The sequence below is a fragment of the Anastrepha ludens genome, chromosome 4 (assembly GCF_028408465.1).
Source record: "Anastrepha ludens isolate Willacy chromosome 4, idAnaLude1.1, whole genome shotgun sequence".
Lineage (NCBI taxonomy): Eukaryota > Metazoa > Arthropoda > Insecta > Diptera > Tephritidae > Anastrepha > Anastrepha ludens.
In genome coordinates this window covers 46,427,490-46,499,578 of record NC_071500.1, presented here as the reverse complement: position 1 = coordinate 46,499,578, position 72,089 = coordinate 46,427,490, and the positions used below count along the sequence as shown (strand labels likewise).

Genomic DNA, 72,089 nt, shown 5'->3' with positions numbered 1-72,089 from the left:
ACGTGTGAACTCTGTCAAATGAGGAAAACACCGCAAACACCGCGTCGTCATCCCTTGCAAATAGTGAGATTGTCTGCAGTATAATTCATAGCAGCGCACGGAAAAAAAGGATTTTTATAAATACATATGTAGCAGTATTTTTAAATGAAAAGTTTTTTCTTTATTGAAGCAGTGATATTATTTTATTATATTATTGTATATTACTATTAATTATGACAGAAAATAAAATGAACTTTAAAATAAAAATTGAAAACCAAATTCATTCTTTTACAAATTACTTATCGTACAAAAACAAATAATAATTTTTCTTTTAACTTACTTCTAAAGATACTTATATATAAAGATATAAAGAAATTTTCTCAGCAATAAAATTTGAATTCTCCGCATTATAAATCTTTTAAAAATAAACATGTAATCACATGCACATTTATATATACATACATATCTGCAAGTAGAGTGATAATGCACTGCCGACGAAAACAAAGATAAAAAAACATAAATAAGAAAGTGGACTCTTTCGAGTGCTAATCATTTATGTATTGGGTGAACGCGCGATGGCATAGATATTTTTTAGCGGTACTCTTTTGCTTGTGTGTTATGATCTATTTGTGCAGGTGGTGTTTTCAGTACTTTTGTCATTCGGTAGCGGTCATATGCAGCACCGCATAGCCGAAGTGATCACACAAGCGGTAGTTATAAACGAAGCAAAGACTGAACAAAGAAAGACTCGGATGTACAAACGATATACATAGTAGAGGTGGGAAACTATCGATAGTCGGCACCATCGATAGCGGCGATAGTTTTTTACCAAACCATCGATAGTGCCTCGATAGTGACCTACATAAAACAACTAAAATTAATTTTTCAAAAACATAGTTTAATGTTTTTAATTATTTATATGTACATATATATGTTTTACGTCGCTTATTCGGTGGTTTCCGAGGAAGTAAGCGAAAGATTTTGGTTTAAAAATAACAAAATGTTCACATTCTCCTCCTTTAGACGTGTTCTGCGGTCTGATACTATTTGCCCTGCCTTGCTGAATACCCGCTCTGACTGGACAGAAGTGGCCGGAATGCAAAAGTATTTTAACATCAACGTTTTTATTGCAGGAAAGTCCGTCTGGTTAACCTAAGAAAAATATTAATGAGAACAAATTAATTTTTGGATATTGATATTTAAAATTTTATAATTTACTTTCATCCATAATAAGGGATCAACATTTTGTTGGCTTAAGGGCCTTTCCAAATACTGCCTCTTCGCAATGATAGCATCCGATCGCGTGTTTCTAGCCATGGAACGGGCTTTGTTCCCAATGTAGTCGAAAAGCGGGTCCTTATTTGTTGAGATGGGTTCCACATTTGTGTCATTTGAACTATCTTTGTTCATTAAAGCCGTCAACTCGTTTTCGAAACAATGTGCAGCTTGTTCGGCATTTGACATATGTTGAAACCCAATCTTTTTAAATCGGGGATCTAAAATTGTCGCCATTCTCGTCGCAGTTTTTTTTTTCATATGGCGATAAACGTTTTACGATTGAATCTAATAAAACAGTGACCATTTTTTGTCCAACTTCAGTGTGCACATCCGAAGAAATAGTATGCGTTTTACGAATAAGTACATCTGTCAAGGGAATTCTAAGCGAAATCGTAGCATATTTCCCACCAGATATTCTTTTGCTAACTTCTTCAAATACTGTAAGAATTTTTTCCATGTCCTTCAAAACATCAATTTCCTCCGCTTGAAATGGGAGTGGTGCATTGGATGTAGACAATAGTACTACTGCAATTTCATCATGGGTCGCCAGTATTCGTTGAATCATATAAAAGAAACTATTCCATCTAGTTGGAGTTTCTTGTAAAAGTGAATACCCAAACTTTTCTTGCGCCATCTTAAACTTTTCATTAGCAATAGTGCTTTTTTTGAAAAATTTTACAATTGCTTTACATTTTGAAATTATTGCCATTGTTTTTTCGTCATCGTCGAAATTTAGACCGTCTTGAACAACCAAATTTAACGTGTGAGCAAAGCAGAGAATGTTACGAATCTTTAACAGCTCGCAAGCTTTGATCATGGAGCTGGCATTGTCCGTGACAATACACTCAGTTTTGTCAAACAAACCCCAAGAATTTAAAACTTCTTGCAAAGTATTCGCAATATTTTGAGCTGAATGGTTCGTGGCATCCAATAGCTTTCTTGTTGCCAATGAAGCTGTTTTAAGAGTGAACTCATGAATAAAGTGGCTAGTCACTGTTAAAAAACTTATGTTGGCACGTGACGACCATATGTCACACGTAACAGCAACACTAGAAACTTCTTCTAGAATGGTTGAAAGCTTTGCCGAAGTTTTTTTAAATAAATCCATCATCAGCACACTTTGTAAATGACGGCGACTTGGCAGCTTGTACCTGGCATCCATAATTTTGCTGTACTTGATGAATCCACGATCCTCTACTATGCTATACGGTTGTACGTCCAAGGCAACCATCTCCGCTAAAGTTTTATCAATAATTTTTTTTCGCGATGAGTTGGAATCGTACAGGACAGAGTTTTTAATGTATGAATCTAAAGATCTCATACTTGATCGGCAGCTGCTGCTGGTGGATAATATGCTGTCGCCCTGATCTCCATAATTAGCGGAGTTCCTTTCATCGTCCCTTAAACTAGGATGAAACCGTTTCAGGTGATCCCGCAAGTTGGACGTATTTCCGCTTGTCTTGTACTCCTTTTCACAATTTAAGCACTTCGCAAATTTTTTATCATCTGATCTTTTAAAGTAATTCCACACATCAGATATTTTTGTTTTCTTTTTCAATTTATGGCTAGATGTTGTAGCCGCAGAGCTCTTTTCCGATTCCGATGAGCTGCAATCGCATGTTTCTTTCGAATTGCGGCGTTTGCCTATTATAAAACACACATATTAATAGTTGCTTTGAAATTGCTTCAACTACTCATATTTTTATTACCCATTTGGAGAAAGCGATCCATTTCTTTAAAATTATGTTTTTGTTTTGTAATTGAAAGCAAGAAAATTTTTCACCAGCCAAGCGACGCCACTTTTTCAAAACGCGGAATTTATTTCACAACTATTGGTGACACTATCGATGCACTATCGATACACTATCGGTACTGCATGACCATCGATAGTGAGTCGACTCGATAGTGCTCAACCATCGATAGTGTCGATAGTGCCATCGATAGTTTCCCACCTCTAATACATAGAACATTTACTGCTCTGTTGCTGTTCTGCTCAGCGCAAACACCGCTTAGCTTGCGTTGGTCGTACATATTGATACCGCTTTTTTTGTGAGTGGATCGCAAGTCAGAAAAATACCACCGCTTGCAGTTCTCTGGTATGCACATTCATATGTTTATATGTAAATGCATATGACATAAGACACAATTCTGTTATTTACACACTCCTATAGTACGAGTATGAAGAGTTGGCTAACATTCAAGCTCTTCAAATACTCCTTTTACCACCTTCTAACTGCAACAAATTGTGAGGCTGCATGAGATGGTTCTATTCTACTGTTGTTGTCAGCATTCTTACATACGAGTATAATATATTGTTCGCACAATATAGATTCACCCGTAGTCCTTGATATGAAGTGAGATGTGCAAACACACGTTTGTGTATGTACATATCAGAGACCTGCATGGCTCACTGTTTTCTTGAGTTGTTCATACGCTGAATTTCTGGCTCACATTCAGTCAATTGAACCAAAATATTTGGTCAAGTGCAGCAGCTCATGCAGGCGAACGCGTAGTTCAGCTCAGTCAACACGTATGATCTAATGTCTTCGGCTCAAATCTAATCATTGAACAAAAAGCAGCATTGAATGAAATTAGCATCGGCCTTTGCGTTCAAACGATCAAACTTGTTCAAAGAAGTAATTGTCATTATTGTAAATAGCAAACGAGCGTTGGCGTACAATGTACGCTGTAAATTGCGTTTGATATTTGAAAGGATTAGTGGGTTTCAGCAATGTTTCCTTATTTACATTATTTTCTTTCGTGTTTTATTATAAGTTTTAAGAAAAAAAACATATATGAAAATATAGTGTTTTTGCTTTAAAATTTTGCTTTTACTTTGCTATTGTTAGTTACAAGCAAAAACTCATGCGGGATCATACGTGTTCAAACCGGCTCATTTGGCTCTATAGCCCTTTTATTCTTGCTCAAAAAAATGAATGTACAGCCGAACGAGCAAATACCCGAAACGGCTGCTATGAAGACGATTGGTGATAACATCGGAGAGCTAAAACGCAGCACATGATTTGATTGAGCTGAAATAAACAATGACAATAACTTATTTGAACAAGGCCGATCGTTTGAACGCAAAGGCCTGTTTTTTTGTTCAAGCGAAGCGTATGAATGTTTTACACTGAGCCGGTGCAGTTCTCTGGTACATATATAAATATGGATATGTATGTGCCTATGTATGTATATCTGTGTTCGTTTGTTGATTAAGTATATGTATGTATGCTTGAAATTATGAGTAACGTGTTGTAAACAGTTGGAAAATTGCAGGAAATCCTTATAAATTGGTAGCAATTCTACTTACAATAACAACAACAATACAATAGTAGTCAACATCAAAAGCTGTAATGAGGCTCAACAACAGCATCAACATCATCAACAGCACTGGTGCCATTACAAATATTCATTATATTCTGTTGTTGGTTTGCTGCGCTTATTCGTTGAGGGTATGAGGGTGGCAGAGGGTATTGCTATACTAAGTACTTCAGTTGCTCCTGCATTGCTGCAGTAGTAGCAGTGGTTTCTTTGGTTGTCATCCGAAATGACTGATGTCACAGTAAAATATGGGAAATTGAACCATTATCAAGTAAGGAATACATACATACACACTTACATAGTTTTATGAGTTACATATGTATATCCCTACATTACGGGTGGTAGTGATTGCTGCATTTTCATCGCACAGACGCGAATTATTACGTCATGAATTCAGACATGAATGGTAGTAAATATCATAGAAGAAGATGATAGTATATATATACTGTTTTTCAACTTCATCTTCTAGATTGGGGCGATAACCGCTGGCGGAGTTTAACAAAGCGCGCCAGTCGTTTCTTTCTCATGCTAACCGTCGCCAGTTGGACACACCAAGTCGTTCCCCACCTGGTCTTTGCCGTTCCTCATCTTCTGCTACCACCAGCTGGTACCGCATTGAATATTTTCAGAGCCCCTGGATTTTTATTCGCTGCGCTATGTCTATGTCGTCGTAAAGCTCATTGTTCCATCCATCACTTACGATACTCCCCCTTACCAAAATGCAAAGGTACAAAAATCTTGCGCAGAATCTTTCTCTAAAACAGTCCAAGGGACTGCCATCATCTAAGCTTCTGCGCCAAAAGCTAGGACGAGCATGATAAGAACCTTATAGAGTGTTAGCCTAGTTCATCGTGGGAGGATTCGACTGCTGTTTTTTAGCTACACAAACAAAATACGTAGGAGCTATATCCAAAGATAATAGATTACCAGGTTTGGCCATCAGATACAGTGAAAACCCAAATTGTCAGAGTAACTTCGGCTGCCACACATTTCCATACTCGTCCAATTAGACGTTGCTCAGACCATAGATAATAAGATGCGAAACTTTTCCATTTTGTGTGAGTGCGCGCCTAGAAACTTGTTTAAATACTTGGCAGCATTGCCAATCCCTGGGCTGATGAACTGCTGATAGTCGAAATGGCGGGCTGCCAGAAATACCAGGCAGCGTAAATAACTGACGAAAACTGTTAATATTCACATTAATGGAAAAATGCTGCGATTTACATATTTATAATTACATATTTGTTTTAAAATAAATTCAACTGAAACGTAATAATTTCTTGAATTTAAATTGTGTCTCTAGAATTTTCCAAAACCTATTATATACCTTTCGGTTTCTAATACTTTGAATTTATATTGTGTACGTATGTTATATGTGTTATAATAATATATTTTATATGAGAGCGCTGAGGCCTAATACATAGATGGCACTAGTTTTATTGCAATCATCTCTTTTTCAGTTAGTACTAACCTTAAATAGACAGCTGTTAAAATTTCATTATATTCTAAAAACAATGTATCAAAAGAATTTTGTGTTTTAATTGCACACTACATTTTGATGGGGAAAAATACCGTTCCAGCGAAACGGGGTGAAAAGTGTTGTGGGGACTCCGCTCCATCAGAAACAACATTAAAACGATGGTTTGCTGACTTCAAACGTGATGGTAGAGACACCGATGAGACACAACACAGTGGACATCGAAATGAGGCGGTAACACCGTACCGTAAATGGAGAACAGTAGTTGCCCAAGCACATATTCACACACTCCTCAAATTTGGGCAAATCTAAAACAACTGCTTCATTACCCCGGTTACGTCAATCACTCAGCTGATTCTTTGAAATTCGCTTAGACCCAGATAAAGGACTGATCGTGGAAACACCTCTACATATAAATCCTTTCACCATATATAATTGGCACTTATAGCCCTTTCAGGTGTTGCCGAGCTCCTCCTCCTAGTTGGTGCGAGCGTCTTGATGCTGTTGCACAAATGGATGTACCTACAGTTTTAAACCGACTCCGAACGGCAGATCTTTTTTTATGAGGAGCTTTTTCATGGCAGAAATATACTCGGAGGCTTGCTGTTGCCTGCCAAGGGGCGACCGTAATTAGAAAAACTTTTTGTTCATTTTGGTGTTTCACGGTGATTCGAACCAACGTACTCGAATTCCGAATGGTAGTCACCCCCCAAGGCATTCCGCTATAGCGGCCGCGGGTATATGCATGTATATCATTAGTTTATTCTGCTGTTTATTTATTCTATTGCGCATTGATTTGCAATTCTCTTTTGTGTGGCGACTGTGTGTTTTAGCAACTAATATTGAAATAGGCAAACTTTTCTGCCAGTTAATTTGAAAACTAATACAATATTTTAGTTACATGAAAAGTTTAATAACGGGCTGCCCATACTCGACGGACCCACACAAAATCCTCACGAATTTCAAGAGGTACCTCTTTACGACGAAAAAGTCACTGTCAAGCTGTTACCGTCAATCAGGAGCGTTATCGCGATATGATAACCACTTTTGCGATGCCAATTATTCGTCGAAAGCGTATAAGGCAGTTCTGGTTACAACAAGACGGCGTTCCACCACGCACAGCTCGCACCACAATCGATTTTTTGAAGAAATTGTTTCCTCGTCGTTCGATGTCGAAAAATGGCGATTTTGACTGGCACCGCGTTCGCCCGATTTAACACCACCTGACTTCTTCTTGTGGGGATATTTAAAATGAAAGGTTTATATTAATAAGCCAAAGGCCATAGAAGAGCTCAAGAACTACATTCGTGAGGAAATATCCGCTATTCCAGCCGAAATGTTAGCTAAAACTATGGAAAATGCTGCAAAACGGGCACAATACGCCGTACAGGCTCAAGGTGGCCATTTGAGAGATATATTCAAAAAGTGATGTCAACAAATCTACTTGAACCAAATAAAATGATTATTATCGTCAACATCAAAAAAATTGTGATTTTCTTTGATTTAAAAAAAAAACACATGGGTCCGTCGAATATGGGCAACCCTGTATTCTAAGAAAGATGTAATTGAATAGACTCAGCAGGTGATCCAATATAATAAGACTTTGATTTCAAAAATAATACCTGTTGGTATACGGCCGAATCATTTTGTGCGTGACTACATCTGTACATACATACATATGTATTTATTTCAGTTCCTTACGCTGTAACCGACAACTCTTATGTGAACAAAATTATGCTACCAATATGCACAAGTGCGTGGGGGTGCAAAACAACTTCAATTTAATTACATACCTATATTATTTCGAACTCAACCAACTGGAGAATCACTTTTGAGATGAAGTTGTGAAACACAAATTCAGCATTTTTAAAATATGACCTTTTTGTATAAGTATTGTATTGTATTGTATTGTTAAGAGTCAATATTGCACTAAATCTTGAAACACGTGGCCATCGCTTCTACGCTTAGACTTAAAAGTATGACGCTATGGAAAAATAGATGGTTTGACCACACACTATTTTGCACACTCTGAATAGTTACAAACAAAAAATATTCTATTCTATTCCTAGACTTACCTTCGACAGATTTTTTAAGGCGAGCATACCGTCAAGAAGAGAGTGGCAGACTCCAAGGCCATGCAGAAGGGGGGAATTAAATTTTTATACAAATTGTTCCAAGCTAGACGGAAGTGTTGGATATGGAGTATTTTCGAATGAATTGGGACTTGAACTATCCATTCGTCTACCAGACTACTGCACCGTTTGTTATGTAGAAGTTCTAGTTATAAAAGAAGTGGCTGTGTATCTACGTAAATACGCATGCCATAACAAATATATTCTCTCACTCTATTCTCCACAATAAATATGTATATTCTCGGATAGCCAGGTGGCCATTAAATCATTGAATACGGTTATACTAAGATCAAAGATTGCACTGGAATGCCGGATAGGTCAAATTTTATTAGTGTCGTATTCAAGGTGAGCTTTCTTTGGGTTCCGGGGCAGAGAGATATTGAGGAAAATTGCAAAGCCGATGAGCCAGCCAGGTAATGTGCTACTCTTCAACTGCTCAATGATAGAAGTACCATTGGGATACCTATGGCCAAGAACAAATTAATAATTAAGAATAACATTATTCAAGATGCCAATAGGACATGGGGAGATGAAGGCACATGTGTTACAAATAGACTACTATGGCCGCAAATAAATAAGAAAAAGACAAAGGAACTGCTTAACTTTCAAAAACGGGATATCTTGCAGGCATATCTTGAGACTAGGAGTTTTCTCCCATAAATATTGTAAAAGTTGTAGAGACGAGAAAAACGAAGAAACAGTTGATCACTTCTTTTTCAATTGCCCAGCTTTAGCTAAAATCGGAGCAGGTTTCACTTTATCAATTCTCTGACGGAACTGTCCGGCCAATCCTGTGCTTCATAAGATCCACAAAATGGTTCCACGAAGCAAAATAAATGAGGCTCCCGTATCGCACAGTGGTATCATAACGGACTTGTAAGGTCTAAGCTAAGGGAGCTGGTCATACAGACCAACTACCTCCATAACCTAACCTAACGAATACTGTAGATTGTACAAATATCTTAATTCTTAACTTAACCTCAAGTTGTGCGCACATATAAATGTTTATTGCAAATCCTCTGCTGGGCTCTCCACATATGTATGTACATATATGCGTAAATAGTACACATACAAGTAAATATGTGCATGTTTGCATGTTTGTAAATTATATTGCAGAATGCGTTGCACGATTCTTCATTCGCTCAATTGATTCATAATGCAATTTAAGCATTCTAGCCAACTCATATAAATATATCCTTACATATGTATATATGTGTGTACATGGACAACATCTTACTTTATCAACTGCATTTTCTCGTTTGAGAGAAAATATATTCACCCTTCACATCCTGCGTATTTGTTGCACACTGAATTTGTCATTTATTGAATTTATGGCATGCCATGTTGCCAATGTTCTCATACACACATTTAATACATACATACATCCATATATGCATACATTTCCATATGTAGGCAAATAAAGGCATACTAGCATATGGAAAATATACATTTGCGCTAAATAGATATGTATGTATGCAGTGCAATTAAGCATGTATTAGTTAAATATTTAGTTAGGACGTATAGAATACACTTTCCTAATCAAGACGATAAGTTGTTCCTTACTTTAAAGTGCTATTTGACTTTTGTTCTTTAGCAATCCGCCGAACAAAAATTTTTCAATAACGAAACTAACAGTGCTTTCTTTTTCCCCAACAATGTCGCATGCACTCCGCTCAGCGCCAAATTTTCGTTTTCTTTTCTCAAATTGCTGTACTCTGACCAGGCCAACGTGTAAAATTTTCTACCGCCTACATATAAAGCGACCGCCATAGCCGAATGGGTTGGTGCGTAACTACCGTTCGAAATTCACAGAGAGAACGTAGAGAAAAGTGAAGAAAAACATTTTTCTAATAGCGGTCGCCCCTCGGCAGGGAATGGCAAACCTCTGAGTTTCTGCCATGAAAAAAATCCTCGTAAAAAATACTGCCGTTCGGAGTTGGCTTGAAACTGTAAGACACAAATAGGAGGAGGAGCTTGGCTAAATACCCAAAAAGGGTATACGTGCCAATTGTATATACAGTGGACTCTCGTTCATTCGAGGGACTCTTAAAATATTACGAATTATCGAGTGTTTGAAATGTTAAATGGTTCGAAATTTTTGAGAGAAAATAAATAAGACTTCGAATTATCAATTGTTTTTATTTAACTGCTAATGTTTTACCTATTCATAATGTGAATTGATTAGTATTTGAAAATAATTCATTTATACGGATTTGTTTCGAAGCACATTGCTGCTGCTCAGACTTTTCAATAATTTTTTGATGGAGAAAAAGTGCCTGATATGCTGTTTCATCAGTTTCGTTTTGTAGACAAACGCTTTGTGAGCTATCGAATGAGGCTCTTGCTACCTTAATTGGCACCTCTGCCAAAGGTTCTGATGTATCGTTTTCATCTTCATCGTTTCTATTTTCATTCGTATCTGTCGCAGATAAAATTTCGCCTTCGGTTAGTGATCCTGAGACAGCAACATCTTCATCCACTTGAACATAGTTGGAAAAACTCACAACGCTGATGTCAACTACTGGTACCATTGATGGTTCTTCATCATCCATAATTATTTGCGAATTGCCCTGATCTTCTTTTACGAAACCCGACTTTTTTAATCAGTTCAGAATCGTTAGGGGTGTTACATCTCTCCATGCCTTGCCAATCAGTAAAATAGCTGTCAGAGCCGTGATATTCGTAGTTAGCTGATTGTCGAGAGATTCCAAAACGATCTTAACAATTTCTTTGCGATACAACGTCTTTAAATTATGGATGATCCATTGGTCCAATGGTTGCAGTTTGGAAGTTGTATTTGGCGGAAAGAAGTAGAGTTCTACCTTGGACAATGTTGGAGGACTGTTGTGGACAGTGCAATGGTTAATTTTTCTCTTTTGTCATTTCATGTTTCCATTACTTGTTAAAAGTCAATTACTAAAAACTTCTGTTGTCATCTAAGCGTAGTTTCATTACTGTTCCTCTTACTAAGGGCTTAAGTTTTTCCGATCCGTTCGTATTTGCTGCAAGTACAACTGTCAGCCTCTCTTTACTATGTTTTCCCCCCATGACACTTTTCATCTTTAAAAGTAAGCGTCCGGTAAGTATTTGAAAAATGGGCCAGTTTCATCAGTATTGAAAATGTCTCGGCCATCATAGTATTCAATCAGTGTCTTCCGTCGGTGCCAACCTGAGCAAACAGCATCATTAACAGTTCCACTTTCTTCACAAACTTTTTTTGAACACGACTCCATTCCTCTTTTTGAAATTTGTAAGCCACACTTCACTTGCCGCAAAGTTTTGTATGTTTAGTGTAGGCGCGAACTATTTTGTTTTTCCTTTAACAAAGTTTCGCTATTAAATAAGTTTTGTCCTCAACACTAAGCCAAATGATCAAGCTTTCTTCTAGACGAGGAAATTCACTTTTTGTTATTCTTTTCCGTGCTCCAGCAGTTTGAGCAGCAGTAACTTTCTCCTTGTTCTTTATTATGGTTGTGAGACTACTGAGAGAAATCTTAAATTCTTTTGCAACATCGCTTTTCTTCTCACCTCCTTCTACTTTTCCAATTCAATTCTTCTTTTCAACAATCGTCAAACATTTATATTTTTTAAGACTCATACATTTAATACAAATTTTTAACCTGTACGCCAACGAAGCGATTCGTGCGGAAGCGTGTGTCAAAATGTGTTTTATGCGTAACACGCAACCACGCACAGTAATCCCAAAATTCAAAGTTCTTACTAACACACCAAGAAACTTTGCAAATTTGAATTGTCGAGTGTTTGACCATATGAGTTCGAATTACCGCGTCATAGCAATGATTTTTTCGTTCGAATTGCAGAGTGCATAAAAATGTATGGACATAATTCGAAATATAAAGGGATTTTGTGTAATAATAAAACATAATTTGAATTAATGATAGGTTCGAAATATCGCAGGATTGAATTAACGAGAGTCAACTATATAAATACAAAGTGGAAAGGTGAGCGCTGTTCACTCGAAATGTTTTCACTGGGCATATGACAATATTTTCGTAATATTCATATATAAGCATAAAGAGGTGGCACTTTTTAAAGAAATGAAATTTGAATTATTTATTTCGAAATTATAATTTGAATTAAATAGTGATAGCTGCGCATGTCACAGAGAATGAGAAGATCCCGATGCCCCAATTGTTGACGACGGAATTGTCCTTCCGCTACCCGACCATGACGAGGTGAGAATAGCGATAACGCGGCTAAAGAACAACAAAGCCGCGGGCGCCGACGGACGGCTGGCTGAGCTATTCAAACATGGCGGCGAGCAGCTGGTGAGGTGTATGCATCAGCTTTTATGTAAAATATGGTCGGATGAAAGCATACCGATTGGAATTTAAGTGTGCTCTACCCAATCCATAATAAGGGTGCTCCTGCAATCTGTGCCAAATATTGCGTGACAATTCTTCTGAATATCGCTTATAAGGTTCTAGAGAGCGTATTGTGTGAAAGACTAACCTCTCCGAGCCGTTTGATACCAAATGAGGTTTCCGACAAGGTGACTCGCTGTCGTGCGACTTCTTTAATTTGATGTTGGAAAGGATCATATGAGCCGCAGAACTTAATCGCTGAGGCACAATATTTTATAAGAGCGTACAATTATTGTCGTATGCCGATGATATTGACATCATCGGTCTTAACAACCGCGCTGTTAGTTCTGCTTTCTCCAAACTGGATAAAGAGGCAAAGCGAATGGGTCTCGTAGTAAACGAGGGCAAAACGAAGTACCTCCTGTCATCAAACAAACAGTCGGCGCACTCGCGTATCGGCACCCACGTCACATTGACAGTTATAATTTCGAGGTTGTAAAAGACTTCGTTTATTTAGGAACCAGCATTAACACTGATAATAATGTCACCCTGGAAATCCAACGTAAAATCTTTCTTGCCAACAAGCGCTTCTTTGGCCTAAGTAGGCAATTGAGCAGTAAAGTCCTCTCCCGACGAACAAAACTAACTCTCTACAAGGCTCTGATCATACCCGCCCTAACGTATGGCGCTGAAGCGTGGATGATGACAACATCCGATGAAGCGAAGCTTGGAGTGTTTGAGAGAAATATTCTATCGCAGGCGATAGAACGATGAGCTGTATGAGCTTTACGACTACATAGACATAGCGCAACGAATAAAGATCCAGCGGCTACGTTGGCTGGGTCATATCGTCCGAATGGATACCAATGCTCCGGCTCTGAAAGTATTCGATGCGGTACCAGCTGGTGGTAGCAGAGGAAGAGGAAGGCCTCTTTTGCGTTGGAAAGATCAGGTGAAGAAGGATTTGGTTTCACTTGGAGTGTCCAACTGGCGCAGGTTAGTACGAGAAAGAAACGACTGGCGTGCTTTATTAAACTCGGCCAAAATCGCGTAAGCGGTTATCGCGCCAATTAAGAAGAAGAATTTGAACTAAAATTGACTAAAAAACAAATTAAAAAAAATGTATAAATGAAACACGTAAGGAAGGCTAAATTTAGTTCAGACCGAACTTTATATACTTATATATATATTATTTTTTGCTGTGGCTGGAATACGCCTTGCAAATGGAAATTGATGCGAATAATACTGCCACTCCTCGCCAAACTACTAGCTTTTCCCACGGTCCTAGATTCCTTATCCAGGACTTTGTACCCCTGTTTGTGCTAACGAAACGCTGTCAACCGAGGCAAGGCAGTCTAACCTATGCAAGCTCAGATGCTGAATGCTAATTCCTTAATCGTCTTAAACTCAGGGATTACTGAAATTTTATAAACCCTCGCACAATTTAATAAAGTTGTATGTGGGCTGGATTCAACAAACTCATTGACAATGGGAGTTATTTAGGTATAGCTTAGAATACCAGATTGACAAACGGAAATTTAAAATTAGCATATAAAAAGCAAGTGTGGTTTTCGATCTATCTCAATAAATGAGCTGGTGTGCAATATGTGTGGCATGTTTGGGTGAGTTTTATCCAGTCGTTATCGGAAAAGTACCCTCGGCACATACTCCGATATTTTCAAAATTTTATTCCGCCATATTCGTTTTTTGCCAGGTAAAACTAGTTTTTACTTTAGTTATAACAGAGATATAACGTTTTATAGCCATTACATGAGAGTTTGGCGTGGTTGCCGACCTATTTTGCCTATTTTCAATACCAACCTTCCTTGGACAAAGAGTAATATGAGTTCCAAGTTTCTTTGAGATATACTCATTTTTGCCAATATATCGTGCATATCGTGCGCATGAACAGATGACCAGACGGACGTTCAAATATCTCTCATAATTCTGAGCCTTTTAGTATAACATACATACGAGTACATTATAGCCGAATGGTTTTGTGCATGAGGGCGCGGGTTCGAAACCCACCATGGGTATGAAACATAAAATAATAGAAACAGGTTCACCACTCGGTAGGTGGTGCAAATATCTGATAATATTCTCTCATCTTTCCGAATGCCGGATTTTTTTTTAAGTTGCTTATTAGAGCACTTGTTGTGTAAAGAGGGAACCCGCTCAAAAACAATACATTTAGATAAGAGGATGAGTTTAGAAAGGACGAGTTTGCTAAAAAATAATAAACATTTTCGAGGCCATTGAAGTGAGTTCATGGAACCTGGCGGTACGAAATTTGTACAAAAAAAGTTCATCAAACACTTTGAAATGCGGGCATAACTGCTCTGCATTTTGTCGAAACGTCACCATTACACCTGAAAACACCAAAATGGGACTACAGATTGATAGATTGAAGAAAAATGTTTATCTCAGAAAAGTAAAAATTTAAACGTTTTGGTTTCGGCAGTTTCCTGTATATATGAAAGTAACCGGCTGCCGCTATAGCGGTGAGAGTGTTCAATGCACAGTTAGATAATATCGAAACCACATGGCTTAGGGTGCTATTCCTATTTGTAATTTGGTACGTAATCGTAATAGAAGGAGCATTTATAAATACCATTATGCCGACGTCTACTTGAGTAAAGTTTTAACCCTCCAGCAGTAAAGGATTCCATCCAGAAAATGCTGAAGGCTGATATCGCACCAAAAAGCTGGTAACCCACGAACTGGTGTCATATAGGCAGGCTGTTATAGAAATTACAATAATCAGTGATTTTTATTAATTTTGTCAAGAAAAAAATTATTTTGTGCATATTAGAATTTCGCTTATGTGCTGCCCTGAATGCATGATTCTTAGACATACATATTTTGAAAGCAGGGATAACAATGAAGAGAATCAAAACTTTATTAGAGGATGATTGGGTCTTTGAGAAAACTTTTTATAATATAACTGTTTAAGAAACAGCTTTGCCCAAATGAATTGTTGAGTGTTCATTTTTATGTCCGCAACTGTGTAAACTTCCTCTACCGTTTATATTGTGCCATATCCCGTGGTTGCACCAAATTCAATCGATTATTTTAGTAGCTCCTGATTCGAACTCCAAAACGAATCCTAAATAAAGCATAACCACAAAATGGCACTCTAATTTGGTAAACAATTTAGACACATAACTGCAAGCAGCGGCAGCTGGAGCTTGCCTACGGCATTACCAGTGAAATAAGATATTACCTGCAAACTGTGATTTTAGTTGAAGGATTGAAATGCCGAATAGAAATACATTGAAAGATCTTTCGTATATCAGCCACGTAATTCTAACCACAACATCAAAGTCGAGCAAAAATACAATATTGACAATAAAAATGCCAATACAGCACTGTGTAGAGCAAGGCAAAGGAGTACAACATAGCCTGGTGCTTTGTGCATGACTACTATTCGGTTGGTCGCGTGTTCGGGGCCTTTTATTTAAATGATTGAAAAAGTTCTTTTCGAAAGCGGCCGGCAGACAATTATAAACTTCCAAGCTCATTTCTGCGCGAATTAGGTTCAAATTATTGTGATTTCCATTCATAGGAAAACATCAAGAGGCACAAATTAATTGAACGAGAAGCTTGGCCAAACACAACACAAAGTATGTGCGAACCAAATATGTATCACTAATACATATAAAAAAAATATGTAAGTACCATCATAAAACGAGGAAAGGCAAATTGCGTTGGAGAAATCGAGATATCTAAGCAGAATTCCCTCAGCTGCGCTTTTTCTCCAGATGTCTCGCTTCACCTTCGTCTGCATGTTTGCTTGGAAATCTAGATATGTACATATGTGTGTATGTGTATTGACATAAGTGCCTATGCGCATATGTTTGAAGGATTGCTTTTGCATCTTTCCCTTTTCACCATGTCTCGGCTGTTCGGCGACGTACAAAATTTTCAATTTGCCTTGTGGATGAGTTTTGTGTACATACAAATATAAATATATGCGCTATACTCTGTCTGTAAATGTACGAGTATGCATATGAATAATATTGATACCCATCTAAAATTTACATACGATAGCCGCTTTTGAAGGAATGTTGCTTTAGGAAATAAACTTCTGCATATTTCCGAAAAATATTTCACACTCAGATATAAAGGGTTTTCCAATAACAGGTGTTATTTAGATTAGATTAACGATTTTTTATGGCCGGAATTGGATGATATTGATCTGGGGAACGTTTATTTTCAACAAGACGTCGCTACGTGCCATACAACCAAACAGCCTAGAGTCGATTCAAGGCCTCAAAGATGGAATTCGTGAGGCTATGGAAAATTTCATAAAAAGGGTATTGCCCTGTAAGCGTGGTCGTGGTGGTCATTTGCCTGAGGTTATTTTCCACTACTAACGGGAGACCTTCCTCTTTATAATGAAATAAAAATCCGAGCATTTATATTAAAAAATAGCATTTTTCTTTGAATATCAAAATAACACCTCTGATGGGAAAACCCTTTACTATTTTGGAACCGAATGTGCTGAAGCTGTCGTTTTTGCTTGGATCAACGCCTTTGCATGGATACTCATATAAAGATTTTGTGTGATGAATATTTCACAAATTTAAATGCAGAAAGACACAGTTTATTTTCAAAAGTACTCTAAATTTCTTATCTAAATGGACAGGACTGGAAATAATGATAAAGATAAATGCAGGCTCCACAGTAATACTCGTATATGGAGTTTAACGCACTGACAATATGTAGTGATTTGACCATCGGCTTTAATTTAGATTTTAAGGGGTTATAGTGCACTGTGACCTCTTATGTTGTCTATTGTGCTGGATCGCGAGCCTAAAATTATAAAAAAAATAGCGGAAAAATCGCAGGAATGTAAATATAAGGCCCTCAAGAAAGTTGGGCAGGTATCATTTTTCTGATCTGGGTCCCAGGGCATAGAAACATCGAGCGAAATGAAATTGCTGATAAGCTTGTAAGGAAGAGGAGGAGAATTTGTTTTAGAGTTTTCCCACCCTGTCATAGGCATCCTTCTGACTGTTGTTAAAGGAGAATTGCACAACTTATATTTCAGGAAAGTGCAGGAGAAATGACGTTCAATTCCTTCGTGTGCTATTTGAAAACCCTTTGGTCCCAGTACAATAGACGCAGAACGCACAAAGTCTTGGGGACTCCATATCATTCAATTTCCAAACTCGTAACTGTGTTTACCGGTCGTTGAACGATCAACGTACATGTAGGTTTACCATTTATTCCCCATTGCAGAAGTTGTGGGAACCTTTCAAAGAAGAAGACTTTTGAGCATTTTCTCTGTAAATGTCCGGGTTTGGCAGCTAGACAATTAAGGTCACAGGGTTCTCATTTCTTCGACAGCCTTGGGTTGTGCTCCAACCTAAATCCAATCGGTTGCAGTGAAGTAAAATTGGAATTAGGTTTGTCACTAGACAGTGTGTCCGGCGTAGCAGCCTATAAGTTTCTAACCCGTACACTCTGAATATATCAATATGAACATATCTTTCATATATCTCTTTTTCAGGACCTAGATTTGATAGAACTATCGTCATTTGTAGTCCGTATCATCCTACTCATATTATATTAGAAGCATAAAATGAATTTAAAAAAAATCCTTCCTTACCAACTAATAAAATCAAAATTTGTGCATAGAATATTTTCTTTTCTGGCATAATTTTAATTTTCCCTTTTGGAAGATTAACCTTCAATGTATTCATACGTTCTGCGTCGGATCTCAATATTTGATGTTGGAACTCAACTCAACTACAACTAAGTAAAATTTGCTTCTTTCTAAAGCTTTATTTGAGTTAAATTATGCCCCTGATTTGGACCCTTACCTGCGTTATGGCGCTGTTCGTCGCCTATGATATGATTAGTTTTAAATAGTACTAATTAGTTTGGTTCTACAGCCAGTACTAAATTTGTTCATATGGCTAAAATTATAAAATAAATAAATGGTAAATTCTTCAGCACTGGAGAATCGTCATCGTGTATGTTTCCATGACCAAGAAAATAAACTGGTAAAGTGCTTTTGATTCGAATCGACTTCTTCTACTTCGGATGCCGGCGTTTTTCAGGCCCCAGATTACTACAAGCTCATCCCGGGATCCCGAAAAATGTTAAATATTTAATTGAAAGATATAAAGATATAAAAAGTGTTTTATAATAAAATTCGATTATAATAAAAGATTTATATATGATACATTCTGTCAAAAAAATATCAGTAATTGTTCATTTAAAAAGGGCGAGGTACACATATGTCTAAATTTTTTTTGACGAGATCTTGGACCACTTTTCTCTCGAAAACACGGGTCTACGAGTGGTATAAGGCTTTTGCAGAGGGCCGAGAAGTCATGGAAGATTTGCCCCGATCTGGTCGCGACGGATGAAAACGTCGAAAAAGTAAAGCAAATGATGCTGGAAAACCATCATTTAAGTTTGAAGGATTTAGCTCGTGACCATAGCGTGTCTCACAAATCAATTCGCAACATTTTACACCATCAGTTGGGCATGAGACGTGTGGCTGCTTGACTCGTTCCAAGAGAGCTGATCTTCTTTCAAAAAATTGATCGGAAGAAGGTGGCTGAAGACATGCTTGAGCAAGTGAATTCGGTCCCAACGTTTATCCAGCGCATCATCGCATCATAACAGGTGATGAGACGTGGGTATATGAGTTTGACATGCAAACCAGTCAACAGGTGGCTGAATGGTACTATCCACATGAGCTGAGATCCAAAAAACCACGTCAAAGTCGGTCATAAGTGAAAGTCATGATACTCGTTTTCTTTGATTATTATGGTGTTGTGCACTCGGAATTCATTCCAAATGGTTATACGGTAAATAAAAAATATTGGTTGGTAGTTATGCGACGTATGTGAGAGAATGTGCGTAGAAAACGGCCTAATTTGTGAAAAGAAAACTCATGGATCGTGATAACCCACCGTCTCAGAAGGTTCATATTGTGATGAATTTTTTTCGTATTCACCGGATTTAGCCCCTTGTGACTTTTTCCTGTTCCTATAACTTAAATTGCCTCCTCGCCGACGTCGATTTGAGTCAATAGAGGCCATTCAGAAGAATTTGCTGGAGGAGCTGAAGAAGATCTCTTCAAACGCGTTTAAAAGGAAGTGCTTTGATGACTGGACTAATCGTTGGCATATGTGTATGTATTGCTTCGAATGAAGCCTATTATGAAGGCGACAAGATAAAGTTTGATAATTAAACAATTATTTTGCGTTTAATTGAACAATTTTCGACACTTTTTTGACAGAATCTATATGGTGCAATTCGGTGTGAATAAAAACATATTTCCAAATAAATCAACTAATTCTTTCGATCTGAGTAAGCTCTCATTGATTGAAATGTTTTGCAAATTTATATGAAAAAATCATTTACTAGTGTTTAATCTATGAGTTTAAACATATATACTTATATACTATTTAATATTATATATAATAAATACTAGGTTGTTCTATAAGTTCTGCGGTTCAATAGGAAAAACACAGTTTTATGGTTTGAAATACAGTTTATTATTCAGTGTGGTCTCTCTGAACATCAATACATTTCTTATAATGAGAATCCAATTTATGAACTCCATCCTTAAAGTGAGAATATGGAAGGGCTGCAAAATACGCAGCTGTTTTGAATTTTCTTAGGTCTGGAAGCAGTTGAAAGTCGCTACTGGCCAATGCTGGTGAATACGGCGGATTCTCCCCAATTAGGACCTTAATTTATGGATTTTAGAAAGAAATTTTTCTTTTGCAAACTTTGTCTTTTTTCACGAATTTTTTCCTTCAGCTAGTCTAAAAGGCTACACTAATATTAAGAATTTATTGTTTTACCAGCTTGCAAGTAATTCACAAACAAAATTCCCTTAGCATCCCAAAAAATTGATGCTAACACTTTTTTTGACTGAATTCTGGACACGAACTCGTTTCAGAGCCGAATAAACAATTGCGTAGCAAATGCCCAGAAAAATCGTACTAAAAAATAATACTTAAATAGTAGCAAAAGGTATAAGGGGTTTAATTGAAATATAAAAATATACATACATTCATACAGATTTAATAGAAATCTAATAGAAATAGAGAATCCTACAAATGCGATTTTTAAAATCAGTTTACCTTAAATTGTAAATAGTTTTATTTCATGGTATGTCGAATGTTTTCACTGGTTGATTTTTCTCCTATAAAAAATATCCCAAAATTCTGGGCTCAAAATTTAGCGCTAATATTGGCATCCCTAATGTCTACCGCTATACCTGAACGGGCTGATGCCTGACTACCATTCGGGAGTGCGTAGGTTCGAATCTTTGTGCATGAAATATGTAATGATAGAAACAGTTTATTCTATGTAAGAGCGATTGCCCCACGGCAGGTAATGCCAAACCTGAATTGTGAATTTGTGCCATGGAAAAGCTTCTCATAAAAAACCATCTGCCGTTGGGAGTCTGCTTAAAATTGTAGATCCCTCCGTTTGTGAAGCAAGACACCACCACAAATAGGAGAAGAAGTTTGTTTGGTTGAAACACATAACAGAAGTGTAGGCACCAATTATTTTTTTTTTTTTAATGTCTACATACGTGTGTATGTGGTAGTGTAAGCTAGTTTGCTGCGTTGAAGGGTTTTGAAAATTATCCGCCTAGATCACTCAACTAAAAACTCAATTTGCATATTAATATTTTCGAAGGCTGAATGTGCTGGGGCTTTTGGCCTATTTTTTAAATTTTTCTATTTCTCTATTTTTACTCCTCACGTTTTTTCCGCCTTGCAAATATACATAGGTATGTACCTGTTTGCATACACACCTACACTTACTCAGTATCGAAACTGTGCCCCAATTGGTTATACAAAAAAAAAAAAAAAAAAATGAAGCAGCCTCACTTGTCTTGTCTGCCTTTGCATGTTTGATTTTTGACATGATGTACATACATACATGGATACATACATACCGTGTGTATGCCACTCACACTTGTTTATTGTTGTGTGCTCTGGTTTTACTACCTAACCATGAAATTTTGGGTATGCTTGTGTGTGTGTGTATATTTGTAGAAAACATGTGTTTTTCCTTATCCCTAAAGCCTTTTATGATTGCATACACTCACCGTTACTGGAGGAAACGTGTCTGCTTGCGTCCTCTTACGAACACATCCATCCGTATCTACATACATGTTTACAAATTCAATTCTGCTTGTTTACCTTAAGTTGTACCTTTATTTAAGAGCTTCAAATGGTAAAATGATTTCTGGCACGCTTCAGTAAGGTGGCTCGCCTTGCTTGTCGATTTTTTTTATTTCCCCATTGCCTTGTTTGGGGACATACACCCACACATGCATATCACATATGAGTGTGTAGTGATATTTTCATGGCACGCTATTCTGTTTTGTTTTTTGTTTATAGTAGCTATCATATGCAAGTATATCCATAAAACAAATTTCGGAAACAGCCTGCGCACAGTCAAACATACAAAGGTAAGACGCAGCAGGAGTACTTACCTGCATAACACGCTCACCAATCCCTTTGTTGGTATGCCTTTTTGATGAGCATAATATTGTGAGATTATTGAGTAAATTTTGCCAATTGGGTTTTGTTTGCCTCGATACCAGCTACCTTGTTGCCGACTGGCGCAAACATAGTTACATATATTGTATGTAAGTGCATATACAAACATGTGTCTTACATGTGTTTCAACTTATTTGCTCACTTATTTCACACAATGTATTCAATCTCGTTATAAGCTGTCGAAATGTATTCATAAGCTTGTCATAAATGACAAGGATGTAATTTTGATTTCTTCTTGGGAGATTATGAATTATTTATATTTATTTTATTTTGAGTGAAAATGGGGGCTACGACTACAAGGTGGCGCAAAATTAATCGCCCTATCGGAAGATTTGTAATTTTTGCAAATGGCGTTGTAGGTCACTCATACTCGTATTTAGCACAGACAGGCAAAATTAGGCCCAAATTAATTATTTTCTTTACTCAAAGCAATTTTGATTATTTAGTAAAAAAGTTATTGAAAACGAAAATTCGAGGATTAATTTTGTGCCACCTTGTACATGTATACATATTTAAGTAAAGAAGCGACCATTGGTAGTTTCTATTCAAAAAAGGTATATAAAAGACTATTTAATATTAGTCATTTAATGGTTTTTGCTTTATTAGAACGAGTAAGCCCTCCGATAAGATGTGACATTTAAATTTGCAGCTGCCCCCGGGAATGATACGATCGTAATAGCCCAGACAGACGGCGGCTTTAATCGGGACTACCGGCGTTGTTGCGAAAAGCTCATTTGCTTATTGGATAGTTGTATGGAACGCAAGCAGCAAATACGGGTATTGGCTGCCCTGCTACTAAGAAATAATTATTTACTTATATTTAAAAAATCTTAAATTGCAATTTCTCAAACTACTCCGAAATATCAAAACAATTAATGAAATTTCGAAGATGTTAGTGCAAACTAGCATTGTGTCCATAACGTCTCCGGAAAAAGAACGCTTAATCTCGGAGCAGTGTTCATCGTAGTATTGCCCATAAAGCGGTGCACAGCAGAAAAGTGCCTCAAAGTGGAAGGGCTTTCGTCTGATGTACCCATTTTGCCGTTTTCTTCTCTGCAAAAATTACAAAGTTAGTTAATGGATAATATGGAAAAAGTTAGTTAAAAATGCACATTTTTATTTTTATTTTTATATAGATCTTCACGGCGCTGTACTTGCATACCATTTTGACAACAATGTCATTGTATATGTGGGGATTTTTTGTTTGCCCTCCGCAAATCATTTGCCCGTTCTCTCCATTTGGTTCTCTCCAGATTAAACGTTCCTTTCTGCTATTCATCTGAAATTGGGAATGCATATTTTTTAAATTAAAATACAAAAATGAAAATGCTCCAAAGCGGATTATTTACTTTACATATATTTACTTTAATTGTTCGGCAATGTTGTAATCGAAAATTTCCCTAATCCGCTTACATTATGATAATTAATTCTAGTTGTCATTACGCATTAGCTGCTATTAATTAAGTCGTTAATTCCGATTAATGCCACCGTCAGTCTATGCTATGACACCTATCGAGTGAGCGAAAAAATCCTTCGACGACCTACCTATTTTAAGAGAGGGTCTATTAAATTAAGGGCTTGATATATAAGCGATACTCATTCGTTTCAGAATTAAAGACAAGAAGACCAATGAAACACCCAAACTACTATGCAGATAAGTATTTTTATTAACAACAAAATTATTAGCTATTAACTACGGCAAATCTTATAAATTTAATGCAAAAATTGTGTTTTTAAAAAATAAATTCATAATTGCAGGGTTTTAATTTTCTCCATTTGATCTAAAATTCCTTCTGGCCTAATTTCCGTATTTTTATAGATGGAAAGCGAAGCAAGACCATTAAGTTCTCCTTCACTCGTTGTATTTCTCTGACTTCAATGTGCATGAAACTGAGATGAGTGGAGGTACATACTGCAGCCGGCGAGGAACCGACCAGGGTTGTTCAGCCCACAATGATGGCGACAAATCTTCCCACCCTAACGGAAGAAGAATTTTTAATTTGTATTTGTATAATACCCTCATTGCTGCCAACCATTAGAAGTGTTCAAGATCAAAACTCTGTGCACGATGCTCCAATTTATGGAAAAGGTTTGTCCAATAGTAATGTATTTCTGCCATGAAAAAAACTGTTCATAAACATCCATTTGCCGTTCAGAGGTGGCAAAAAGCTGGCACCAACAGCCATTTGTGGAAAAATATCAAGACGCACACCCCAAATAGGAGGTGGAGCTCGGCCAAATACCCAAAAACGGTGTGAGCGCCAAGTATACACAACAGTCAACGTCAAAAGATAGTGTACACCACATATTGATAAGTTTTGACTGTTTGTTTATTTATTTTGTAATTCCAATTATTTTTAGGAAAATATAGTTCAATTACAACAACTACCATATAAAGCCGAGTTTCGAGCTTTGTACAAATTTAAAAAAAACGACAAATTTTCATAAAAATTGCAAACTTTTTAATCAGAATTTATGGAAAACTTCCAGGTACACATTTTTTTAGCCCACTAAATTTTGGTATAATGAAGTGCAAGTTTCAAGTGGTCAAACTATGCAGTTTTGTGCAAAGTTTGGAGCTTTGACTTGTCGGTCCTTAGCTCCAGAGCGATGCTGCGACTACTAACATGCCGGTCAACTTCGACATGAAAAATGTCTGAAAACAATCGACGAAACCAAAATTGCACGTATTTAACTGTTAGAGTATCGACACTATAAACACCATGTACAATTTCTCGACCTGACTTGCATTTTCGCCTTTATCAAAGAAATACGGTAAAATGTACCGAATTTCGTTAACTTCTATTATTAACACTCCGCAACTCAAAACGGAATGAAACAAACAATAAACAGCACACTAATTTTTTAGTGTGAAATGTCACCTTGACAACGTGCATAAACTTTAAATTGTTTGATCGATACTTTACGAGATATCGATCACTATTTTTCTCCAAAGTAATACTATTTTTAGATAATTACACCGATTATACTAGTTTTTAAAATAATTTGCAAAATAGTTATAATACATTTCAAATTTTAAAAATGTGAATTAGGAAAAGTTTAATGAAAATTCGTAAATTCAAATCTTTATCAAGCAGTCATTTTTAAATGGCAAGCCTTGGCTCCAATTTTTGTGATGATTTTTATTAATTAGCTTACAAATCCTCCAATTCGCGGTGTGCGTTTTAATGTGGTCCTACAAATAGACGGGCCTCCTATTTTATGCCGCTTATGAATACAGTTAAAAGTTTGCCCTTGCCGAGGTGTGACCTCTCTCGTTGCTTTTTCTACCGTTTGGTGTGCCATGCCCACACTAGGTTTCGAACCATGGCCCTATCGAATGTTAGTTACGCACTAAGCATTCAGCTACGGCGTCCGCAGATATGCATACCCTTACATAAAAAAACTGAAACCGACACGGAACACAAAAGTATAACTCTTATTTTTTAACGACACATTTTTACAGCTCAATAATTCATTGCATATTTTCACTTTGCACTTTATTTAGTAGGTTTTTTACTATCATATTTATATGAAATGTTGTACAAACCACTTCTACTCTTCTTAACGTCAACAACTTTGTTTGAGTTGAGCTTTTAAGCTAAGAATTTAAGCATAAGCATTGTTTTTAGCCACGGTTAGCGAACAAACAAAAGGAAAAATAAAATAAAAAAAGTAAGTAATTAGGACGTCAAGAATTTCGCTTTCGAGAAATAAAACTAACTTGCATATTAAAGTTGTATTAAAGTTGTAGCAGAGACTTTAATTTCAGTCATTCAAGAACTTTAGATAATAAAACGCGGCATAAACATTCATGCATTGGCACTTTGTTCTTCTCTTTGTATTTATTACCGTGTATTACTTGTATGTCCGCTTGAAGAATAATGCTGTTGTGAACCTGCGGCTAATGGCTTTGTTTGATGTTTATGGAAACTTTAATCGTCTGACATCAAATATAAAATGCCCGGTAGGAAATAATTAATTAGCAGTGGGAAAGGAACTGGTGATAAAGAAAATGGTAAATTTTTCAACTTTCTCGTTTATTGCAATTATTGAAATGGCTAGAATTTGAAAATATTTAGTAAATTATTTCATAGTAATTACTGCTTATTAGACGGGATACTTTTGGTGAAGCAAATAAAAAATTCCCAAATCTATAAAAACATGTGCATTTTTTGGTATCACCGTTGCTGAGTGGGCTTGTGTGTGTCAACCAATCAATCGGATGCTCTGGGTCGCAAGCCCACTGCGAGCATGAAACACCAAGCGATGTATTTCTGTTGAAAATAAACCATCTGATCCTTGGAGGTAGCATTCCTTCTTTTGTAAGGCAACATCAATAGGCACATTACAAATTGAAGGAGGAGCTCGGCCAAATACCCAACAAATTAAGTTACCAGTTATATACACGGGTTAAAAGAGTTTAAAAGTCAGTCAATATTCAAACCTCATTTAGAAAAGTAATACGAGTAAGTATGAATAGAAAGGAAAACAAATAATTTCTCGGACTATATTTTTTTCAAGAGAGAAACTCACTTAAGAGTAAATTAAAAATATGTATGCTTGAGTATTTTTGAAGAAATTCCGAATTTCAGTAAAATCTGTGACTAAAAAATTAAAACTCTGAAAATTATGAAGGGCACACGTGCAATGGGGTATAGTGGGGTATGTAGTTAAATTTACGTGATTACTCCTGGAAAGATTGACCTCGACTCAACTCAGCGAGCGCTGGGCTAGTGCGCAAACGTGCAAGGTCGCGTGATCCTTCTGGTCACGGGTAGATCGGGGACTCTCGAGGGAACTCCTAAGGCTAACAAAGCCCCAGCTCTCGAATTTAGTGGGTATCCTTACCGGACATTGTCCGTTAGGTGTTCATGCGGTGAGATTTGGGATTGCCTCAAGTCCGTTCTGCAGAAGCTGTCTCGAGGACGAGGTGGACTCATCTCAACACCTTTTTCTCAGCTGCCCTGCTCACGTCTGGCAAAGATTTAGACATCTGGGCTCTCATTTGTTCGCTATGCATGCGGATATAGCGGGTCTAAATCTGGTGAAGTTCATCAGTAGCTTGTTGCGGCTAATTACAAGCGTAAATCAGCCACCGTCGGCGTCATCGTAAATGCATGGTCATCATCGTCTCTAATCCCAAAGCTCCTTCTTCCTTCCCTTCTCCTTTCTTTTCTCAAGTGTATGGCATCACAACGGACGAATTTTTGAATATTTGTCCAAGTGTGCCCCAAGCTAGGACAGCCATTTACCTAACCTAACCTATTCGCGAATCACTGTGTTTTCACAACGCATTCGTAATTTACTTTGGCAGTTACCCTTGTTCTTGTTTATTGATTTTTATTTAAAAGAAAGTTCAGCAGCGCGCCGGAAATCTGTCTTTCTTCGATACCCAAGCATAAACTTTTCAAAGGATGTACTTTCTTTCAGGTTAAACATTCTGTGGTTAATGATATCTTCATACTACTTAGAAGAGCCAGTTGCTGGTCTTCATGGGGGTGTCTGAAGATAGTTTAGACTCCTCCGCTCCTCCTCGTCATAATCATTTTTTTAAGAATTTCCCTTTCCATTGTTCCATTTTTCCATTGTTATTATTCAATGTTGGCTTGTTTCTGTGCTTTGGCTTCCTCTTTCCCCTGACAGCTAATTTTGATAAATTTTCGCTTAAATTAGAGTAGAGAACGATTCGTTCGTAATTTAGAAGGAAATTGTAACCGAATTGCGTAGGTAATTATTCAGGTAATTCGCTCTCAAAATTTTGTATGGTGAGTTACTATTTGAGAAGTGAGCGGGCGCAAGTGAATGAGAGAGCGAATTTTATACCATGGGCACATATCATAAGGGATATATAACATTAGTTAGCATTTTATAAGCCGAAATTCCAGCCGAATCCTACCGGTTTGAATGTTCTTGCTGGAACATCAAAAAGAAAAAGTTTTTTCTAATAGCGGTCGCCCCTCGGCAGGCAATGGCAAACCTCCGAGTGTATTTCTGCCTTGAAAAAAGCTCCTCATAAAAACCATTTCCGTTCGAAGTCGGCTTAAAACTGTAGGTCCCACCATTTGTGGAACAATATCAACAAAATGTGCGCGCCAATTATATATTTTTTGTATTTCCTGCCATCAAATTCCCTACTGGGGTACTTTGTTTTGATAGCCAGTCTGCCTTTTGCAAACCAAAAACAAAGGCAAGGAAAAAAAGAAATAATATCAGAACATGTCTTCAAATAAAAATATTTATATAGAAAACTTTTCACTTTTATAATCACAGCTTAAGCTACAATGGACACAAACAGGTAGAACTACCAGCTAACTAATAGTTTAGTAGTGAGTTCTTCATCAAGCACAAGCCACGGTGGAAGTGTAAAGTGGTAAATACGCTTAAAGTACATACACACAGCTATTTGTACATGTATATACGTATATGTATAGAACTTGTATGCCGGCACTGGTAAGCATGGCAACTGAAAATTTAAATTCAGTCCAATTTCGGCGGTGAACCGCAAAAGTAATAGTAGGAAGTAAAAAAAAACTCTGAAATGTCCTACAAATTGAAGTGTTAAGAAGTCTCGGAAAAGCTAAGATGAATGAAGTGCTGTTAAACAAATGGGTGTAAAAAAGTTTTTGAATATTTCTACAAAGTTTACTCCGAACTTGAATAAAGTTTTTCAGGATGCAGATGGAGAGTTTCATAATTTTGCTGCATATATTGATGTTGCACGCCTATGGGATGAGGCATATGATAAATATTCATAGTTTGAAGGAGCAACCAGGCCGCGAAGTTGAAAAAACCACAGAAGTGAATAAAATCGTAGCAGCGGAAGAAAAGTGTTCAGCAATCGAAAGTGAAAATATGCATAACTTACGAGATTTAAATGCCAACACGACAGAGCTAATCGTTACAATAGCTTCCAATACTAACGAAAGAGCGATACACTTCGCTACAGCACGCAAGTCGCCAGGTTTAACGATCAAGTCTACACGGCCAAGCACACTCTTCGGAACTGAGGCGAAACCGTTTAATATACTCAATCAATTGAAATTGGATGAAATACGTGATGCTCAGTCAGAGTGGTTGTCCAATCCAGGACGCATAAAGGCGCTTAAAAAGAAGAAAAAGAAAAAGAAGAAGAAGCGGAAGAAAAATAAGAAAAAGCAAAAGCCCATTGGCGAAGAGGCCACGATTTTCTATACTCAACTCACCACAAAAAAACCTCATTATTACTATCACAAATTGACAACTACAAAAGTGCCAAAGAAAATCAAGTACATTGTGCGCAAGAAGAATGTTTTGAAGAAGAAAAAGAAAGAATATTTAAATCACTTAAAACATGTGTTCTACCCGTTTATCAAGTTTGTCGCCTTTTTTACGGTACTCAATCCATTCACATTAAAAGTTTTTATATTTGCACTCATTTCGCCAGTGGTTTTTGGATTTTTAGGTTTTATGGCGCTTAGTTTTATGGTAAAACCGGCACTTCATCTCATTTTTGATGTCAAAAAGCGTGTAGACATTATCAAACACAAGAAATGGCTCGCGAAAAAGCGACGTGAACGTTGGCGTTACGGTCGACGTCCGATCACTATACACAAACACTATTACAAGAATGTGGTTGTGCCGCGGCCACCAAAACCGAAGCCGCCCAGTTGGCCTGAGTGGGTGCATGGCGATCAAATTGATTTTAGCACAAAGCTTCAAGCCAAGTCTATGCCGAAGGAGCTCTATAGACGCCACCAACATCGTAAGCACTTTAGACCCGCAAACCATCATTTCAATCCGATATTGCCAGAGGTTGAAGATGAAATTGAAGATTGGCCCTATGGATCCTCGCGATTTGACAACTTCAATGGCAAAAAACCACTGAGAAACGTAGACCAGCGATTACCATCAGCAATGGGGTATAAGTTTAAGCGCCCGCACCTACCTATTGTAAATCATGGGAATATTGGACCATCGCGCTTCCAAAACAAGCATCCAAAGACTTCAGTGCCTAGTGTATCAGCCGAGTATGAGGATGCCCCATTTACATTGTTATAAGCTTTTAAACAAATTAAAAAATTGTATTTTGACTGATAGTGTCCCACCGAATTTAAATGTTGTTTCAATAGACATAAATAAATGTTAATTTCTATGAGTTTTATGTACTTATATTTATGAGGTGTGGCTGTTAAATGAAGTGGCTGATCTTTGAAAAATTTTATTCTGATTTCATGTTTATTTACTTGTTATTACCTTCTACGAGGAGCAGCTCGCATCTTTATAACGTTCCATGTTAACCGTTCATTGTTCGAAACAGTTATGGAAGTTTTCTTCTTTCTTCCTTTTTTCAGGACGTGTGTCGCTTTGCCGTTCACGGATTCAAATGTTTTTCTTTTTAATACGGATGTTAGCTTAAAAAACAGATTGGGTAAAGTCGGTCAAAACTTCGGGATGCTATACAAGGAGACGCAGTTATGACTGGTTCCTCCAAAAATCGGCTCGCGATTTTTCTAATTATCTACTAATAATATGTAGACTACCCAATAGTTACTAATAAATACTAATAATGATTGTTGGCTACTAATTTGTCCCACCATCATGTGAAGTATTGCAGTACAAGCTCATGACAATCGGAAAAGCAATCGCATTCTTAGCGCCAAAGAAATACAACTCTAATTTGAACTGAGGCTGTAGTGATTTGTTGGTGCTGTTGTTAGCCACAGCATACTGATTTGTTCACAGAGACGAGTGATACTCCTTATATTTACAGCCTGTGTCAGAAGAAAAGAACCGGTTTTTTTCTTGTAACTTCAAGATATATTGTATTTCGTTCTGCTTTTTGCTGCGTAATAGTCCCATTGAAGGGGTACGACCCCAGTGCTAACTCAGGTTAGTGTTGTCCGAAACTTTCCCGTAAACGCAACCAAACAAAAATGAGTGAGAAGTACGCGAAGCATTTTGAGGCGGTATTTTTATGCACACACAATGAACTTAATTGCTGCAAAAGCAATTAAAAAATCAAAAAAGTTTATTGTGATGTGGAATCAGCCGTATAAGGTGTACGTTGATTAAAGGAGGCGCACATATTCTACCGTCCTACATCATCAAAACCACTGCTCTGAGAAAAACACATTGAAAAACAAGAAAATGGCATCACACTTTTGGACTGATCTTCCCAGTCCCCAGACGCTAACCCCATTGAAAATGTGTGGGGAACTATGAAAATGCATATTGCCGGACAGCTAGTCCGTGATTTAAAGGAACTCGTGCGCCAAGTTTACAAAATCTGGTCCTGTTTGTCGACGAGCTACACAGAAAATCTGGTTCAAAGCATGAAGATGATGCCAGGCTATATTCGACAACGATGAAGATTACACGGCTTATTAAGTAATTGCGACTTGTAGTTTTGTACATACTTTCATGTAAAAAAATTTTAAATATATATCTTTTATACCGCATGAATAATCGCAGTTCCTTTTTTCTGAGACAGACTGTATATTAGGTTGGGGAATAAGTTCGTAGCACTTTTACCGAAGACTTATTTAAACGGGAAATAATAACTATATCAATAAGTTAATCAATTATATATTCACCGTTGCTGTTTACAACCTCTTCCCACCTCTCGACCAATTTGTTGATGCCGTTCCGTCAAAAATCGCCTGGTCTGGAGTCAAAGAAGTTGTTGAGTCAGTTTTTAAGGTCCTCTTTGTTATCGAAGGTAACGCCCTTCATATGGTTTGACAGGGAGCGGAAAAGATAGGAATCGGTCGGTGCAAGGTCCGAAGAATACGGCGGATGCTGACGGGGCTCCCATTCGAGCTCCTGGAGTGCGGCTTGTGCAACATCGGGCCTATAATTGGCGCTATGTTCGCCGTTTGGCCAAGCTCCTCCTTCAATTTGTGGAGTGCGTCTATATATTCTTCCTCAAATGATTGTTTATGAGGAGGCTTTTCATGCCAGGTATATACTCGGAGGTTCGCCATTGTCTGTCGAGGAGTGAAAAAAAAGCTTTTCCTATTATATGGTGTTACATGCACGGGGATTCGAATATGTGCACTTCCGAATGATAGTCACGCACCAACCCATTCGGCTATGGTGGCCACACGCTAGGCCTTGACCAATTGAGACTGGTATCCAATTATCGCTTGAAGATATCAAAGAACCCTTTCGGGCTCCAGTCTGGCCAGAGCTGACTGCTGACTCTATTCAAAGGATGAATGGTATGACGTAATTTATACTTTAAATAATTATTTTCAAGTAGTAACTTATGTCAGCAAAATTGAATAATAAAACCGTTAAATAGCAGCCTTAAAAATAATACACAATAATTTTGTCGTTAAACATATCTTCACACACAAATTTGGTAAATATAGATTTTATTATTGCAATTTTTCCAATTTTGCCAAAAAAAAAAAAAAATTATGAATTATCTGGCGCAGTTGGTTTTTGTTTTGTGTGCTGCCATTATCATATCGAAATGGCGGCATAATAAAATATATAATCATAAATAAAACCCTATCAAACGAGCTGATTTGTATATGACCCAAACAAACCGCAACTTAACTTAAATGAAAAAAAAGCTTGACAAAAATCGGTTTAGGGATTCACCAAGGACTTGATTAGCTCATCATCTGCTGAGATATCCATGTGATTGAAACGGGAACGACGTATCAGACGTTCTTCGTCGTCCATCAGTCCATATACCTCTTCAATCGGTAGTGACACCTCGATTTCATTGGGGGTCAACAATTTACGTGCGTCCTTACGGAAATTATCAATCGTCTTACGCATATCCTCATGTGCCAAAATGAAGCTCTTCAGTGAGGCAATTTCATTCTCTTTGGCGCAACGCAAACATTTCGATTCAATTTTGTCAATATCTGCGATTAGACGAATGAATAGAAAGTCGGCATAACGTTTCTTCACTTCCAGCTGTGAGAGTTCATCGAACCATGTGAACGAACGGGTATTCATGATAATGATGAAGGCTAGAAAAATTACTTTGATAAGTACAACAATCAGAATGAGTACGAGTGCAAAATGCTCCAGTTCATTGTAGCAGAAATCGAGCAGGTCCTTCCAGTAAATGAGATCACGGCTATTGTGCTTGAGTTCGTAGTGCAAAAAGCCGATGAAAACCACCGTAAAAACGGAAACGAACCAAATGTACGGGTAGTGTTCTTGAAAAAATTGATGCAGCTTTTGGCATAACTTTCGAACTGTGAGCATGTTTAATAACTTTTTAATGAACAAATTTATATTATTTTTTTCGGAAAGAATTGTTTCTGAAATTTTGTACATAGTTAATTTTGACAAGAACGTTTCTATTTTCATTTTTATTTATTTGATTTAGCTTGTGACGTTGATCAATTTTTTGTTTAAGTTGCAGAACTTTAAGTAAGGGAAATGTAAAAATATATATACAAGGTGGCGAAAATTAATCATTCAATTTCGTTTTCGAACAACTTTTTTACTAAATAAAAAAATATTGTTTTTGAGTCATGGACATCTTTATTTTATATATATTATAAAACAGCCAATAACTTTTATTGTAAAAAAGATCAAATCCTAAATAAACGATGAAGAAGAAGAGAACAATATTATAGGTTGTGTGCGCGCTGACCAATGTAATTGGTGTAGAATCTGTATTCGTCGAATGCAATGATTTCGCCACAACTTTGTAAAGCGATATTCAATAGGCACATTTAACATTGAAATAAAAAAAAATGCAGAAAATGTTTGTTAAAAAAGTGAGCTTCAGATTATTTTAGGAGACCTTTTAATTTGGTTTTGTTTTTGTTTTTTTTTAATTACGTGGTTTTACTTGCGTATGAGTAAACTTAAGCCTAACAGTAAGTATTTAAATTTTAAACTAATTTAGCTACCTCAAGCTATCGAAGGTACAATGCATTTTGATTCTACCTTATACGGAAGAGAATTTACCGTGATTTGGAAATTTTATAAAGACAATCCAAAACAAACTGTTCGATTTGAAAACAGGTTTTCCGAAGACAATTCGATCCATGTTCTAGATTAAGCAACTTCGAGTGTCGAATTTAATCCAATAGAATGTGTAAAAGAAAGTTAAAAATAAAAGTAAGTAAAAGGGAAGGCAATAATTACTTTGAATACAAAATCTCTAAGCACACACATTCCTAATACAACCATCACAGTTAACAAAAGATAACAACAAAGTTAAATTGGACTTGAAACATGGCTGACAAAATTTGAGGTTGCAGTTTGCTTGAAAACTTGGGCATTTAAATGCGTTGCTTAACTTTAGTTAATCGTAAACTGCAGTTAGAACTCATACAAGGTAAAGTCCAGAATACACAAAACTGACGTCATAATATGTTTTTGAAGGGGCCATCTTTTTGAGTCCCTAGCTGACTTCCAGAGAAAGCTTGGAGACATTCCGTTCAGTGCAAGCGAAGTTATTGCGTCTAAAGTGTCAGTGACACAAACATAAGTCATCGGTACAAAAATGAGTTTCGAACAAAAAACTCATATCAAATTTTGTTTTAAAATCGGTAAAACGATTCCCGAAATATTTGAGTTGATGAAAAACGTGTATGCCGATGATTGTTTATCTCGTGCCAGAGTTCATGAGTGGTTTACACGTTTCAGAGATGGTTGTGAAATGACAATGAACATACGGGCCGCCCAAAATCAGTAATCCCCGAAAACTCCATCGAAATTGTTTGTAAATTTATCGAAAATGAAAAATGAAAATGAAAAAGTATCTTTGAAATTCATGGAATCAGAGTTGACTATCTCCAAAATATTGCAGATAAATACGTCCGATTCGTACTAGCTCTGTCTAGAAAAGAAAGCAGAACTATCGTAGGTATGCTGACAGGCCACAATTTGCTAGCGGCGCACGCATACAAGATAGGAATCACAAACAACGATAGCTGCAGATTTTGCAATGAACTAGAAGAGAGGGAAACGGTAGAACACCTTCTATGTTCCTGTCCTGCATTAGCTAGAACCAGATTAAAATGCTTAGGAGCTTTACAATATGAGAAGTTAGAATAACTCGATTTATCGCATTTTAACTAATAATTTGGGCTTACGAAAGGTTTGTGCACGTTTCACTCCGCACAAGTTAACTGAGGACCAAAAATTTCTCAGAATTCTACATTCGAAAGAATTAAGAGGCGAGAACTTCCTTTAAAACATTGTAACTGGGGATGAAACGTGGTTTTTCCAACATGAACCTGAAACAATACGGCAAAGAGTCGAATGGAAGGCCCCAGACGAGCCACCACCCAAAAAATTGCTTTTGGAGAAGTCAAAAATCAAGTCAATGCTCATTTGTTTTTACGATTCCAAGGGAATTGTCCGCAAGAAGTTCGTGCCAACGGGCCAAACCGTCCATACAATTTTATATCTTGGCGTTTTGAAGCGTTAGTTGCATCGCATTCGCCGAATTCGCCCTGAATACCGCGAAGGAGGAAACTGGCGCATATTGCATGATAATGCACCATCTCATCGATCCACGTTTGTGACTGATTTTTTGACCGGAAATCGCATTTTAACCTTCAATCACTCCACATATTCGCCTGATATGGCTCCCTGTGACTTCTACCTATTCCGAAAATTGCATTTAGCCATGAAAGGAAAACGTTTTGCGTCCGTAGAGGCCATCCGAATGGCTTGTACCGACATCCTGAAGGACATTCCGGTCAATGACCTGAAACATTCTTTCTAAAAGCTTTTAGATCGCGCCAAACATGGTAACGAAGCCACTACAACTTGTATTTTATTACTGTTTTTATTGCTTCAAATCTTGGTCTACAGCATTAGTGATGATGTTTATGCTCCAAGTACTAACTTTAAACACAGCTTCTGATGAATCTGATGACTTTTTGACTTGTACTTGTAATTCATATACTTACTAAAACTGCATAGAATTAATGATAGACTGATATTTGTAACATCAGTTTGAAAACAGTGAATTTCCCTGCTGGGCAAATACTGTAGGTGCTCGAGATTAATATGTACAATTTCCTTTGAAAATCAATCAAGGCATTTTACGTACTACATAAAAAAGCTCTCTTTTTTATTACAGTTATGAACCCTGCATATATGCAATCGTCATGGAAATCTTACGCGCATTTTCACAAACATTTTTATTCATGTTGCACCATATACATATGAAGATTTTGCACAATTTTGATGCACGTGCCCAATACAAGTGGTGTCAAAGAGAAATCGACATAATAGCACATACCTTATACGCTCTCAAGTTTATACTGCCGTGGAGGTATGCACAAATACATACAAGGAATTTAGCATCAAGTGTGAACGTAGACTCACATATTTCATATAATATTTAATATTGCAAATTTATTGAAATTACCATGTTTTATATCAGTTTCTTTTTGGCCCTACAATCGACCTCCTTTAAGTGTGTATCTAGCATTTAAAGGGCCTTTCAAAAGGCACGCCTAGATTTTGTTTTAAAATAAAAATGAAAACATTTAAATTCTTTCAGGTTTCACTATTTTTAATCAAAATACGGCTCTTAACAATTATATGTAAAAAAATATATCATTTTCATTTTGAGAACACGACTACAGGTAAAATCGGTCAAATACTCGATTCATGAATGCCTAATTGTTGAGAACAGCGAGATATCGACGCTGAATGTTGTCCAGCAACACTTTGCGCTACAGCAGCAATAGTCTCAATAGATCCTTTTTTGATCTGCCAGTCCTTTCTCTATGCTCGACAGAACCAATTTTTCTATCGACGTTTGAGTTGTCGACTCATTTCGACATTTATTTCCACCAAAAAAATCACTAATTTTACGATATTTTGCTCTTAAAGATAGACCATTTTCATTATAAGATTCGATAATTTTCAGGTTTTGTGTTCTGTCTGTCTACTTATCAAATGTCAAAGATGAAATAAAAAAGTCTAAGAATTATTTTCTATTGATATCTAGTTGGCACCTTTGGAAGGCCCTTTATATCATATCCTTAGAGTTTTTATTTTGAAAAAAAATGCATCAAATTGCAACATCTAAGATTGCTCATACATTGTTTGCAGGAAAGATAGAAAATATTTATTTACGTACCTGTTGCTTGCACGTTGTTCAAATCGCTGGTGAATTTACGAGTTGCCAGTTTGTTTTTGCCAATTAGTTACCTTGAAATATAATAGAATTCTTTCAATAGAACAGTTGGATACAAATTGGAAACATGTCATTACACCGTTGTGCATATATATGTAAGCGTGCTTCTTTTTAAAATAAAAAAAATAAAAATAGGGCAAAATCAGTTTTTTCGAAAGATGCAACATTCCCAATATTTATGAAATGTGTTTTCATTCATGTTGCCTTGGCTGGCTTCGCAGTAGCGCATTATTCTAACTCAGTAGCGCATTCGTCTTCAACCTCAGTGACGGTTTATCGAATCTTCGGTTAATGGAATGTTTGTATAACATCAGTCCTTAACGACACCATATAAAAAAGCGGGCAACTGAAATCGGTTAGATGGCTGATAACGCGTCAAGTGGTCTTGGCATGGCACTCCATCCTGCCGAAACCAAAGCCCTGTGTTCAATTTCTGTCCACAAAAACTCTTTTATCATGTCTCTGAAATGCTCATCCTTGACCGAAATGGCGTTTTCAGCACTATTTTAAAAGGAAAATGGGCCAATGATGTCTCGCTCTGAGGATGCATTAGACCTTCGACAATGGCGATACCCAAATGCGGCAATTAGCTTTATCCGAACACATGATTTTGACTTATTTTTACTAAACATATGATTATAAAAGAAACCAATATATAGACCACCCTGTATATATAAGACTCAGTTTGAACAAGCCGGCAACTCCAAATTCGTCACTGTCTTCTAAAATCGTCGGAAGACGAGTAAAGCGAACAATTTTGGCTTTTTAAAAAAGAGGGGAGGGTGGTTCAGACATCTCAGCTCTAGCTCGTAAAATTTTTGTATTTGCGGTATGCATTGTGACCCTCTTAATCTTTGTATACAATTTTGTGCAACAAACTGGTCGAAACAATGTGCTTTTTCAGAAATATCTACCCATAAACACAATCCCTATTCTATTGCAAAATACCTGTTGTTCAGTTATTTAGAATTTATGGTTTTTCAAATTAAGTGAAGAGATTTGCAGCCGAAATATAGTCCCCTTACCGATCCAATTAACTGAGTTAGGTATGTCTTTTAAGTTTTAATCTACATACACATTATACAATTTTTAAAATAATATTAAAGTTTAGGTTTCGACTTTAAGCTCGGATTTTAAGGCTGTATTTGGAATTTCGTGTAAGCAGTTGTTATTATTCGATCAGATTCAAAATGTTTGCTAAATAGTTCCACACTTTTTTAAATTTGTTGCGTAGTCCCATGTTCTAATGTTCTTTTAACAGCAATATTATAGGGAACTCGGTAGAATTTGAATATATTTTTTTTATATTTTCTTTCCTCGAAAGAACTTCACGTCAGGCTTTCTACCAGTGCTACTGCTTTTTTTGGGTTTGTACATATAAATACATATATGTATATACAGGGTCCGGCCCTCGAAGTGTAACGAACTTCAGACCGCTCGCGCAGCTGATACCCAACATGAGCTGGCTGTTAGTTGGCTAAATGATAGTCCAGAGTATAGTTTACAAGCGCGCGAAAAAACAAAATCAGTAATTGATTTCAAACGTAATAGTGTGATTGCTTTATATTTGGATGGAAAATCACAAGCAGCGATAGCTCGTGAGCTCGAGCACCTTAAAGCAAATAAAGTTTTTATTTATCGCACCATTACTCGTTACAATGATACTGGTAGCATCGCGAAACGTCATGGTGGTCATCAAAAGTCTGCAACGTCACGTGAAATGGTTCAAAAAGTAAAGAAGCGACTTGAGCGAAATCTCCGACGAGGTGCCAACCAAACGGCGAAAGAACAGAAAGTAACTGACCGTAGGATCCGCCGCATACTGAAAAATGATCTCAAAGACAAGCCTTACAATATCCAAAAGGCGCATGATCTCACACCAAAGCAGCAAGAAGTCAGACTTGAGAGAGCGAAGGAGTTGCTTCGCTTAGCCGAAAGTGGTCAATTGAGTTTTCTGATAAGAAAATTTTTCAAATTGAGCAATTCGTTAACTCCCACATTTCGACTCCTTAAACTCACTATTTGACCGACCGCTCCTACGAAAATTTGAGTCATCGATTGGCCACCAGGAGGCAGCACCTGTCACAGATAATAGTTTGGGTCACTGTAACCGCAGATGGGCGCACTCCAATCGTTTTCATTGAGCCTGGCATAAAGGTAAATGCGAAATATTATCGGGAAAATATTGTGGAGGTTACTTTGAAGCCGTCGGCAGACAAACATTTCGTAGTCACACACCAATCATTCGGTTTTTTTTTAATTAATGTTTAAAGTGGAAAACACTCAGTGAAAAAATGTACGTTCAAAACTTTATCAACTTTCAGGGCTTGGTTCAAATCGATGATTTTTATTAGTTGACATACTTTTGAACTATTCATAAACAGAAAGAGAACCAGACCATTGAAGTAACATTAAAAAAAGAACAATTTTTAAATAATCCTTCAGATCGAATAACTGGAAAACGGTTAATTTTGGGCATCGTGCTGTTTAAAGAAATTAATTAAAAATGACCTACATAAAAATGCCCTTAAATACCTATGACGACTTTTCCAGTAAGCCTATATATTGTAATAGATTGTCATGGCAAAAGGTATTGCATGTGCGTAAAGACAAACACATAAGTGTATGTATCGGGTGTATTTTTATGAGCTTGAGAACTTAAAATGATGGCACAAAACATAAATGTAAAATGGAACGAATTTTTTTATTATAATCTGGTAGATAATTTTATTGCATGTATTTTTTCATTATGATGCCAATTATATGCCGGATATGACCAGCACGACTACAATTTATATGATCCATGCGATGAGTAAAATTTTTTACTTCTTTTTCCGAAAGAATCTGGCCGATATCGATGGGTGGGGGGTCATTTTTCCCAAAATCACTTTCCCAAAAAAATTTTTTCCCAAATTTTTTTTTCCCAAAAAATAATTTTCCCAATATTTTTTTTCCCAAAAATATGTTTTCCCGCTTTATTGTTTTTTCCCGAATGCATGTTTTCCCAAAATAACTTTTTTCCAATAGATAGCTTTCCCGAACAAATACTACTGAAATTAATTTTTATTATTCTACTATTTCACATTTTTCGACGATTCCGACAATATGAGTGTATATAATAATCAAAAATCTTATACTTAAGTAATCGAAAAAGATTCGAAAAAGTTTTTCAATATACATTTTTCAATTCGGATAAAAAGACAAGGTAACGAATGTATCCAACTTCACTCATATAAACAAGTTTTTTCACGTCATTCTTTTCGTGTCAAAATTTCATGAGCCAAAATTTGCTGCCTAAAGTCAAAATTTCTAATTATGGCGGAATTAATTGAATGCAAAAAATCATTTCTTTTCAAATAATAAAAAATGTACTCGCCCATTCATTGCAAATGTATATGCGATATTTTACAGACGAACGATATTTTGGGAAAAATATTTTATGGGAAAATTTATTGGGAAATTTTTAGTTTGGGAAAAATGGCATTGGGAAAATTATTTTTTGGGAAAAAAAAATTTGGGAAAAAATTTTTTTGGGAAAGTGATTTTGGGAAAATTGTACCCCAATCCTATCGATGTTTAGCTGATCATTTTTTGTGAACAAACATTCAGTCAGCATTGCTCGATAGCGCAATTCGCTATTTCCCGTAACGGTGGCTCCTTTCTGATTATGAAAGAAATAAGAATCGATGATACCGCCAGTGCTCGAACTTCGTGAACAGAATTATTTCTTTTGTACCGTTGTATTGCGTCCGTATTTTTATATTCGTAAATATTTTCATTTTTAAATATTCACCGCAATTATGCCGAAAAATAATCCAGAAAAGTGTCGTTAATATCGACAGAGAAAAAAAATAGCATCACGGAATTCATTCACGAAAATTTAATAAAGTATACACCAGAAGTATCGCGAATACTTAGAAAAGATTACGATAAAGTTCCAAAGATTTTAACGTTAATTTTGCATTGGACACAGCGGTTCCTTTAATTGACTTTCTCAATACAACATTCAATTTAAAAATGTGTAACAATCGCACTGAATCGACAACACGATCAAAAACAATAATTGACGCGGTATTTCAAAGATGTGTTGACAACATCGAAACCAAAGCATTTGTATTATATTTTAGCTATCATAAGCCACTCGTATCATTTCTTGAAATTGAAAACATTGAGGATAATAATAAAATGAAGAAAATAAAATATGAACTTTATAGCAATATTATAATGAACCTATAATTATCCCGCTCCTAATGCTGCTTTCGTTTCATTCTCTCTCAGTTTGTTTTACGGACGGTTTCACTTCTATCGCGTCTAACCGTTAGACTGGTATTTTTTTTTTTAATTAATGTTTAAAGTGGGAAACACTCAGTGAAAAATTGTACGTTCAAAACTTTATCATCTTTCAGGGCTTGGTTCAAATCGATGACTTTTATTAGTTGACATACTTTTGAACTATTCACAAACAGAAAGAGAACCAGACCATTGAAGTAACATTTAAAAAAAAGAAAGAACAAATTTTAAATAATCCTTCAGATCGAATAACTGGAAAACGGTTAATTTTGGGCATCGTGCTGTTTTAAGAAATTAATTAAAAATGACCTACATAAAAATGCCCTTAAATACCTATGACGACTTTTCTAGTAAGCCTATATATTGTAATATATTGTCATGGCAACAGGTATTGCGCAAAGACAAATACATAAATGTATGTATCGGGTGTATTTTTATGAGCTTGAGATCTTAAAATGATAACACAAAACATAAATGTAGTTGGAACGAATTTTTTTATTATAATCTAGTAGATAATTTTATTGCATGTATTTTTTTATTATGATGCCGAGTATATGTCAGATATGACTGCCACGACTACAATTTATATGATCCCTTCGATCAGTTAAATTTTTTACTACTTTTTCCAAAAGAATCTGGGCGATATCGATGTTTAGCTGATTATTTTTTGTGAACAAACATCCAGTGAGCATTGCTCGATAGCGCAACTCGCTTTTTCCCCGTAACGGTGGCTCCTTTCTGATTATGAAAGAAATAAGAACCGATGATACCGCCAGTGCTCGAACTTCGTGAACAGAATTATTTCTTTTTTTTTCAAAGTAAACAATTTAGAAGCGTTGTTGTGGCGTTAAACGATTCATGATGACTTGCCAAATCTCACTTACCTGAAACGTCAACACGGTTTGCCGTTATCAGTCGTCAAACCAGAGTTATGGATATCTATAGTTCTCATACAGCTAAAAGAACACCCGTTGTAAGAGCATTTATAGAATTTCCACATTTAATATTAATTATACAATCGGAAAGCGTACAGAGTAGTACTCATCTACGTCTGCATATAAAGCCACGTGCAAGACTTGAGGCGAATAGAAAATGTTATGATTTTTGGTACATAAATACGAGTATGTACATACGTACGCTTATAATACTACAGTCTGTTCACACAGTGACTTTCATATTAGCATGCTGATATGTGTGACTTGATGAATGTATTTATGGAACTAAATATGCTTGCAGTACATAGGTTTTAAGGCCTTTGAGGGGCTATGAGTAGTCTTTTGTTTGGCCGAAATGTTAATTAAAACGCAATAAATTCCTTTTACACTCAATTCTTAACTTTTTTAGTTTTACTACGTTCTCTCTCTTCTCTCAATGCATTGCTCACAACAATTTCTAACTCATATTTTTTGTCAAACTAACGGAAATTTAGATTGCATTATTGTTGTTCTTATATATACATAGTTGCATTTTATGGTATGCACTAATATTAATAATATCCCAATTCCTCCCGAATAATGTGAGTGGCGCAAAAGATTAGAGTTTTGTTTTGATTTTTCAGAAAATAATTGGGACCTGGACTGTATGTTATAATTTGGTCTAATATTTTTTTTTTAAATTTAGCTACATTCATGAACGCAATTTCCATCAAGAATAACGCAATAATTTGAACGATTTATCTTTTGTCTCAGAATAGGGCACAGTTCCAGCGTTAACTTCTTCATTCGAGCGAAATTACTTACCGACGAGCATTTTTTTACGGTCTGTGAACAGCTAGTAGTCGCTGGGAGCCAAATCTGGGGAATACGGTAGATATGGGAGCAATTCGAAGTTCAATTCATATACTTTTGCCATTGTTTTGATTTACTTGTGACACGGTACGTGTCCTTGTTTTGGTCAACAGTGAGCAAACGCAGCACCCACTTTGAACATAGCTTTCTCATAGTCAAATGCTTATGCAGTATGAAGCCAACACGTTCTTTTTATATCTTTACTATGTCAGTTAACTCACGCAAATTTACTTTTCTTTTCTGCTGTTACCGCCTCATTTGGACGTCCACTGCGTTGTGCATCATCGGTGTCTCTACGACCAAGTTTGAAGTCATCAAACCATCGTTTTGTTGTTGTTTCTGATAAAGCGGAGTCCACATAACATTTTTCAAGCCATTGCTTTGGCCATTGGTACTTTTTCCATTAAGAAGCAGTAGAAAATTAAAGCACGAAATTTCTTTTGATCCATTGTTTTGAAGATAACAAAAGTAGCGTCAATCTTGGCACAATAACCCTCGAAATAATGAATAGACTATTATGAAATTTTAACAGCTGTATTTTTAGGGTTATTACTAATTGAAAAAGAAGGCAATTAGGGACGCCAAGAAAGAGAGCAAGAGGGAATTTTGTTCGTTATTCGAATCCAACAAGGATTCTGCTAGGCTTAGGCTTCTTGTGGTACTTCGATTGCTACGACAGAAGAATCGTTAGAACTTCTGTGGGAGGGGAAATATCAGGCGGAGTCAATATAATCCGCAGCATCTCGCAAAAGAAATAATTACAAAGGAGATACCAGATGGGATCATTCCAAAGATGTTACAGGAAACCTTAGGACTGTATCCTACTATGGCGCTAGAGGAAATTTGTAAGCGTGTTGAAACCTAGGTCATATTCCAAATAGTTGGAAACTAGTCAAGGTCGTCTTCATTCCAGGAGGGGGCATGAATCAGTGAAGGACTATAAGCCAATCAGTCTTTCGTCTTTCCTGTTAAAAACCTTTGAAAGACTTTTTGATATGCACCTCAGAAGCTCTTAGGAGATCTCTGGTATATCAACTGCACAACATGCGTACCTTAAAGACAAATCTACGGAGACAGCGCTTCACGAGGTAATCCGAAAAATAGGGGGCTCTCTAGAGAACAAACATTATACCATGGCGGCATTCTTGGATATAGAAGGCGCCCTTAAAAATGTTAGTACAGATGCCATCCAATGGGCGTTGATAGACTTAGAGGTGGACAATTGCATCAGTAATTGGGTCATCTCTATGCTAGAAACCAGGATCATCAAAGCTAATATGGGTAATATCAGCATAGCCAAGAAGGTCCACAGGGGCACTCCATAGAGGGGAGTATTACCTAATTTTCTCTGGTTATGCGTTATTAGCAAAGACCTAAAAAAACTTAATAGAGGTGGGGTAAAAGCGGTGGCGTACGCTGATGATGTGGTGCTAATGGCGTCAGGACTGTGTTCTAATACGATCAGTGGGATCATCCAAAGGGCGTTAGGCAAGCTTAAATCTTGGGCCATAGGCTGCCCCCTTAGTTTAAACCCGCGTAAAATAGAACTTATGCTTTTTACCACCAGACGTAAGGTATCAACTTTTACCCTACCAAACTATCACCCAGCGCAAAGTACTTAGGGGTAATTCTGCACTCCAAACTTAGTTGGAAATTAAATGTCGAAGAACGGATAAGGAAGGCAGAAATTGGCTTGCCTGTAAACGTATGCTTGGAAGAAGGTGGGGTCTTCAACCTAAGCATACATTGTAGTTGTATAAAACGGTTATACGACCTACATATTTTATCGTATGGTTCGGTAGTTTGGTAGAAAGCTCTAGGGAGAGAGTGCAATACCAAATTACTCGGCAGAATACAAAGATTAGCCTGTGCAATAATGGTCGGTGCAATCAGGTCATGCCCTAGAAAGGCTCTCAATGCACTGACACACGTTATCCCAATAGACCCACATATTAAGAAGACGGCAACCATGAGTGCATTTAGGTTAAATGAGCGGGTCGCAGACTACATCGTCCCGCCGCACAGTGCGGCCGATTCCTGAAAAGCTGGCCAAAACTCAAAAAATTAAGTAATTGATTCAAAATTTCTTACTCGGGGGTTTTTGGGGTTGCTGATTACTAATTTGATCTTAAAATTTTGAAAATCCACCCCTTCCACCCCTATTGGCCACCCCCTCACGTGAAATAGAGTATATTCTAGAACATAATCAAGATGCATGTTAATTTATGTTTTCAGGGTCGCTGATTATGAATTTGATCTTAAAATTTTGAAAATAGCATAAAAGCCAAGGTAGCATGTGGTAGCAGCTGAATCTTGTTTTATTCAGTAACCATTACTTTTTTGAGTAACCTTTAATAGGTTTCAAAGCAGCATATGACGGCGTTGTATTACTATACAGTTTGAAAACTCAAATTTTATAAAAAAAATTGCAAAAAATTTATCTACGTATTGCTGCAGCTAAAAATTTTGTGTCGAGGTATTGATATGTACTAAAGATTTCTCGTATTTTACTAACCTTCCGAAGATGATTCCATTTGGTTTTGTTCAATTTACTCCATTACAAAATCTTTCAAATGTGTTCAACTTTCACTATTCATCGACAGTAATGCGATGCTCAAACGAATGCCACGTTGCGACTGAAAATATAGAGGATACTTAGGGTACAGGACGTTGCTATGAACGGTTTTCACTACTCAAGGCATTACTGTAGCCAACCCAAAGACAAAAAAACTCTATCTAGAAACTTTTTTTTCGACTTTTGGCCAGCTTTTTGGGAATCGGCCGCACTGTGCGACGGTTACAATCAATAGGAATTTTGCCACTCTCTTTCCATCTAAGGAAGAATGGAATAAGGGATTCTCTCTAAGCAACTTCGACACTACAGTCTATACGGATGGACTGCGAAGTTGGAGAAATCTTTGCGTCTCCCTAATACCAGCAGTGTCTTCCAGGCGGAAGCACTGGAAATTGGGGAAACCTACTAATCACAGATTTCTTTTTTAAGGGCAATATCGCTATTGGCGACCGCCGTAGCCGAATGGGTTGGTGCGTGATTACCATTCGGAATTCACAGAGAGGTCGTTGGTTCGAATCTCGGTGAAAGCAAAAGTAATAAAAACATTTTTCTAATAGCGGTCGCCCCTCGGCAGGAAATGGCAAACCTCCGAGTGTAATTCTGCCATGAAAAAGCTCCTCATAAAAATATATATCTGCCGTTCGGAGTCGGCTTGAAACTGTAGGTCCCTCCATTTGTGGAACAACATCAAGACGCACACCACAAATCGGAGGATTAGCTCGGCCAAACACCTAACAGAAGTGTACGCGCCAATTATTTATTTTTTTTTATTTTATCGCTATTCATTCGGATAGTGAAGCTGCAATCCAGGCACTGGGTTCGGCTACTACAACCTCAAAAGTGGTGAAACAAAGTAGGAATAGCCTCACCACCTTGAGTGAAAACCATAAAGTTATCTTAATCTGGGTCCCGGGACATTGGACCATTGAAGGTAACAAAAAAGCAGATGAACTGGCAAGAGCTGGATCTGCCATGAATAGCGTTCTTGCAGAATCGGTAAACAAACGGAGAAAAAGGAAACAATCTTCCATTTCCTCTGTGAATGCCCTGCCCTATAGAAGGACAGAATGTTAACCCTGGGCCAACCGTTGTTGGAGAATCTCGAAGAACTGCCTGGCTTAGACGTCAACAGCCTAATAAGGTTCTTAAACCGCACAGACTGGATATAATCAAGCTGTAAATAACCGTTAAATAAGTTGGTAACGAGGATGTGGCAACAAAATGGCGCGGAAGCGATAGTTGGATTCTGGTAGAATCACCACTTTCACCTACCAACCAACCAACTGAAAAAGAGGCGAATGCAATAAAATTGGTGCCATCTAATATATGTGCCAGACCCGGGACTTTTCATCCCATGTGCTATGCTTCTATAGTAAAATTTAAATATTTAGAATATCAAATTTTATACATACGGATTTACATACATATAAGCACATGCATACGTTTTTAACGGTATTTATTATTCAATCTCTCACCATTTATCGTGTTTTTATCATACCTTTTTTCTGCTCTTCGTGTAGCATGAGGCATATCACCACATTGATGTGGTACGGAAGTTATTGACTTGGGATTTAATTAAGTCTCGCGATTTTGCACAGTTTGCTTTATTGATCACCCCCGGCAAGAACAATGGCGATAGCGAAATAAAATTAAATTTAAAATGAGTTCAGGCTACACATATCAATGCAGCGTAAATATTTACAATCAACGCCAACAACACTCAACTATTCACATATGTATATGTATTTGTATGTATACCTATACAATTATTTACATATACAAATGCGCGCACAACCAACACCATTGCTTAAGGACATCGCTAATTCTAATGGTGGCTAAAATGCGTGCGGTTTGTTGTATGGATAAATATTTCACAGGTTGCTGATGATTCCATACATACATATGTATGGATTTACTTACATATATACTGTACACAACCTGCACGACATGTTGAAAAATCCACTGAAAGTAATTTAGCAGCAACCAGCACTGTGAGTGAATGGTAAGTGGCAGGTGGCAAGTGGCAAGTAGCATGTTACAAGTGTTTGGTTCGGCTCGGTTTGGTTGGGTTGGTTTTGGTTTATTTTCGCTGTAAAGTAAATGACAAAAATTGAAGGAAATTTCTTTGCGCGGCCGGCTTAAATGGACTCAAAGTGCATTGGTATTCTTAGAACGCTAATGGTACGCAAGGGGTTGAAATGGCTTTGTAATTAAAAAGCTATTAAATTTGTACAGTTGATTTGCTGGAAGTGAAATACTGATGATTGCCTACTAGAGAGAGCTAACCAGAAATTGCCCCTTTTTAATATGGATGTGATGGCTTATTAATTGCTCGACAGTTCGTTCGGTTTTGAAAATATCGTTTTTCAGAAGCTTACACAGTTTTCAAAATGAACCACAATTTATGGAATGCGGAAAGTTAAATGTGGCAAGTCACAAAGTTTACTGCCTACTGCTGCTATATGAAAACAAAGCATACCTACATACATATCTTTAACGAGATTAAGTGGAAATCAAATTGTGCATGAAAGCAATAGTCAGCCTGTGGGCTTAAAAAAAGAGGAGTGAATTTGTAAGATTACGTCAGGAAGTTCAAGGGCGGTATGAAAGTATGGGCGTTTATGAAAGTATGCACTTGTAAATGCTTGCAACCATATTGCAAATTCTAAGCTGATACTTTTCTGATATTCGGCTTTAATTTTGCATAGATAGGTGAAAGACAAGGTGAGTTGAAAACAAAAGGTGGCATCTTCTGGAAACAGGTTTTATATGTATTTAGTCTGACGTTAGACTGGCTAGGTAATATTTGTGATCGGTGACATTTAAACTAAACAAACTAATGAAAAAGAAGTGCAGCGTTTTAAATTGTGAAAGCACAAATTCATACAAAGCCTCCAAATGCAAAACCTCTTTTTGCGTTTTTATGCGGATGTGTGTTAATATTTTCTTGTGGTGAGCGGCTTCTATTGATTTCGCCTATTCTTCCCCGTCACAAACAAGGATTTCCCCTTCAGGTTCTTTGTATATTCTAGGAGCCTGACGAAACAGCGAATTCGGAAGGTGTAATTTTGTTTTCTATCATTCTTGGGTGAAGAAGTTTTTTTCTTGATAATTTCCTATTGTGGAACAACATCAAGACGCACACCACAAATAGGTGGAGGAGCTCGGCCAAACACCCAAAAAGGGTGTACGGGCCAATTATAGGTATATATATAATTTCTATATTGACGGTAAATTACTAAACAAATAAAAAAAAAATAATGAAGTAACCTTGCAAAATAAAAGTGTTATAATGCCAGCTTTGCTCGCAATGGCCGCATTTTTGACAGTATAGCTTTTTTATCAAAGTGGTAAATTCTCACATCGAATGTGTTACCTTAAAAAATCGGGCAAACACAGCAGTTGTGATTTCAACTAAGTATGCCTGTTGTGTAAATTATTAAAGAAATAAGGTGTACTTAAATAGATTCTGTGCTATACAGTAAAATACGTTTTCCATTATTGTAAGATTATAAATTAAAATTATTAAATTAACGATTATGTTAAAGCAGCTGCGTTCCATACGACGCGGGTGGAGGCACCTCAGCAGGATTCAGATAGGCTATAGACAGTGTTCAACGTTCTCCACTTCCTTCTCTCCTCTGAAACTGCTGAAAAAAAATCTGACAGTGCCCGGCTATTACTCCAACCCCTGCATCTAAGGAGCTGGGTACGGAGAGCGACCAAAATACGATCTTTCTCAATTTCAGCAGTGTTCTCCTTAATTTTCAAAAACTTTCTCTATCTGTATTCTCAAAAACTGTCTGGCCATGGTTACTTCTTTAAAACTGAGTTTTAATGAACCTTTAGCTTTTGGAGATTTAATCGATCACAATTACTATCCTAATTTTCAAAAGTGGCAAAAAGAAAAATGTGTGAAATTATAGATCGTTCGCGAAACTTTCTACTCCATCCAAAATTTTCGAAGGAATCATAAAAGCAAATATGAACTTTGCGGCTGAAAGCTTTGGTGAATAGTGTTTCTTTTTTTGCTAAAGGATTTTAAGTTAACCGTGCGCACGCAAACTTTTCTAAAGCATTTGATAGAGTATCTACCACAATTCTAACTATTACGTGAATTAGACTCGATCAGTTTTCAATCTGTTTTCTTTGAATGGTTGAAATCTTACTTAACCGATAGACGTCGTGTGGGCGAATGGTCGAAACCTTTCATTCCAACCTCAGGGGTGCTACAAGGCAATATTTTAGGACTTTTACACTTCGTTTTATTTATTAACGATTATTATTATTATTAGGCTTCTGCGCACGTCGCATTTATTAATGATATTAGTGCATGTGTTTCGTTTGCCAATTTCTTTCTATATGTTGTTGATTTGAAAATTTTTGGTACTATTAGAAATACGCTGGATTTTCTTATGTTGCAATCGGACCCCATAATACGTTGGTTCATTGATAGTTCATCTCTTTCACTATCAAGGATGTTTCCACGTTACTTTCGCTAAAGCCCATCACGTTCTTCAATCATGCCACAGTATTACTAATATTTTACTTTAATCTGTTCTTGAGTTCAAATAACTGGTTGTGATTTTTGTGTCCGATTTTTCATTCAGTAGCCGTATTAGCTTTGTTGTATCTACTACCTACTCTATCCTAGATTTGCACGGCCTAATAGCACGGTCGCCTCTTGGCAGGCAATGCGAAACCTCCGAGTGCATTTCTGCCATGAAAAAGCTCCTCATAAAAATATCTGCCGTTCGGAGTCGGCTTGAAACTGTAGGTCCCTCCATTTGTGGAACAACATCAAGTCGCACGCCAAAAATAGGAGGAGAGCTCGGCCAAACACCCAAAAAGGGTGTACGCGCCAATTATATATCACTACATATTATAAAACAAAGTCGCTTTTTCTGTCCCTATGTCCCCTTATACGCTTAAATCTTTAAAACTACGCAACGGATTTTGATGCGGTTTTTTTTAAAGATAGATTGATTGAAGAGGAAGGTTTATATCTATATAATGTGAAGAAATATATAAAGGGGGCGTGGCAATCGGTCAAAATGTGGCAAAAAAACATAATTTTTTTGTTTTCACGGCCATAAATCATAAACGAATCAACCAATTAAAATGAAACTTTCTTGAAGTTTAACTTTGAAATATTTACTTTCGTTCTGCATCAAAAAAAAATTGATTTATTTGTTATTTAACCAAAATTGTTTAAACAAAAGCAGCTCTTTTTCCAAAAAAGCTGTTTGTGTGTGTGTTCGCTGTCAACCGAATGAAGCAACAGGCGTTAAGCGATAATCTCACCACACCTCATTAATGTTGAATTACATCGTATGGTGACGTATGTATGTATGTATTTACGAATCGCTCGCATTATTTCATTTCGGACATATGTACATATGTATCTATGTATGGACTGAATTCCATGTAATTATATGTACATACAATATTACAGCGAAATAAAACGCTATTTTCAGGTTCTATATTAGTAAATCGCACATAATTAAAATACAGTTTTTGAATAGTTTTTATTGATTCGGAGCGCGTTTAGTTTGCTATCAATTCCATACAATAACATTTTTTGTCATTTACTTTTTACGACAACTAATAGCTTATTTTCGAAGCGATTTCAACAAATGGGTACAACATTAATCCTTATCCAATTAAATACCTTAAATACATTGTTGTTTTCATATAGATCTATGTATATGGCTCTTTACAGCATATAATTAAAAACAATATTTTTCAAGATATTACAACAGTAATTAGTAATTGAGATCTACCGGAAAAATTGCGTTAGCTGTTGCGTCATCCGGCATTGCCGCTACTCTTTTGGAAAGAGTCTTTTGGAAAGAGGCCGAACCACACACTCTACAATGAAGCACCCGCTGAAAATCGCCACCGATGATGATAACAGCGTCTGTAGTGTTTCTAGACAGAGCAATACAGGAAAACTGATGCGTGACTGCTCATTAATAGTCTGGGACGATGCTACCATGTCAAACAAGACGTCTGTGGAAGCACTGGATAGGACAATGCGCGATTTGCGCAACAAAAATGCACCTATGGGTGGATGTACAATTCTGTTCTCAGGAGATTTCCGTCAAATCCTACCAGTTGTGACTCGAGGAACACGTGCTGACGAAATAAATGCTTCGCTAAAAAGATCCCACCTTTAGTCGTATGTCAATAAATTAGAGCTTAAAACTAATATGAGGATTTCGTCATCTTCACGTGAGAACAGGCTATTTCCAGAGATGCTGCTAAAAGTTGGCAATGGAGAATTAACACAAAGTGAGGGAAGGATTAACCTAGAAAACCTTTGTATTTTGATAGACAACATCCAAGAGTTAGTCAACAATGTCTATCCAGACATTGATAACATAAGTTATAAGACAATATCTTGGTTTAAAGAAAGAGCTATTCTGTCACCAACTAACGAACAAGTAGATAAAGTAAATAACTTGATTATTTCAAAGATTGATGCGCCGACGAAAATATACTACTCGGTCGATACTGTTCTCGATTTGGAAGAAGCTGTTCAATTTCCTACAGAATTTCTAAATTCTTTGAAACCGTCTGGACTCCCTCCTCACAAAATGGAGCTGAAAATAGGTTGTCCTGTTATTTTATTAAGAAACCTAAGTCCACCTAAACTTTGCAATGGCACGCGTTTGATGGTAAAATCACTGAAAACTTTCATAATAGAGTGCACAATACTCACAGGATGTGGTACCGGAGAAGATGTATTGATTCCCCGAATCCCTCTGATACCATCGGATCTACCATTCCAATTTAAACGCTTACAATTTCCGGTAAATACATCTTTTGCAATGACCATTAATAAATCTCAGGGTCAAGCCTTCAACGTTGCAGGCTTAGATTTGAGTGTTGACTGTTTTTCACATGGCCAACTGTATGTCGCTCTTTCAAGAGTAACCTCTAGAGAAAACATGTTTGTATTGTCTAATGACAAGAAGGCTATGAACGTTGTATATAAAGACATTCTGTAATATAGTAATTGTTGTAAAAATAAAATAAATACATATGTAAAAATGCAAAAAGTTAATATGCAAAAATGTAGGGTATGAATCTAGATATACCAAAAATAGCAGGAAATCTTCATGCTATAAAGAAAGGAGAATTGTTTTACTCCAAATTTAACGCGTGCGGGCCACGGGCAATAATGAATAAGCCAAAACTACTGGATCGATTTTAATCATCTTTTCAGTGAGTGACATAGGGTATATATTTTATACCCGTGCGAAGCTGGGCGGGTTGCTAGTATATATATATAATAGCATGAAGTTCTAGATTAGAATAGTTAACTTTTATTTGTAGGCCTTGCTACTAATTTGCTATTCAGAAAATTGAATGAGTAGCGGGAGTGTCCCTTAAATTGCTCTTAGATCGTTAAAATTTTGAAATCCTCTCCCTTCCTACAATGCACGTTTGATTTTAATTAATTTTAAGGCTTTAGAAGGTAGAAAGTCAAAGTCACCATGGGTGAAAATATTTTTAGAGGTGTATTACCTGGCAGGCTGTGTTTCACTAAGCTTGGTGTTTATCATCCTTGATGGACACCGTATTTCGTTTTTAGTGTCATTACAGGAGAACTCGATTCTTCATCTCTGTTTCCGGGTATTCGCTTTTATATCCCAATTAGAACTATACAAAACACTTACCCATTTCATCTTAAGGATTTTTTTTTTTTTTCATGTTATTGTAGTAAAACATTTCAAAAATACCGTGTTAAAATTTTAAGTCAATCCGAGCAAAACTTTTTAAGTTATAGAGCATAAAGCCGAGCCGCCTCAAACATCTGCCGAGACGCAGCAGTTGCGCGCGTAGTCCGTTACAAACTTTAAACGCGGTTTTCTCGAACCTTTTTTTTAAAGTGCGTAGTCATTGGCATTTGAAAACTACTCAACCGATCCTTTTGAAATTTTGCACACATATTTTACATATAAAAAACCTCCCCCCAAGGTTTTTTTCGCCATTTTTTTTTTATATTAAGGTGGTTTTACACCTACAAAATGGCGGCATTTTTTCGTCAAAAATCACTTTTTACTTCAAACGACTACCAAATGGCTGAAAATGAAAATAAATCGTCAAAATAAACGTTGGGGGGAAGTTTAACTCATACTTTAACTAAATTATTCGATTTTTTTGATTTCAGATGATTCTACGCTGAGATACGCTGACTACTGCAAAATGTATTTTTGAAAAGACGTCTACGTAAATGTGCTCTCATTCGCTCATTTTGCAATATTTTTACATGAAAATTTTATCAAATATTCTTGAAATGTTACTCTATAATATGCAACAACTCTTAATAAACTGACTTGAACCGTTTCGCTACAATAAATTCATGAAAAAAGTGTTTTTTTAGCGTTTATCCCTTACCCCCCCCCTTAAATTGCTTAACACGAATTATGCGAGTAATTTAATTAATAATTTAAGCTCATATTAGTTTTCAGAGGTCTATAGAAATTATTATTATGCCTTAGATTTAAAATAGATAAAATGAAATAAAAAGATTTCAACCGAGTCATTGAATGTATTCGAGCCCCTTGGAAGTAGAGAGTGAACAGTTGGTGAAGTTTGAAAGGGAAGTGGAGGCAATATTGAGTTGAGAAGTGATTTAGATGTTAAGTAGGAGGTTAGGAGAGAAAAAGAGTATGCTGCGTTGGTGCTTGATGGCTAATTGGCCAGTCAGTTACATGTGAATTTCAAAAAAGAAGAAATGGGGTCAGAGACTGATAATTTAAAAGATGAAGTAGGTAGGTAGGTAGGTGAGATGGCAAGAATACCCCAGTCACACTTCAAGCAACCGTTTTGTTACCATAATGTGGACCAAAAGATGAAGTAGTAGTATGCAAAAATGAGTATCTAGTTTGAGTAATTGTTAATGATTTCGCAGGAGATTCAGAACACAAAAGGTTAGAAGGAGAGTTAGTTTAAGGTTTCTGTGTTTTATGCCTGGAGGAGAAATAATATCAAGTTGTGAAGTGGGTGAAAGGTTATCTTTTATTCGATTTTCGTTTTTATTTGTTGGTGTGGTTTTCCTGTTGGTTTTTATTACTAATCAATAGTTAGGTAAGAGAGGAGTGGTATTATTTTGCTTGTATACTACTTTTTTACAAAAGGAGCTTAGAGGGGGCCTAGAGATCCAGGCAAGTAGTGCCCATTATTCATGTGCATGCTAGAATGTTCTTGGGAGGCAAACTGCATGTTCGATAATTGAGAACTTCTTGGTAGTGTTTTGCTGTGTGGCCTAGTTTTTAGCATCATTTGCAAAGCAAAGGGAAAGTATGGATACGGCGTTGCATCAACTTGAATCACACTATATGTATATTATATATTTAGGTCGGGTATATTCAAAGGTACATTTGGGGAATAACCTCAAAGCGCACGCCACGAATAGAAGGAGGAGCTCAGCCGAACATGATTTCACTCACGTGGGGCGAACTAAAGGGCAAAAGAGAGAGACCTTGTCTTAGGGGTTCAATGAAAAATGATTTAATAAAAGTTTCAGAAGGCAGATTTCGTGAACCAGAGGTGCAACCATACCAGTTGCTCTCTTTATATTTTTGCTCCTACATAAGACTCAATGTTATGAAGTAAAGGGATGGGTTATATGATGCTTCGTACATTCAGTGGCTTTATGTCCCATTTCCTCCTCATCGGCGGTTCAAAGGCATTTAGGGCTATTGATGGAAAGACATTGTCATGCCATACCTCGCTTACAAGCTGCAAGCCGTACTATGTATTTACACTACTAGGATATGAAATCAAATATTTACAACAGAAATGTTCAGTTCGCTTAATTAACTCAATTAGAGTGGTTGTGCCATTTTCTTTGTCCTCAGTTTCTTTGCTTCGTTAGGTGCATACTCGCAATGATACCACTTTCGTTTATTCTAGTGTCTCTTCTCAACCCGAATCAAAAGAAACATACTTCAACGTTTTTTTGTTAAAGCTGCGAAGGATGAGAAAAATGCACTTCTCTTAATCACCCGCTAGGATACTAAAATCGGGCTTTTCGCTTTCAATTTCCTGGTGGAAAAGGGAAGAGATCTTTTGCTCAGCAATCGGAGAATTTACTCTCTAAAACCAATCTTCCGAAACGGACTTAGGGTGGCCGACCATGATAAATGGAACAAGTCAGACGATGTCTCTAAAAAAAAATTTACTTTTGGTAGAAAAAAAAAAAATTATGGTGATTGGTTTCAAATGGATGCATAATTAATCCACTCCTCGGCCATATCAGGGCCACTGACCGAAAGCACAAATAACCTGCACACATTTTTACATTTCACTTCAACGGCATCTGCTTACTTCACCGATTTGAGTTTGCCACTCATAGCAAATTCGGTTAGAGCTGCAATCACCACTTACGTTCGCCAAGTGTGTGAAAACTCGAAGAACTGGCTACATATCCGAAAGCCGCCAATTTATACCACAGCCATTCGCATATTGCACGCCGCATTGCCACAGTCGCTTTTAGGTTTTTGCTTTCGAGCGAATTGTTGCAGCTGTGAATTTGGTTTTGTTCTTGCAGTTAGAGTTTTCGTGTGCATAACCAAAACACCTTTGGGAAATTAATATCCTTTAGCAACAACATTCTTCAAATCCTTTTCGGTGAAATTGAAAATAGGCGAGTGGGAGTGAGCGTGTTGGAATGCCGAAATCCACTGAAATCATAGCTGAACCATTCAGTTGGCGGAGTGTGAAATGTTTAATAGGGAAAAGAAATTTCGACACGGGAACATTTTGGTTGGTTTGGTTTATTCCAGTTTTTTACTTGGAATACTCTCCTTGTTTCTATTTTTACTTATTAATGCCTTTTAGTTAAAATTCTCGCATAATGATTTTTATCATTAAAGCCGTAACAGTATGTTGAAACGTAGAAAATATGCATTCGAGTGTTTTAGATAGGAGGTCGAAGTTCTTGCACTTAATACTACTTGATGACTTAGATGATGGTTGGCGCTTACACCTTTCCTATTTGTTTTGTTTCGTGTTGACGTTTTTTCACAAATGGAGGGACCAACAGTTTAAGCCGTCCCTGAAGGGCAGATAATTTATGGCTGAAATACAATCGGCGGTTTGCCTTTACCTGCCGTAGAACGACTGCTATTAGAAGAAACTTTTTCTATCATTTGAGTACTCCTTTAGTGAGAAATACGCAAGCCGGCTGGATAGATACTTTACCGAATAGAAATGCAACCTTAGTCCAATCCGTCCTTATTTCAAGCCAAGCGATTGTACTCCTACATACAAACGTACGATTTGAAAGCTGTGGTGGCAACTCTGAATTCGCACGTGCAGCCATCTTCCTGCTTGTACAACCCAAATATACACCTTCCACTAAACACGTCTTAACATCTGTCAAATTTCTGTTTTGACTTCGCTTCGCTTTCTCGTGTGGGCATCTTGCTGTCTTAAAATGAAAATTGTGTTGTTAAACTACGAAATTACAGCTGATGTTAAGACAGTAATGACAACAAAAACCAGTAAGGCAGATAAAGGGTTTTCCAATACGAGGTTTTATTTTGATATTCAAAGAATGGTTTCGTTGCTTGTGTGGCACGTCTTGTTGAAAATAAACATTGTTCAAGCCAATACCATCCAATTCTGGTCATAAAAAATCGTTAATCATCTCTCGATAGTGCAATCTATTCACCGTAACTGTTGCTCCAGCTTCATTTTCGAAAAAGTAAGGCCCAAAGACTTCGTCGGACTATAAACCGCAACAAACAGTCACACGTTGAGGTTAGAGAGGCTTTTCAACAATAACTCTTGGATTTTTTGAGCCCCAGATTCGACAATTTTGCTTGTTGATGAAGCCACCGAGGTGGAAATGGGCCTGATCACTCAAGATGATTTTTCGATGGAATTCTGGATCATTTTCATGCATTTCAACGACCCAATCAGCAAAGACACGACATTGTTGATGATCGGCCGGTCTGAGTTCTTGTGTTAACTGGACTTTATAAGCCTTAAGACCCAAATCTTTATGCAAAATACGGCGTGGTGACGTTTGTGGAAAGCCTAATTCCAAAGAACGACGAGGAATGGACAAACCTGGGTTTCCTTCAACTCTTTCGGCTACACCAGCAATATTTTAGGCTGTTCACATTACTAACTTTTTCCAACAGCTCCCATTTTTTCACCAATTTCTGTATTACGGTCCGACAAGATGCTTCACGATGACCTAAAAATGTTCGAGTTATACGAACCCTCTCTGCCAAATTTTCACCATTTTTATAGTGAATTTTAATAATTTCAGTGAGTTGTTTAAGCGTGCATCGTTCTATTTTTATTAATGGCGTAGTTTCTACTTGTCAAATATCAAAAAATGACAGCTTCAAAAGTGACATCTACCGAAATACCGGGGTATTCAAAATAATACCTGTTATTGGAAAACCCTTTCCCAGTGTTTTAATAGTGGCATCCGGGGTCTCCAACGGACATTTCTTTTTTAACAGTTCTCTTTTAACATAATCTCTAGAAGGTGTATTTGTTTGTGGATAAGAAAACTTAAGTGATAATTATGATGGCTGTCATGCGGAGGTAAGATTTACTAGTTGCTTTTATGAAAAAGCGGCCGCCGTAGCCGAATGGGCTGGTGCGTGACTACCATTCGGAATTCACAGAGAGAACGTTGATTCGAGTCTCGGTGAAACACCAAAATTAAGAAAAACATTTTTCTAATAGCGGTCGACCCTCGGCAGGCAATGGCAAACCTCCGAGTGTATTTTTGCCATGAAAAATCTTCTCATAAAAATATCTGCCGTTCGGAGTCGGCTTGAAACTGTAGGTCCCTCCATTTGTGGAACAACATCAAGACGCACACCACAAATAGGAGGAGTAGCTCGGCCAAACACCCAAAAAGGGTGTGCGCGCCAATTATATGTATATACAATATATATTTTATGAAAAAGCGCAGACACATAGTGGATATTCCAGCAAGCCCAATTTACGAATATTCACTCCACAAACCTACACCAAATTCTATTTTCGCACGGCCTTTTTCTGCACGATTTTGGTATTATTATCACTATTGTATTTATTATACAAAATTTTCGGTCCTGCATGAATTTCAAATCAAAAAATGTTTTTCCAAACAAAAACTAATTCCACACAAGACAAGAGCAACAAGTACATTTGAGAACTAAAATTGGAGTTTGAAATCGCCTAAGAGGTCAACAATAGACCAATCTTTTTCTCAAACAGTTCATGGCGAAATGTTTTGAGCACAAATTTGGTCTGCACAATTTTTTATTGATTTTAGCAAGCTTTTGAGTCAACAGGTTGGCTATCCACACAATAATTCGTAAATGTAAAATCCCAAATAAACTAACCAGAATAGTACCGATGACTTTGAAAGAAACTCCATCTAAATTGATGTATAAGACAATAAATCTGAAGGGTTGAGATCTAAAACTTGAAGTAATACAAGGGGAGTAATACAAGGGGATACGCTCTCAACAAGAATATTCAACCTTATGCTATGCGGACTCTTCGATTAAGTAAGTGACGCAAAAAGGACTAGACATATGCTAAACAGTTAAACCCAATTATTCGTATGCGCGGATGACACAGCAATTGTCAGCAAAAATATCCACGCCCTATCAAAAACCTTCACGGATATTGAAGAATGAAGCTGGTAGAATTGGCCTGAAAATCAACGAAGATAAGACGAAATATACTTATGTGAAGATGTGCAGAAAAAATAAGCCAACATCACATATACTGAAATTTGGCGATTTTTCTTTTGAAATCGTGGAATCCTCTTAGTTTTCAAACTGATTAGAGACAATTAAACTAGCCTCACCATCGATGATAAAGTTCAAGCAGCTAAGAGATCGTACGCGTCAATAACGAAACTACTAAACAGGCAATGTAAATTGATTCTGTACAAAATCATAATTGGACCAGTCTTTCGATATGGAGCTGAATCGTGGACGCTAATTGAAGCAGGTAAAGCTAAGCTGCAAACCTTCAAATGAAAAATACTCAGACATTTTTTTGAAGCAATTTAAGAGCACGGCGAGTGCCGTATGAGATGGCATGACGAGTTAGACCAGCTTATAAATGGCGAAAATGTTATACGTAACGGTCAAGATGGCTGGGTCATATAAGAATGGACGGTAGGAGGGCGCAGAATAAAATTGTAGAAGCCAGAGCGTTCAACTCCAGAGAAAGAAGAAGACCGAGAACAAGATGGGTCAACGAACTAGAGGAGGACATAATAAACTTAGGATAGGGTATTGGAAAAAAAATCGCAAGCAATCAAGGTATGGGGTATGGAGTATGGAGTATGCAACAGGTCAAAGCTCACAAAGAGCTCTAGTGCAAAAAGATGTTGATGATGATTAATTTTGAGCCACCTTAAATAAACCACTCAAAAACGCAAAGAAAAAGAAAAGTCACTAATAACAGACTTTGTTACAGTGAAAAATCCAACAGCAGCCGTTAATAATTTGAATAAAACCCGACAGATGGGCTGTAAAAACGTGCAAGTTTGTTATCAAGTAGCAATGATTAATTGAGAAAGACATTTTTTTTTTCATAATTTCAATGTACATTTTTATATACTTTGTACTAATGGTTTGAATTTTCACTGTACACTAACTTAAATTTTTTCATAATAGAGGTATAAATTTGGATGGATTTCATTATTATTTCTTTTAAAAATATATTAATTATTTGCAAATATTTAGAGTTTTTTCATCTTTCATCATTTTAGAATTGTGAAACATGTCCCCAAATTTACCAAATACCGTACAAGTTTTTTTACACAACTTTTTTTGCAGCTATTTTAAGGCACGTACCTACCGTGTGAAAAGTTTTGGTGTGTATGCATACGCATGCGTAAATTTGTGTTCATATATGCGTGTATGAATGTATAAGTACATGTGATGTATGCCGATAATAGCCACCTTTCGTGATTATGCATTTAGCCTTTCTGCATTTACTCGTGTATGCCAGAGATACTCGCTTACGGGGACGAGGGTTGAGCGTTTCCATGCACTAATCGCTTTTGGGTATTCACTACACTTTTGGCTTTAATTGCCGTTAGCTTTGATGGCTTTGCTACCAATATTTCTATATCAACCTCTCTTCCTCCTAACTTCAATGCCCTTGGGAGTCTAGTTATTATTAATATTTCTGCGCAGTTTCATTAAATTTTCCATGAGCGCAGTATTATAATAAAAAAATTCCTCATCTGCATTCGTGCTGAAAACTGAAATCGCAAAAAGTTACGCTCAACGCAGAGCATTTGCCACATCTAGTGTTCTATGCTGCAAGTTCAAAATAGCAAATGAAAAGTTAAAGCGTTTTATTGTTTTTGATTTTTTGTGTTTTGCTTTTTGCTTTTTTTTTTTTCTTACAACAGATTGTATAAAATTTGCTGTTACTTGGCGATGGCAAATTGGTGAGCGCTCGTTTGGGAATTTGTCGTGCTTCAACTGCATTTACCGCTTTTTCATTTCAAAGTGTGTTATTGTTGATACTTTATGCTCGGATATTGCTTTTCTCTGGTTACTTTTCTGCTACATATTCGTATATGGGAAGTTCACATTGCATGCGCGCGTGTTTCGTAAGTTTATTGTGAAATGGTGCTTGTTTTAATTGGTTCGTTGTGCTTCTGTGGCCACTTTATGTAACTCTCAATGAGGTACTTTGTTTTACAGTTCCCTTGAAAAGTAATTATGTTTGCAAATAAAAAATTATTTAACAAATTTATATAATTAATATGTGAAGTTAGTTTAGTAAAATTTCATATTTTGCATACCTTCCAAACGAGCTAAACCCTAGCATAGCAATAATAAAAAGGGTACTTATCTTCCACTTCTGGAAACCAGAGGCAATATAGGAATCCCTATGGCAACTATGTAGTATTAGAATCCGGCAAATTTGGCTGCAAATAGATAAGGGTAGATCATGAGAATCGCTTAACCTCCCAAGAGACAACATCTCGAAGGTCGTCGCTTGTAGCACCGATCATTCGCTGTTAGGTAGGCAATCTTCAAGGCTAGGTATATTTTTGCATGAATACTGCAGAAGTTCTAGAGACGAGGAAGAGGAAGGCACAGTAGAACACTTCCTCTGTAATTGTCAAGCCTTAGCTAGGAGTAGAACAATGTTGTAAGGAAAATACCATTTTGACTCTTTTACGGAACAATTCGGTGTTGGAATAAAACCTATGCTACGCTTCATAAGCGAGTGTAATTGGCTCCACGAATACTAAGATTAAGGTTACACAATGGTATAGCAACGGACCTACTTGGACTAAGTGAGTTTGGCTATTCTATGCCGACTGCCAAAAAAGCCAAATCTAACTTAGGTTTCTAACGGGTTTCTATAAGGTCGGAGAAAAGAAGTAGTCCAGTACAGTTGCTCATTGAGTTTTAGACCTAAAGCATACGAATAATTTGATAGGGGAAGTTGTTGAAAGATGGAGTAGCTTAATTAAGTTCATATATTTTTATGTAGCTCTACATCAAATCGCCGGTTATGCGAATAATAAAAAACTTCGTCAGTTGCCTCTCAGTTCTTAGAAGGCACTCAGTTGGTCGTATCTGGAACGAATATGTTCTTCTGAATTTGATGCATCCTCTTGCTGACGTCTTTGATTCCGTTGTCCAAGTGTGGGCCACCTTACCATAAGTAGCTTCTTAGAAATTAACATGCCATTTTAAAACTCGTCTTGTAAATCATGCCATCTTTTTCAGTATCCATCGTAGACGGAGAGAGAGTCCCTCTAGTCTTGCATTGAGTAGCTCTATCCACGATGTACAGAATGTAGAGGTGTGGCCAACATCAAACCGTTAACCGGCTTTCAGCGATCAGCTGATTTGATAACGTAATCGCGGTTGTAACAGTGATTTGTTTATAAAAAACTGAGATTGTGTTGGTGATATTCGAAAAAATCTACGCAGGCTTCACTTATGTTATTTCATTGCCATTTCAATAACGACTAAAATCCGATGACTTGGCAGCTGAAAGTACTCTCACAGGTTTGTTAACGATGACCAAACCGTGGTTCTATCGGCGATTACCTCTATCGTTACGCTATTGTTTTTTTTGCTGAAGGTGGATATCATATACTTGTATAACATAAAATATGCATTCATTTTGAAGCTTCTCAACCCTGAGCGAAGAAGTAGCAACAGAGTAGTAGTGCAGAAGTAAGTGGTTCGGTAACGGGCCAAGTGAGTTGGTTTAGAGACGGACTGCCACTTCTACCTTCCTCCCCTCTCTCATTTCTGGTCTTCCGGTCGCAGAAGCTTGGACGACGACTTGTGAAACGTTTTCCTGATAGGGTGGCCCTTGGATTATTCGAGAGCAGGATTTGACGGAAGATTATCGGACCATTGCATGTTGCGATACCGTAGATGATGAAACATAGACACTGCAGCTCTGAAAGTATTCTATGCGGTACTTTATGCACTTTAACAAAGAACACTCATCATATGCAAGTTTTGTGATTGTTATAATTCTGTTTGTCGAAGTTTATGCGCATTTACTGAAAATTGGAGTATGCGATGTCGTAAAATGTGGTAAGAATGGTTCACTACATACTTGTATGTATATAAGCATATCCAAATTTCTTCATAAAATTACGCTCAAGAGGGCTAATCTGTGTGTGTGTGCATGAGCGTGGCGATGAAAACGAGCAATACATATCGGCAACACGCATTTGCCATAAAACTTGTGAAACGTTTTCCATTATGTCAAGAGAGCATACGATTTCAATGCTTTCCACTGAATATGCACTTGAATGGCCAGCGTAAAAGTGAGCGAGTGAAGTGAAAAACATGTTGAAAAGTATATCCTCCAAAAAAAAAAAAAAAAACCAAACGAAGCTGAAGAATCTAACAGGAAAATCACAGAAAAACATAAAAAGTGATGGGACATTCAAGTACGAGTATGTGGCACGCTTACGTTTCATTTAAGTTTATTTTTTCTTGTGTTCTAGTATTTCCCATTTCGCAAGGAGAGAGTGCGTTCTCGGACGCTTGGAGAAAACCCCCTTCCTTGCCAGGAAAATTTAAGCAAAACATTAACTTTTTATTGCTGAGTAACATGAAGTTGGCGGAGCTTTCAAATGAACCGCATACGATGCCATAAAGCGTGACTTGTTTGGTGTCATAAAATTTGCTGCCAGCCGATCAGAGTCTCCTTTGTAAGTATTTCATGGCTTTCGGGATTTGAAAGCCTTAAAGTGCGTTATGGCTTTACAGGAAAGGTCAAAGTAAAAATGGTAATAACCAAAAAATAAAAAAAAAAAACAAAAAATGAAAATAAAATTGAAACTGAAGAAAGGCAAAGGAAGAGCAAATAAAGCGAACTACTAACCAGTCGGCTGTTTAGTTACCTTAGCCACGGTTGCGTAGTGCAATGTGAAAGTCTAGTACAGGGTGCGCTAATAGTATCGCTTGAAATTAAAATTTGAATAGGAACAGCGTAAAGTTTTAAATTGCGCCAACACTTTATTTCTGTGTATCATAATGGATCGGCAACGGCCTAAGTGAGTTGGTTTATGGACCGACTACCACTTCTACCTACTTACCTACTTTATTGCACATTTAAGATAATTGCGATACATTTTTGGATTATATTGAAATTTTTTGATATTTGCTGATATTTGCATTTTTAGATATTCACTATACGCCAAGTTTTGGAAAATACCCCTGAAATAGGAATTGACGCAGACCATCTTTTTGTCGATTTTAAAAATGCATTCGACATCACGAAAAGGAGTTGCCTATACGCCGCGATGTCTGAATTTGGTATCCCCGTAAAACTAATACGACTACGCAAAATGACGTTGCTCAATACCAATTCTCACTAGGAAGGAGATCTTCGAGCCATTTGCAAACGAAGTTTCAAACAGAGTGACTCCCTGTCGTGTGACTTCTTTAACCTGATGCTGGAAACAATTGTGCAAGCCGCAGAACTTAATCGTTCAGTCACAGTTTTTTATAAGAGCGTGCAATTGCTGCCGTATGTCAATGATACTGACATAATTGGCCTTAAGAACCGCGCTGTTAGTTCTGTCTTTTCCAAACTGGCTAAAGAAGCAAAGCGAATGGATCTGGGAAAGACCGAGGACAAAACCAAGTATCTCCTGTCATCAAACAAACAGTCGGCGACCTCGAATATTGTCACCCATGTCAGGGTTGACAATTATGATTTCAAGGTTCTAAGAGACTTCGTTTATCTAGGAATCAGCATTAACACCGATAATATTGTCAGACTTGAAATCCAACGTAGAATCTCTCTTGCCAACAAGTGCTACTTTGACTAAGTATGCAATTGCGTGGTACAGTCCTCTCTCGACGAACAAAACTAATACTCTACAAGCCTCTCATCCTAACGTATGGTGCAGAAGCTTGACCAATGAGAATATCCGATGAGGTGTCTCTTAGAGTGTGTGAGAGAAAGATTCTTCGGAAGATTTCTCGACCTTTGAACGTTGGCAACGGCGAACATCGCAGGCGATGAAACAATTAGCTGTATGAGCTTTAGGACGACAGACATACTGCAGCGAATAAAGATCCAGCCGCTTCGTTGGCTGGGTGATGTCGTCCGAATGGTAACAAACGACCGGCTCTGAAAGTATTCTATCCAGTACCAGCTTCCTAAGAAGTGTACTATGTTTTCTAATTCGTTTAAGTTACAAAGAGGGCAGTTTAAAGACATTTTATAATTCTGAACCATATCGTTGAAAAAATTATAAAATTAAAGTGGATAAATTTAACAAAACATTTCTGGATTTGAGTTTGACAAAATTGAGTTAAAAAAAATCTGTTTTAAGACACGAGGAAACTATAGATGTGTTACTGCGAAATATTCACCTAAAAATTCCAATATGCTTTTTAGCTAGTCCAAGGGACTGCAACTTCAATCCAGTCATCATTTCAAAAACTGTGTGAAAAAGTGTCTGATTGGGATTGTGTGATACCATTCCTCTTTCGGAGCTACGATTACAGATAGCCGATGATGCATCTAATATTCAATTCATTGCAACTTTGCTTCGAGAAGTAGAAACAGTGCAGAAAGTCTCCCAAACTGAAATCGAGCAATTGATTGTTGAACCTCATTCGTAAGCCACAGCTTTAAATGACAAATACTGTAATAAAGGGGATGTGAGGCTAAATACGAATAAAATTTCATCGGAGGAGAAAATATTTTTTTGGGTGTTTGGCCGAGCTCCTCCTCGTATTTGTGGTGTGCGTCTTGATTTTGTTCCACAAATAGAGGGACCTACAGTTTCAAGCCGACTCCGAACGGCAGATATTTTATGAGGAGCTTTTTCATGACAGAAATACACTCGGAGGTTTGCCATTTCCTGCCGAGGGGCGACCACTATTAGAAAAATTATTATTGACATGTTCAGGTGTTACAATACTTATAGGTATATGTACTAAGAACTTAGTCTATCTACAAAAGATTTCCACATATTCCGATTGCTGGCTAGGAATTTTAATTCATTGAATGGCTTTTTGGATTCCTGGTTAACGCATCTACGCCAAGTCATTTTGGGACGCCCTCTGTTTCTAATGCCTTGCGGGTTCCATTGTAAGGCTGAGTAGACTATTTCATCGGGTTGTTTTCGGAGGGTGTGCCCGATCCATTTGTACTTTCTGTGCATTATTTCCTTTTCAATAGGTTTTTGGTTCGTCAGTTGCCACAGGCGAGGGTTAGATATAGTACGTGGCCACCAGATACCGATAATGCGTCGCAAGCATCTGTTTACGAATGCCTGTAGTTTTCTCGTTGAGTCTTGTTTCATGTGCCACGTTTCGCTGCCATACAGTAACACAGATTTTACGCAAGCATTAAATATACCGATTATAGTGCCTCTTTTAAGCGCTTTGTTAGACCACACTCGTGACATCCCAGTAAACGGGTTCGTCGCTATGGATATCCTACGCTGAATGTCAGCCGTTGTACCACCATCGGGGGTTAGGATGCTACCTAGATACTCAAATTTGTTTACATCGTCAACTTGTCCTCCGTCTATTTTAAACTCTGTGTTGTTGATTACGTTAATTCTCATAGACTTGGTCTTCTTTATATTAACTTGTAAGCCAAGTTTTAAGCAGTCGTTTGTTGTGTTGGAGAGTCTTGTTTGTAGTTCGTTATAAGAGTTACTAATTAGAACGACGTCGTCCGCATATGATAGGTCGCCAAGTTTTTGAGTCATTTTCCAGTTTATACCACATCGGTTATAAGTTTCGAAAGCTATGTCCAGTGCTGTTATGAAGAGTAAGGGAGAGAGTGCGCAGCCTTGCTTCACGCCTGATACAGTAGGGAAGGACTCGCTTAGTTGTTTTTCGTGCAACACTCGGCAGCATGAGCCGTCATACATGCATTTTATGATGTTAATTATTTTATCTGGGACACCTCTCGCAGATAGAGCAGACCAGATTATATCCCGCTTTAGGGAGTCGAACGCCTTTGCAAAATCGATAAATGCCAGGTAGAGTGGTGAGTTGTACTCAGCAGATTGTTCTATCAAGATTCTAAGAGTATGTATATTGTCGATACACGAGCGTCCAGGTCTAAAACCGGCTTGATTTGGTCTGATAAGTTTATCCAGCGGGGCTGATATTCGTTCTAGGATGATTTGAGTCAAAATTTTTGTGATTGCTGGTAGAATAGATATTCCTCGCCAATTCTCACATTTTTTCCGATCGCCTTTCTTGGCTAGCTTAATAATGATAGATTCTTTCCAATCACTAGGCATCACTTCTTCTCTCCAGATTTGCTGGAATAGTGGCAGCAACAGGGATGCCATAGCCTCAGTATCGACTTTGAAGAGTTCAGCAGGGATACCGTCATTTCCAGTAGCTTTGCCGTCTTTCATCATTTTGATTGCTGTTGTTATCTCTCCTAAATCTGGCGGTTGCACGCTTATATTTCTGTTAGGGTGACGCCGAGTTCTTATTTCGAAACTTTCTGAGCTTTCATCGTACACAGAGTTGAGAGTTTTTGGAAATACGTTTTCCAGATGGCGAGCTGTTTTTCTTTACATGTTTCTATTGTGCCATTTTCGTCATATAGTGGCGACTCGTATGTTCCCTTGTAGCCACTCAGTTTACGGATTGCTTTGAAAAATATTTTTCTTAATTTTGGTGTTTCGCCGAGGTTCGAACCAACGTTCTCTCTGTGAATTCCGAATGGTAATCACGCACCAACCCATTCGGCTACGGCGGCTGAAATAATAAAAGCAAATATACTTGGATTGCTAACGTAAAAAAAAACTATTTTAATTTGTATGAAAAAAAACCTCAGCACTTGGGACATCCTCGAAACTTGCACCGGGCTCGGTTTTCATTACGTGCAAGAATTGAGTTCCTACTTTGTATACAAATATGTCTATAAGACAAGCAACACGAATTACAGTTTGTTCTATTAACTGTAGTCTACTCCGAATTTTGGGAAACAGGCACATTAATGTTATTCACCCTGATGTGACCATCAGAACCCGTTGTGGGCTGGGTCAAAGTACTAGCGGAACTTTCAGCAGCGGGCCAGACTTCCCAACAGCCTGTTTTCACCACCACTTCGTCTCCCGGGTCAAATATCAGTTGGACGCCAACTTGTGAAAGCATCGAAATTTTCGTTACGAGCGTGAGCTATTTAACGAAAGAAGCTCGTGAAGTTGGGTGTTCACGTATAAATTTAAATCAGATCGCAACGAAAGGAATACTTCCAGTAACCTGTTTCAATTCTGTATATTTAGCATAATTTTAATGTTAATTTGTTATCATTCAATTTGTTAAGCATCACTCTTACATTCTTCTTCTTTTTGGTACTTCATTGCATTCGATTGCACATCTCTCATCAAAGGAAGCATTTATGCGAGATTTGATTGCACTTTGAAGATTTTCGCCATGTGACTGGACATAATGATTGACAACTTCATTTTTTCATTTGCTCGATGTGTACTTCTGAATGAAGTGTATCTGATTTCTGCACTTTGGGGTTGTACTGTGTGTTTGTTAATGTGAGGCGCCCTCATTATGAGAGCTTAAGTAGTGTGTCGAATGAGCGATTAAAATTGTTTCACAGCATTCGCATCTTTTCAGAAGTTTCTATTACATTAATTAGCAAATAGCTTAAGAGGGCAGTTGTAATTAACTCATTACCTACCATGTGCACCTATTTGTGATTTTTGTTGAACTTCACGTGCATCCTTTTAACTGTTAATTTTAGTTTCGAATTAAATAAAATTAGATTGCTTTGCTTCTGCTAATCAATCAGAAATAGGTATATTTTACAGTATTGCGTTTTTCAGTTCTTCTTTTGTCACGTCTAATCGTTCTTTATCTAAAGTCTCTTACGGCATCGCTCGAGGATTATCACATATTTCAATATTTGTTTTCGCTCGATTATATTAGGTCATAAATAAATAAATATAGTTTTGTTAAGTTTTTCGGAAGTCGGGAGTTGATGAAGCATTAGTTGGAAATCCTAGACTGTTAGCTATAATTAGAGATAAATATAATCTTCGTAGAATCTACCCCAAAAAAGAAATAAGGTGTTAGGAAAAACGTACCTACCTCAGAAAATAAGCATTTCACCCTTACGGTCCCATATGATTTTTTGTTGCTATCGCCATCCCCTATCTTCCCGCGCACACGTCCCCACGAAAAGCGGTACATCCTGTTTTTGATGCTTTTGAGTTTTATCCGGCACCAAAGAACGTTTTTTTTTGCAAACATTAACGGTAGGTAATATGTTAAAACTATTTTACTGACAGACTAGTGAAATGAAAGTGCATAGTGCACCTAGTAATCTCAGTTGCAGAGAGACTTAGCTGCCGTCTTATGGTTGTGCTGGCTGTTAGCTGAGGTGGAGAAAGCTCCATCGACGAAAATGTCGAAAAAATAATGGAAACCGACAAGTGTGGCCATCAGTCTAGAGGTGATATTTAAAATTGAAATTTGAAAAAGGCAAACCAGGATACTTATTAGATACTATCATTTAAGTACCATCTGGCTCCAGAACCTATTTCATTCTTGGACTCATCGGTAAAGAAAATTACCGTCAAATTTCTTTGAATACACTCTGGACTTGAAATTAAATTTCCTTCCAAATTAAACTATGCTCATAAGATCGTTCTTATGCGCCAAAAACTGTGGAGATAGCATCTTAAAGATTTCTCTGCGGCCAAAGTTCCGCCTTTGTACCAGTCTACACATTGTTTTATTGCTTCCTGCTGTATCTTAAGACGCAAGAGGAGCAAAACAAGCACCGCATTTAGGGCGTCGTCGGAGGTTGCACTCAAGGCACCGTAATACATAAACGTACACTTTTCTGCAGTCTATATAGTTCCTCAGGTGTGGACTTAATCATGGTCCAGTCCCACCAAACGACAGAGGCATGAGTGATGATTGGTTGATAAGGGCTGTGTACCTATATCCAAAGGACCACAGCAAGCTTACATATCCCAAGTTTTACCAAAGGCTCTGAGACATTCTGAAAAATCCAAGATTCCTCCTAGATATTTAGTTTCGGCAGCAATAATGTGTGCCAAACCTTTCAGTGCTGGAAGACTAAGCCCATCCAATTTCCGTTTTCTCGAGAACAAGAATAAGGAAGTTTTGTTTGGATTGACAGACAGACCTTGTTGCGTGCACCAGTCATCGATTTTATCTAGAATTCTCTGCATTTTCATACAAAGCTTTCTTAGAGATTTTCGGACGTTAGCGCACAGACATCGTCCGCAAATGCTTGGACAGTAAGTCCGAGTTCCTGCATCTCCGTTAGCAAAGAATCTACCACGACGCACCACAAGAGCAGAGAAAGAACACCGGCTTGGAGACATAATTAGTTCGTCACTGTTTTCACCAGCGGCTAGCAGCCATCAATTTGTTTAAGTCTATTAAGAATTGCGGACATGTGCTTGCTTAATGGGACCTTTTGCTACCATATTTAGATATGGAAATTTCCTTTGGAAGTATTTAAATTAGTAATCCATAATTCTAAAATTGATAAAATACTGTTTAAAATTAAATAATTTACGAATAATCTATATATAATATATAAAAATGAAATGATGTTCGTTTGTACGCAATTTTTTGAGCCGAAACGAGGCCAATTTTATTCGTTCTTTTTTTCATATTATAGGGATCCACTAGGGGAAGGTTTTTAGCAAAAAAAAATTTTTTTTTAAATATTTTCTTCATATAAAAAAAGAAAAAATCAAAATATTGTACAAAACAAAACTTGCTCGATTCTTAGATTATAGTAAGTTTCGAATCGACATTCATTTTATGAGTACAACTTTTTTTGAATTTTTCGTTATTGTGAAACGATTTGTGTCGTGTTGTAATTAAAGAGTCGAATACAGAAATTTCAAATGATTCGAATGAAAATAATGTTTCAATTCAATTAAACAATGCTTTCCTTGACCAATTCTATATGGAAATGAATGCGTTTGCAAACGATTTTTTCGGCTATGAACAAATGTTGGAATCGAATGAAAAAGGAAAGAAACGCGAAATGATAAAAAAAATTCTTGGAAAATTTAAAATGAATGGTGCTTCATTGGAAAAATTCATAGGTAATAAGAACATACACAAGATAAAGTTAGAATTTGAATTTTTAGATTTATTTTGTTTATTTCTCATTTTTTCAGAAGTATACCACACAACAACTCATTCCAACTCTGATTTTGAAATCCTGTTGGAATTGGTGATCGATAATTTTGTCACTATAATGGTCAATGGAAATTTGCGTGTATCATATGCATATTATTTACCATATCAACTTTTTATGGAACATATGGACCAAATGAACACAAAAAAATAATTTAGTTTTGTTTTGATTTTTTGCAACATTTTGGTTTTCAGTTAATGCAATAAAAACAATACTGTTTTTTCGTGAACACAAGTGAACACAAAATTCTAAATTTATTACGTTGTTTGTTTAGTATTTTTTTAGAAAAAAAGTAAATTTTTTGGTTTTGAGGAAATTTTTTTATTGTTTCTATTTGTGAAAGCGTAGATATTTGTAAGTATTTGATTATAATCCTAAAAGTTAATGGAATACCACTATGATACATAGACAACATTTTTTCAAAGGGGTGTTTTTCAAAAATTATAAAAAAAATTGTTTTCAAAAGTTTTGAAGAAATAAAGTAAAATAAAAAAATTTCGAAAGCATGAAATTTTTTCAAAACCAAATTTTCCTCAAAAAGATAAAAGAAATTTCTTC

The 72,089-nt window shown here is 37.0% G+C and overlaps 3 protein-coding genes across 6 annotated transcripts; 1 reads left to right on the top strand and 2 right to left on the bottom strand.

Annotated features, from left to right (window-relative positions):
- Positions 1-22,632: 22,632 nt before the first annotated feature.
- LOC128862170 (uncharacterized) lies at positions 22,633-30,588 on the bottom strand. Of its 4 annotated transcripts, none has more exons than XR_008454431.1 (3): positions 30,299-30,588; positions 23,226-23,342; positions 22,633-23,116 (listed from the first exon to the last, which is right to left on the bottom strand). XR_008454431.1 is itself a non-coding variant. In XM_054100640.1 (3 exons), the coding sequence occupies exons 1-3, from the start codon at positions 25,791-25,793 to the stop codon at positions 22,874-22,876; spliced, it is 366 nt and encodes a 121-aa protein (XP_053956615.1). In that variant the 5' UTR covers positions 25,794-25,934; the 3' UTR covers positions 22,633-22,873. The 4 variants fall into 4 exon arrangements, 1 of the variants encoding a protein (XP_053956615.1); XR_008454432.1 differs by lacking the exon at positions 30,299-30,588 and adding an exon at positions 30,212-30,251; XR_008454433.1 differs by lacking the exon at positions 30,299-30,588 and adding an exon at positions 25,614-25,728.
- LOC128862168 (uncharacterized) lies at positions 28,537-30,200 on the top strand. Its single transcript, XM_054100638.1, has one exon. It carries the CDS (start codon positions 28,739-28,741, stop codon positions 30,101-30,103), a length of 1,365 nt encoding a protein of 454 aa, XP_053956613.1. The 5' UTR covers positions 28,537-28,738; the 3' UTR covers positions 30,104-30,200.
- Positions 30,589-32,360: 1,772 nt separating the features above from the next.
- Positions 32,361-33,377, bottom strand: LOC128862169 (uncharacterized). The gene has a single exon (XM_054100639.1). It carries the CDS (start codon positions 33,344-33,346, stop codon positions 32,642-32,644), a length of 705 nt encoding a protein of 234 aa, XP_053956614.1. The 5' UTR covers positions 33,347-33,377; the 3' UTR covers positions 32,361-32,641.
- Between the last annotated feature and the right edge of the window lie 38,712 nt (positions 33,378-72,089).

Excerpts from the sequence above, each read along its gene's own strand:
- LOC128862168 (XM_054100638.1), top strand. The coding sequence starts at position 28,739 with ATGCAGATGGAGAGTTTCATAATTTTGCTGCATATATTGATGTTGCAC.
- LOC128862170 (XM_054100640.1), bottom strand. Across the intron at positions 23,117-23,225 it reads ATGACATTGTTGTCAAAATG|AGAAGAAAACGGCAAAATGG; the intron begins GTATGCAAGTAC and ends TAATTTTTGCAG.
- LOC128862169 (XM_054100639.1), bottom strand. The coding sequence starts at position 33,346 with ATGTACAAAATTTCAGAAACAATTCTTTCCGAAAAAAATAATATAAAT.